Source organism: Erythranthe guttata, chromosome 3 (assembly GCF_056151865.1).
Source record: "Erythranthe guttata isolate IM_541 chromosome 3, IM_541, whole genome shotgun sequence".
Taxonomy (NCBI): domain Eukaryota; kingdom Viridiplantae; phylum Streptophyta; class Magnoliopsida; order Lamiales; family Phrymaceae; genus Erythranthe; species Erythranthe guttata.
Window position 1 is genome coordinate 1,405,620 of NC_142535.1, and position 69,092 is coordinate 1,474,711.

The 69,092-nt window shown below is 37.6% G+C and overlaps 5 protein-coding genes, 2 long non-coding RNA genes and 1 other non-coding gene across 12 annotated transcripts; 3 read left to right on the forward strand and 5 right to left on the reverse strand.

Annotated features, from left to right (window-relative positions):
• Positions 1-2,648: 2,648 nt before the first annotated feature.
• Positions 2,649-6,363, reverse strand: LOC105972609 (NAD(P)-binding Rossmann-fold superfamily protein). Its single transcript, XM_012997575.2, has 10 exons — positions 6,211-6,363; positions 6,046-6,107; positions 5,031-5,150; positions 4,853-4,952; positions 4,678-4,758; positions 4,194-4,243; positions 3,935-4,085; positions 3,808-3,864; positions 3,106-3,227; positions 2,649-3,017 (listed from the first exon to the last, which is right to left on the reverse strand). The coding sequence occupies exons 1-10, from the start codon at positions 6,223-6,225 to the stop codon at positions 2,813-2,815; spliced, it is 963 nt and encodes a 320-aa protein (XP_012853029.2). The 5' UTR covers positions 6,226-6,363; the 3' UTR covers positions 2,649-2,812.
• A 1,952-nt stretch (positions 6,364-8,315) lies between these two features.
• TRNAK-CUU (transfer RNA lysine (anticodon CUU)) lies at positions 8,316-8,388 on the reverse strand. Its single transcript has one exon. It is a non-coding gene; the product is annotated as a tRNA-Lys (tRNA).
• Positions 8,389-9,374: 986 nt separating this feature from the next.
• On the reverse strand, positions 9,375-18,169 carry LOC105972492 (type IV inositol polyphosphate 5-phosphatase 3). Of its 3 annotated transcripts, none has more exons than XM_088815372.1 (11): positions 18,098-18,169; positions 14,464-14,535; positions 14,210-14,309; positions 14,057-14,128; positions 13,235-13,313; positions 13,018-13,122; positions 12,050-12,857; positions 11,710-11,894; positions 10,739-10,847; positions 10,120-10,262; positions 9,375-9,960 (listed from the first exon to the last, which is right to left on the reverse strand). In XM_088815372.1, exons 2-11 carry the CDS (start codon positions 14,503-14,505, stop codon positions 9,747-9,749), a joined length of 1,857 nt encoding a protein of 618 aa, XP_088671498.1. In that variant the 5' UTR covers positions 14,506-14,535; positions 18,098-18,169; the 3' UTR covers positions 9,375-9,746. The 3 variants fall into 3 exon arrangements, with proteins under 3 accessions (XP_088671498.1, XP_088671496.1, XP_088671497.1); XM_088815370.1 differs by having other exon boundaries at positions 14,210-14,354; positions 18,098-18,163; XM_088815371.1 differs by having other exon boundaries at positions 14,464-14,528; positions 18,101-18,119.
• A 5,274-nt stretch (positions 18,170-23,443) lies between these two features.
• Positions 23,444-24,446, forward strand: LOC148771480 (uncharacterized). The gene is made up of 2 exons (XR_016030196.1): positions 23,444-23,975; positions 24,102-24,446. It is a non-coding gene; the product is annotated as an uncharacterized LOC148771480 (long non-coding RNA).
• Positions 24,447-24,957: 511 nt separating this feature from the next.
• LOC105974862 (uncharacterized) lies at positions 24,958-26,640 on the reverse strand. Of its 2 annotated transcripts, none has more exons than XR_016030194.1 (3): positions 26,331-26,640; positions 26,099-26,211; positions 24,958-25,576 (listed from the first exon to the last, which is right to left on the reverse strand). It is a non-coding gene; the product is annotated as an uncharacterized LOC105974862 (long non-coding RNA). The 2 variants fall into 2 exon arrangements; XR_016030195.1 differs by having other exon boundaries at positions 26,036-26,211.
• Positions 26,641-29,293: 2,653 nt separating this feature from the next.
• PDE338 (Nucleic acid-binding proteins superfamily) lies at positions 29,294-33,056 on the forward strand. Its single transcript, XM_088815373.1, has 8 exons — positions 29,294-30,309; positions 30,656-30,730; positions 30,854-30,925; positions 31,081-31,161; positions 31,245-31,342; positions 31,580-31,705; positions 32,310-32,358; positions 32,457-33,056. Exons 1-8 carry the CDS (start codon positions 29,467-29,469, stop codon positions 32,628-32,630), a joined length of 1,518 nt encoding a protein of 505 aa, XP_088671499.1. The 5' UTR covers positions 29,294-29,466; the 3' UTR covers positions 32,631-33,056.
• Positions 33,057-34,274: 1,218 nt separating this feature from the next.
• LOC105972601 (embryogenesis-like protein) lies at positions 34,275-36,275 on the reverse strand. 2 transcript variants are annotated; one of them, XM_012997564.2, is made up of 2 exons: positions 35,699-36,275; positions 34,275-34,505 (listed from the first exon to the last, which is right to left on the reverse strand). In XM_012997564.2, coding segments are annotated over exons 1-2 (480 nt in total). In that variant the 5' UTR covers positions 36,178-36,275; the 3' UTR covers positions 34,275-34,504. The 2 variants fall into 2 exon arrangements, with proteins under 2 accessions (XP_012853018.1, XP_088671500.1); XM_088815374.1 differs by lacking the exon at positions 34,275-34,505 and having other exon boundaries at positions 35,698-36,259.
• Positions 36,276-37,774: 1,499 nt separating this feature from the next.
• LOC105972584 (uncharacterized protein At1g76660) lies at positions 37,775-41,484 on the forward strand. The gene is made up of 4 exons (XM_012997549.2): positions 37,775-38,070; positions 38,713-38,881; positions 39,313-40,312; positions 41,010-41,484. The coding sequence occupies exons 2-4, from the start codon at positions 38,828-38,830 to the stop codon at positions 41,180-41,182; spliced, it is 1,227 nt and encodes a 408-aa protein (XP_012853003.2). The 5' UTR covers positions 37,775-38,070; positions 38,713-38,827; the 3' UTR covers positions 41,183-41,484.
• The last annotated feature ends 27,608 nt before the right edge of the window (positions 41,485-69,092 follow it).

The window sequence follows — 69,092 nt, forward strand, 5'->3', positions numbered from 1 at the left end:
GAAAAATTTCCAATTTTTTTCGGAAGTTAAAAATAGTTTCCAATTTCCGTTCCAAAAAAATTGGATTTCAAAATCCATTCCAATTTCGGAATACCTCAGAATCGGCGAGATTTCGAAATTTTCAGAAATTGCATTAATTCTTTTTTTGTTCCAAAATGGGAGATAATGCTATTTTTTTCATTTTTTTTCTAATACTTTCGTAATTTTTCAGCAAAATGCAAGAATTCAAAACAAATGTCAATAAGATGAAATATAAACACTTATAAAAACAACATAATTAGTTTAATAAAGAAAACATAATTCTTGCAAAATATGAATAGAAAAACAATTAAAAAAACCAACATAACAAAAAAAAACATAGTTCTTGCAATTCATCAAGATTCTGACTCTCAAGACTCTTAGGCCCCGTTTGTTTGCCAAGATAAGCCATGATTAACTAAATAGTTGGACTTAATTTGATGTTTGGTATCCTCAATAACTTGCCGGGTCGACCCGCCAAAATTAAATAATCATGGCTTATCTTGCCTTATCTTGACTTATCTTGCCTCTTAATGAGTTTTTTTTATTGGACCTTTCAAGCTCCAATAAAATAATTGGGTCTCATTAGATTATTTAATCTTATCTTGGCTAATCTTATCTTGTCAACCAAACGGGGCCTTAGGTTCTTACTTGGGCCTCATTGGGTATTTACATTTTTTATATAATATATATCATATATTATATTATAAAAATACAAAAAATATATATAATATTTTATATTTCGAAAATAAAATCGGATCGAAAATTGGAATTTCCAATAATTTTATATAATTTCAATTTTGTTCTAAAAATAATCGGAAATCGGAATATCGGAAATCCGAATGAAAAAAAAAGTAGTTCTAAATTCGAATATTTTCGGATTGGAGTTGGCGGATTTCGAAAATTCCGTTCCAATTTCTACGCCTATACTAAATTCATTCATCCATCCATTCATCTTCTTCAGCGCAATTTGCAAATGATTTTTTCAATTGTATCATTTCGTTTTATTATTCACTTATTTTACATTTTGTTAAATTAATTTCTTCAACAAACTTGAAACAAAAATAAATATTAATTTAATATTATTTTGGGCAAAATCAATTGTATTTTATTTTATGTTCGATCTCAGCCGTCGATTGAAATTTAATCGACGCTAACAAAGAGGGATCCAAGTGGATTTTTTTTGGCCAATCCAATTATTGTGCCGACGCCATAAGTATTCTCGTTATGGACCGTGGATTAAAATTTAATCGACGGTACCTAAGAAGGGATCCAAGTGCACTTATTTCGGCAGTTGGAACCGAGCGTGTTCCGGCAAGTTCACACTTTAATTTTATTTTTTTTCAAAAATATAAGCATTTAGGGAATATTGTATTTTTACATCTCCAATTAATTGTATATGATATTTTTATTGCAAAAGGGATTATTTTTATTTTATTTTATGATATTGCCTAATTAATTGATGAATTTTGACTTAAAACAAAATGTAGATCTTGATGATCAAAAGAATATAGGTGGAATTCTTGTCATTCTTTATTTTGAACTAGATGTTTTTGAACGGTACACTATGGTTTGCATTTGGCTTACTTGAATAATATCTTTTAGTTTAGGGTAATTTACGTCCACGCCCCTAAGGTATGCTTAAATAACTTTAAGGTCCTTGTGGTATCGGTAATTACACTCACCCCTGAAACGTAGTTAGAAACTCTAATGGGATAATGCATTGGATATGTTATTGCGATAGAGTTTTAACGAACTATTACTTTTAGCTAGTGGTGGAGACAACATAGAGTTATGGAATCTAATAATCAAACACACTATTCCTACAACAAAGAAAGAAAATGAGATGGTGGATGTTTCACGAGTAAGATTATACATGGATGAAATAATGGACTGGGTATAGTCGAGCGTGGCTAAAGACGACGAACCCTTGTTAACTTGTTTGTTCGAGAATCCAGAGGATGTCAATCTCAGAATGGAAGTGTTACGGTGACTGCGTCGTTGATACATGTTTCGAATGATTATTGAGTAATTTGAGTCAAAATAAGTGAGTAGGTAAGTTAGATAAAGGATATCAATGTTAATTTGTTTAGTTCAGGCAATTCACTCTATTTTCAAACTCCCTATTTTAACACACTATGTTAAGGTAAAAACTAGAAGAAAACCAACGGCCAACAGATCCCGGCCGTTGATTTAAACCGTCAACGATCTTGACCGATAAAAAACAAAAAAAAAAAAAAATTGGACTCATTTCAACCCACCGGTTCCGGTGTTCGCGGATTAAATCTTCCCTTTTTTAGTCAAAAGAAATAAAAATTGCTTCCAATGGTTTATTTACATTTGCATCTAATAATGAGATATTACAAAAAATAAAAGAATCTCAAATGTACAATTTATATGTATTTCTTGGTTTATACCATCTAAACACATTGGGTAAATATTTGCTATTCATATACACACAAATATGCACACATCCACATTGGTGTATGTAGATCGACGGTAAGAAACCATGCACTGGTGTAACCTTCCCCAAGTGTATCACAACAGTGATTCCAAATTCGGATATTTTTAGATCGAAATCGGCGGAATTCAAAAATGCTGTTCTAATTTCCACCCCTAGATGTAGGGTGTTTTTACACAATAAACAACTTTTTTTATTCAACCTTGTAAAAGTTCGAAATCCCCTAATTATATTTTTAACATGAAAAATCTAACCTAGGCACAAAAAATAGGAACTCTAAACAAACCAATAAAAAAAACAAGAAAATCAAGAAATAGTGGTTATAAGTTATAACTACAGACCGGACAAAGTGTGGAGTGTATTAGCAATGGAGTCTATAGAAGAATGAGAGCCCTTTGTAGCTGCAAATAGTAAGTGCTTAGTCGTTTCTTCTCGATCGAAATAAAACCCTCCCGAAACGAGTTTTTCCTTTGGTTGTAAAGCCAACCATATTATTGTATCAGCTCCTTCGGCACTCGTTCGAAATTTTTCTGAAAATCTGCAATATAATATTCGGTTCGTAAATATAAAAATATACAAAAAAAAAGAAAAAAAAAAAGAGAGAGAGGGAGAGAATATAGCATTACGATTTAGAAAAATCGGGCAAACTGGTGGCGACTCCGGGTGTTGCTGCCCAACCAGGGTGCATTGAGTAGAAGCCGATACCTTTATCTTTGTATTTATCGGCCCATTTTTCTGTTAAAGCCACCTGAGAAGCAAATATTGTAGCTACTAAAATATTTAATCGAACAAGTGTATTTAGGCCTTGTTCGTAAATAGTTAGGTGTTATTTAGTGTTTGGTTTAGTCGAATAACAAAAATACGGGTGGGAATCGGACGGATCGGAATTAGCAATTTTCGGAGAAAATCTGATTTTGTTTTGGAAGTTAAAAACTAATTCCGGAAAATAATCGGAAAAATCTGAAATCGGAATTTCTGAAATTGGACCAATTACAAAATCGGGAATTTTCGGATTCGTAATCGGCGGAATTTGGATCCAATTTTTTAGTCACCTAAAATACAAAATATGAAAATACATAATAACTTCGAAATTGTAAGTGATAATTTGGGGGGGCAAAATCGGAATTTCTGAATTCGGAATGAAAAATACTGTTCCAAAATCGTAATTTTGTATAATCACAAATCCCAAAACATAAGACAATCACCATATTAGATTATCATAGACAATGCCATCATAACAAACTCAATCAATCTTAACTCGATTAATCACATTGTGGCAACCAAACGGAGCCTTAACGAATATCCGACCTATCCAACATTATACGTACCTGCACTCGCTTGTTCCGTGCATACTGTGCAACCCCGTCAAATTTATTACCGCTGAACTGTGGAACATAAATTAAGATTATTAAAACCAATAAAAAAATTATTTTACGAAAACGAAAATTAAAGTACCTGCAAATCTTCCATTAACGGGGAAGTATACATTCCTCCCGACGAAACAGTGATGACACGAGCATAAGGTGCAGCCTTTTCGAGCAATGGCAAAATAGCCTCTGTTATAGTGTAAGTTCCTAATACATTCACCGCAAAATTCATCTCGTATCTGGTCCCACATTAAAAAAAAAAAAAAAAAAGAAATTCAGTTTATAATAATCAAGAAAAAAACGAAAACTCATCACAATATTAAAAAATAAAATTAAATGCCACACACCCTTCTGAGGTAATTACACGATCATTCTCGAGCACACCAGCGTTGTTAACCTTAAAATTTCATGAAAAAATCGACAAAATTAAGGGAGTTTATTATTTTTTTTTTTGGGCAAACTACGGCGACCCTCTGAAGTATGGACAAATTATGAAAAAAACCCCTCTTATTTGGGTAATTACAGCCACCCCCTCCTTTTAAATATTTTTACATAAAATTTATGTAATCCGATTATTTACCGAACGAAATCATATATTTAGTTCGGTTAAACTGTATGAAATGTGGCGTACCGAAATTTCAGTTCGGTTTTTTTACCAAATTAACATCCCTAAATTTACCTCTGGAGGGGGTTTTTCGTAAGATAATACATAGTTGAGGGAGGTGGCTGTAATTACCCAAACAAGAGGGGGGGGGTTCTTAATTTGACCACAACTCAGGGGTGGTCGTAATTTGCCCTTACTATTTATTAGAAATGAAAATATGAAATTACCAGTATATGAACAGGCACATCCTTTGAAGAAAACCGAGACGCAAAAGACTTGACGTCAGTGATGCAAGAAATATCACAGACCTGTCAGCAAAGCAAAACCCTCGAAAATCAAGAAAAGCAAAAACACAATGCATTCGTTTATCGGGTTCGGACAAGAAAGTCAAAACAAAAAGACCTCCAAGTAAACGTTTTTGTTTCCCGTTGTCGACTGAATCTCCGAAACTGCAGTCTCGCCCCTCTCTTTATTCCGACACACCATATACACATTCGCTCCACTGTAGCAAACGTAGAAAAATAAAAAACTTTAAAAATTCATTAAATCGATTTGTGAAAATTAAAAAAAAAATCCGCACCGAGAAGCAAGGCCCTCAGCAGCTGCGTAACCGATGCCAGAGTTTGCTCCGGTGACGATGCAGTTCTTTCCTTCGATTTGCGATTGCATATCTTCTGGTCTGAAATTCTTTGAATGCTCCCTAATACATTTGAAAATTCATCGAAATTACGTATACGGTCAAGGGGTAAAATCGGCAATTCCAACATAAACTACACTATATCCCATCTGTTCTTACTAGTTACTTCTGCCATTGCCCAAATCAAATGTATATATACAATTGCAACATAGATGAAGCCAATACACTATACTTGTAAACTACAACTAGATTGATCTCTCTCTCTCTCTCTCTCTCTCTCTCTCTCTCTCTCTCTCTCTCTCATCTCTCTCTCTCTCTCTCTCTCTCTCTCTCTCTCTCTCTCTCTCTCTCTCTCTCTCTCTCTCTCTCTCTCTCTCTCTCTCTCTCTCTCTCTCTCTCTCTCTCTCTCTCTCTCTCTCTCTCTCTCTCTCTCTCTCTCTCTCTCTCTCTCTCTCTCTCTCTCTCTCTCTCTCTCTCTCTCTCTCTCTCTCTCTCTCTCTCTCTCTCTCTCTCTCTCTCTCTCTCTCTCTCTCTCTCTCTCTCTCTCTCTCTCTCTCTCTCTCTCTCTCTCTCTCTCTCTCTCTCTCTCTCTCTCTCTCTCTCTCTCTCTCTCTCTCTCTCTCTCTCTCTCTCTCTCTCTCTCTCTCTCTCTCTCTGTATATATATATATATATATATATATATATATATATATATATATATTAATTTTTTTTTCTTTTTTTTTTGGTTAATTGGGGAATAAGAAAACTCAAATTTCAGCAAAATGAGTTCTGGTAAAATAAATCAATAAATGAATCATCTTTCTATAAAATAGTCAACTGCAATAATCACACACACACACACACACACACACAACCAAACGAAAAACAAGAAAAAACATAACAAAAATATTTAATTAAAACCCATTGCAGAAATAGATGAAAAGTTGGCAAAAAAAAAATTAAAATGGGGGACTCACTTAAAAGCGGATTGGGTGAAATTCTTGTAGCCATAAACCCCAAATGCAACCGATCTCCATGTCTGTAAAAACGACGTCGTAACAAAGGAAATTGAAACATTGTAGTATTAGATCAAGCAACATAAAATCAAAAACAAAATTAAATGGGGTTTTCGATTTTATTACCTTGACGAGAAACATGGTGGGTGATGATGATGTAGTTGATGTACGAATCCTAATTTGAAATTATGTTTGCAATTATATATATATATATATATATATATATATATATATATATATATATATGTATAGCTTCTGGTTCTTGGCTCGTATGCTCCCACGCCACACTGTGCTGCACCGTTAATATAAGTAAAACAATAGGGAAAAATACATTTTTTATTTTTAACCCCTCGAGTTTTTACTAATTTCATATTTGGTCTCTTATGTTTACAAAAAACACATTTGCTCCCTCATATTTCAAAGTTTCAACATTTTTAGTCTTTTTTTGTCAATTTTTGGTTATTGCTAACGGAATCAAGTGTGTGCTTGTCACTGCGATTTAATGGTAACATGACAGAAATGACCATAAGTGTTAAATTATTGAAACATGAGGGACCAAATGTGTTTTTTTGTGAACATGGAAACCAACTGTGGAATTTGTGCAAATTTGTGGGGTGAAAAGCGTAAGTTTCACTAAACCAATTTGTTGTTTTAATACCCACAAATTGGCCCAAGTTTGTATAAAAAAAATAAAAAAATAAAAAAAAGAAAGAAATCGGCAGATTGTAGTAATATTATTCGAACCCGTGTTCAAATACTTTGTCAATATTTTCAAAATCGAGTTGACTTCCTTTATTAAAAAACACGATCAAGGATTCACTTGCCAATAGGGGTGGGCATTCGAGTTATTCGGGTTATGACCCGATCCATCCGATCGGGTAAAACCCTACCGGAGTGAACCCAACCGGATCGGGTAATTTTCAAGTCTACCGGGTTTTGTAGGTTCGGGTACCCGGTGTTCTTTAACCGGGTCGGGTCCGGGTTTTAGAATTCCTAAACAGGACTCGATCAAGTACCCGGTTCAAAAAAAAAAAACTATATAGGCCACTTTCACCCAAGTCCAACTCAATTTCCAGCTCATCTAAAATGTTATATCATCTATATATTCTTTTTATTATTTATTATTGGGTTCCTTCTAATATATTTCATTTTGAGCTTCCAATTCTTGTTTTTATGTTGCAACAATTTGTTTAGTCTTCAAGTTCTTTGTTGGCACCTTATTTGTTATAATAAATAAATGACTTTATAATATGTAATAGTTCAAATATCAACATGATTATTGAATATTGGTGTAAAAAAAAAAAAACTCCGAACCAGACCCGACCCAAAATAACCGATACCCGGTTATTTTGGGTCGAGTTCGGGTAATGATTTTTATGTCAAAAACTCAAATAACCCGACCCAAATGCCCACCCCTACTTGCCAATACCCCAAAAAGAAAAAAATCAAACCATTTTGTATTCATTTTATGAATATTAATCCTCTGAAGAAAACAAAAATTGAAAATAGTAAATTAGTAATGAATGAAATTACTTATTTCAAGTTATCTATTGTTCAAAGTTTCAATATACACGTATTAAGAAAGTTAATAAATATGGTAAAGATGTTAAAAGAAATACAAAATATTAATGTTGCCTTCAAAAGTAAGATCTCGGTGAGTGGAATCCAACGGTGTTTGAATCGTCGAATTCCAATCAATAGATCTAAAGTTACGCCTCCGAGAAACAAAATCGCAGCAAGACGCAGAAGTCTACAATGCCAGCTGCAAAAATTTGGTAGTCAACTATAGTTAGGGGTGGAAATCGGACGGAATAGATCGGAAATGTATTTTTCGGAAAATTTCTAATTTTTTTCGGAAGTTAAAAATAGGTTCCAATTTCCGTTCCAAAAAAATCGGAATTTCAAAATTCATTCCAATTTCGGAATCGGCGGGATTTCGAAATTTTCGGAAATTGCATTAATTCTTAATTTTTTGTCCAAAATCGGAAATAGTGGTAATTTTTAGCATTTTTTTCTTCTAATATTTTCTTAATTTTCCGACAAAATGCAAGAATCCAAAACAAAGAATAATAATAGGAAATGTAAACACTTGGAAAAACAACATAAGCAATTTATCATAGCAAACATAGTTTCTGCAAATTTTCAAAAAAAGAAAAAGTAAATATAATTCTTGCAAAACATTAATATCAAAACAATTCAAAAATTATATATATATATATATATATAGCATTCGCCCACCGTGGGGCTCGAACCCACGACCACAAGGTTAAGAGCCTTGCGCTCTACCAACTGAGCTAGACGGGCAATTATGCTTATTTTTGTCTGTTAATTTATATCTTGACTCAGTAGAAGTCTTATTTATTATTGTCACTTTTTTTTTTAATATAGTTGTAGAAGGTTTTTAATATCCTAACAATTTTTGTTGTTTAAAAGTCTCATATTATCAATTGCTACAATTCAAGTGTTGATCCGTCCGTCATTTCTATCTCAATAGAGTCAACTATAATCAATTGACTCAATTACTTTCAATCATCCGACTCCGTGTAAATAACTGTGTTCTGAGCCTTTCTTCAAGTTTCCTGGTCGAATTTCATGTTTTAATCGAATAAGTTTAACCCGAAAACTCACAATACAAACAAGAAAGCCTCAATGATAACATTTACAATCCAAATTTAGTTTCGATTTTATTGATATTTTGTTTTTCTTCTCAATCTAGTTCTAAAACTGCAAAGCACAAGCCATGGCTTTAATTTTGAATTTAAACAATACATTGTGCAATTGTTACATAAGATAGATTGAAAGAGTATCTTTAGATTTTGTTGTATTTTCTTTTTTGTCGTGTTGGTGAATATTTACTATTCAGTCAACGAGAGTGTGGAAGAGGTGAAAACGGGTCGAACCGTATGCGAATCAATCATCGGTTAACAAGTCATCCCATATATACGAATTATTTACGGGTTCGGTAACCTCAAATTTTAATTTATTATTTAGAAATGGCCGCAAGAAGTTCGAAAAAAAGAGAGAATTTTCTCTCAGTTTTCTCTATTACTAACCAAAAATGCCTTCAATGAAGTAATTTTTCTACATATCCTAAACAAACTCATCACAAACTCAAATGCACAAACAACATATATACATTAGCAATTCCATTTACGTTGACCAAAATATATAACCTCGAAAAAAATACCTTAACAATAAGACAGAATCGAAAGAATGGACGTGTAATGTCACTTCAAATATTTGTGTATAAATTATCCCTAAAACGCTTCCAATACGAAGCATCCCGAAAATGGAAGTCCAATGACAGTATATTTATAACTTAAGAAAATATATGGCATAAAAACCGGAACAAATTAAACTACAACGTTTTCGAGCAGCTTTAGATACAATTATTCAGATGCTTCAAATTTTCTTATCTCGGATACAAACATACCTCAATCGTTTCTAACGAAGATATCAAATCTAGTGTAAACGAATTTGCAGCCTAAGCATTTTCCGCCGTGTCAAATGAAATATTTCTTTACAGGTTTGATCATATTTACGTTACCTTTTTGTCACTGATTATTTCAAAATTGATCACACACGGTATTTTGGTAAATTGTCGAGCAATTATGAACAATGAAAAACATCTGCCTGAGTTGTGAGCTACTCAACGTCACCGTTCATAACCGGGCGGGCCCCATTTCAGTGACGATATCATGTTCTTCGATTTCTGCATCGGTGAAAGTGAGTGCACGTTGCAACTTTCGAGGTGAAAATACTTCAACTTCCACCAAGTAAGAAGCGGTGACAGGTCGGTGGTCAGATAGCTTAAGCTCGGATCTCCTATAGCTTAGCAACTTCATTCCTGTTCCGAACGAGAGAATACGATCGCACCTGGATAGAATGAATCAATATAGAGAGAGAGAAACTTTGAAAAAATATTCTGAAAAAACGCAGTTCGGCAAATACAGAAATACAGGTGCATATTAGCTCTACAAAAATTAATATCTCAACTAGACTGAGAAATTATTATGAGAAGCAAAAAATGCGTACCAAGCAGGTGTTCGTCTCCCAGCCTTTGGATCCTGTCCACAGTAAGAATCGGAGTTTATATCATATTTGTAAGTTGGAGCAAAGCTCAAAGTACCTTCGGACCATCCATCAAATGCGCGGCCCTTTTTAAACTCTCTCGAAAGCTACAAAATCAAGAAGTTTTCAGTTAGCAAGACACAGAAAAATATGCATTAACTTCACCTTGCTGAGGAACAAAATTACAAGTAAACTGATAAAAGCATATTAACGAATAGTGTTTTAGCTACCGGCTTTCAGCTACTAAATCCAACACTCTTCAAAGAATTATAAAAGACATTATGTTTAATACTATAGTGTATAATTTGCAAAATTTCAGGTCCCACTTTTCTGAAACTCGATCTTCATAAATAGATTTTTAAAGCAATTCTATAGTTCTTCTCCCTATGCAGAACTGTTTTTCAACAATATGCTTGATATGCGGATGAAAATACGACAGGTGTTACTTGATAAATGGGCTAGAAAGAGACTTCCAAACCAAAACCCAAACCCAAACAGGTGCAAACCCAACAATACTTAATAGTACTTGGCTTTTATACTTCAACCAAATCAAGAAGAGCAAAAAGAAAGAAATAAAAATCACCTGATCCCGCTCCAATAGCATGGACCATTGCTTTTTGGAAACAAGTTCTTTTGTCCGCCCGTAAGGTAAATTAATTCGATAGTTCAGGTCGCCCAGCCAGATTATTCGCCTGCAACCAAATGGGATTTCTTATCATCATATTTACATTTTAAACCTTATGAACTGACTTCAAGAGACACTAGCAAAAACAAAAAAATGATGATTTCTAATCACGAAAATGTGATTTGAGGGTAACAAGTAACAACTAATAAGAACATGTAAAATAGTTTAGAACTTTGTATTTATGAATTTCCTTTACAAATCACAATTGGTTAATGTGAAGTCGTATCACTATGATCACAATGAAGAAAATCCAGCGACAAGAACCTTAAATCACTTGTTTCATGATTCCAATTTCCAGGGCAAATGTATAAGGCAGAGAAGCTCTTAGACATAAAAGGAAATTGAGGAACCGTAAAAGAAGTGCGTAAAAGAAGTAAGAAACTCATAACACATTAGGGAGGAAATATCCAATTATTGGGAAGATTAAGACATCATTTTTTCATTAATTACTATAATATTTGTATGGCATGTTTTTTTGACACCTATGTACAGGAATAACCAATAATCATGTAATAAAATAACATTTTATGGTAGCAACTTAATTGTTGAATTTAATATATGGTGAATAAAGGGAATCCCAAAAAAATAAAAATTTGAACTTATTTTGGATAATTCACAATGTTAGAAAGTAGCATGGTTCCTGAGCATCTTATATGATTACTGGTTCTAATTTTTTATGCTTTTATTTTTAGAACTTCCAGAAAAGGTAAATTACACTAAATGATTTCCGTCCCTTTAAAAGTTGCTTCTTTTAGTGATAAATAACAAGCTCTGCTCGTCCCACTCTTCGCTTAAAGTTAATACACACCATTAAACAAACAAACGAAAAATTAATATAATCCAAATTAAAGAAAGAGGGATATACTTACTCATGGTCATAGATGCTTCGAGGAAGCCGCATACCAGAGAGGGAATTGAACTGTGTCCGTCTATGTATTTCAGCCACATCAGCATTTCTTTTGGCTACATCCCCTTCTTTCTCGCCTGATGTTAGATGAGCACAAACGAAGCAGAAAAGTGTCTGATGTATTGACATGCTGACTGATATTGATCCCTAAGAGAGAAAGAGAGTTATGCTACAAAATATGACTGCTAAAAAGGCAAATGAAAAATTCAAAAAATAAGTAAATAAATAAATAAAGAGAAAGAAAGAAAGAAAGAAAGACAAAAGTTTACAAAAAACGCAAGCTGGAGATCAGAAGAACAAACCTTGTTGCCTATGTAGCCCATTACACCAACACCAACAGTAGACACATTCAAATTTTGTATATGCCTTCGCAAGCTCCTACGAACCCATATGGTAATAAATATGCCAACCATTTGCTTGCTCACAATCCTAACATATGGGGGTCTTCTCTTCCGGTTTATTAGAGATTCAAGGTCAACCTCTGCGAGCGAAGCTAAGTCAAACCGCATTCTATTCTCAGTAGTCGTGTTTGATTTGAAAGAACTACACGTCCCGAAAGATTTGGAAGCTCTGAAAGTTTTGAAGGAATTAGGCCTCTCAAAATCATGCTGAGGTAAGAGATGAAGTGGTGGCTCCGGCCAACTTAAGCCGATCCTTTCTGTCCCACTAAATGTTTTGGTTAATCTTTTGTTATTATTGCTATTTGGGGCTTCCTCATTTTCTTCGAAATTTTCATTTTCAGTCCCTAAGCAATTCGACCTGTCCAGCATTTTTCGAGAAGAAAATTGCCTCTGCAACTCCTGACCAGAAGAATCTACTTTGACTGTTTCATACTTGATTTCATCGAAAACATCCGATTCTTCATTCAACGGGTAGATTTCTTCCTCGACATCACTGTCAGATTCAAGTACGATTTCATCTTCTATGTCCAGAGCATCATCTGATGGTTTAAATTTTGATGGGGAAGGTGGATCACTGTAGCTTTTGAACTTAGAAACCGGTGGAACCTGGTTCAGAGTTTCGCGTATTATATTTTCCCATTTCGAAACTGGACGATTATCTTCGGCTCCAAATATATTAACAGCATTTAATGGTATGATCTCCTGAAGGCTGTCGATGTATTTACAAAAAACTTCTCAGATAGCGTATGATCACATATAACCACGAAACGAAATTGACTTTGTAACGAGGACAAAGTTTGATACTTAGATCACATAATACACTGTAAATTAGAAACGAGAGGGATTATAGGAAAACATGATGTACTTACCCAATCACATAAATATCAGCAGGATCATCAATATCTAACCAGCCATCAACATCTAGGTCATCGGGAGGAACACTTCCCCCGGTATTCCATGTGGCAGCACATATTCTAGTAAAGCCAAAGACAAGATAATGGAAATCAAAATCTCGCTATTTCCTAACTAGAGCTCAATGATTTTAATAAGCTGTTTCGGTCTTAAAAATGCAAGGCAAAAACGTACTTGATTTCCTTTGTGTTTATATACTGAGCTCTAAATGTTTCTGATTTTCGTCTTCTTAACCTGGGAAGAGCGTCTAAAACTGAAAATGGCAGAGATACACAGCATATAATTAACCTTTTGATTCAGAAAGTAAGAGATGCAAATACTTCACAGCTGCAGGCAGAGCAGCATAAACTCCATGATGTGGAGAAGAACACGACGAACGTGCACAAATATACCATCCAATTTGGTGCACGCATTGCTCCAAGTGCACAATCCACCCCCAATTCCACACACACACAAGTGCGTGCATGTGTGTTTTGTGACAATTGGAGGGTCGAAGCGTTAGGTGCAATAAAAGTTCACCCGAGTACTCGTCGTGTCAAAAACAGTAAGCTTCTAGTTTTAGATCTACCAGCAAGCAATCAACACTAACAACTATATAACCATAGATTCTTCAATGAAATAACAACAGACAGTTCATTAAACAACACAAGTATGCCTACCTTTGGTCTTTATTGCTATCAAACTTTAATCAATCCTTAAACCACTCTACATTCAAATGAACAAACAACAAAAATTGCTAATACTGTGTATCAAGAATTGTTCGCTAAAACCGAAAATGTAAAATTCAAATTACATTAACGAACAACCGTCTGCTCCGAAATGCAGGTATGCCTAATATGTTCATTCTTGATTGTACAACAATGGTCAAACTACAATAGAGGTAAAAAAGCAACCAAAGAAAGTGAAATCCTTAGAGTTGACCATTCAATGAGTAACAGTAAAACACAAACAGGATTGACTGATTTGTTTTCGAGAAAACTTAATAAGAGAAGTTACCATTAGCATCAACCTGGCTTCCATTTGGTATTTCATTTTTGAAGCGCGATACTCTAGGCAAAACACAGTATTCTGCAAAAAACAAAAAAACAAAAAAAAAAGTGAAAAATGAAATTGGGGGTTTAAGCAAAACGACGACGTAGTGAGACGAACCAGGTTCGGAATCGGAGTCGGATTCGGTATCGGCAGAGTAATCGGAGTTGGCGGTGGGGATGTTGAGCCACTTGCGTACCAACACGCGCCGCCACGAGAGCTGCAGGCACGTGCAAGCGAAACACAATATTTCAGCCCAATTTCTCTGCAATCCTTCTTACGTCATCCCAAAAAATACCAAATAAAAAAAATACAAAAAATAAATAAAAAACTGCTACAGTTCATTAGAGAGTGATTGCAATTTGCAACAGTACCTCCGGTTGCTGGTTGTGATTTATTCCCATCTGCTTCTTCATAGTGAGAGAAACTATTAAATTTCTGAACGGCTAAATTCAGTGTGTCAGAGATTCCGCCGGAGATAAAATATATATATATATATATATATATATATATATATTGGGAAAGGGGCTGGCTGGCTTATGTTGAAGACGAGTAACTACCGTTTCAGTCATCAATTTAAAAAATAAAATTTGGAATAATAATAATAATTATTATTATTATTATCTCTTTTCATCGAAATAATTATTTATTATTTTCATAGTTTGGAATTGTTTGAATGATTGAAATAATTTAAAAGTTAACTGTATTTTTTTTTAAATAAAAATACAGAGGTACGAGTCTATAGGAACATATGAAAGTCGTTTTAAAATAGTCGATTTTTTAACGGTAAATTACGAAAACCCCCATAAACTTAGGTTAAATAATGAAAAACACCCTCATCTATTCGTATTAACCAAAATTCTCGAGTTTTCTAATAGAAATCCATCCTTCTTTTAAATAAGTGAGAAATAAAAGAAAATATCTGAAATTGTGTAAAGTATTCCATGGAATCAAAAAAAATCCGTGAAAAAATCACACTGTAAGGGGTTGGTGTAAGACAGAAACATACCTCAGGGGTTTTTTGAGAATTACGATTAAATGTGGTGTCTTTTTGTTATTTAACCTAAGTGCATAGGGGTTTTCATAATTTACTATTTCTTTAAAGCGGATTCGAACCTAATTAATTAACACAGACTTACTTGCTTCGACTACTAGATCATCTCTTTTTTCCATAACTAATATGACTTGTTCTTATATTAAGATGACTTATTTTATCGAGAAATGAATACATGCCCTTGTAATGTTTAGTGTATATTATATGCTACACCGGTAAAATACGCCGAGTTACCTTTTTATTGTACACGTGTATAAACCTAAACATATTTTATACAAATCGGCATATTTATGTACAAGTCAAATTAAGATGAAAATGACTCAATGTACCAGGTTTAGTAAAACAAGACCTAATGTTTATTTATACCAAGTTGCAGAATCAAAAATTTCAATCAGAACTAGCTAGTAATATATAGATATTTGGGAACAACGCTCCTGATTTTTTTGTAAGGATTTTTAGTATAAATACATAAATATTTATTGTTTTTAAATAAAATAGCATAAATTAAACTCTTTAAAATTATATTCTATAATATGAACATGTAAACTAAATACAAACTCCTTACAATTGACCATATAAATTACACACACTATATTTGTCCTTTTCGAATTTTCATTTTGTTAAAATTTTGCATAATGTATTAAATAAGCTAAATAATATAGATTGAATGAGCTATAAAAATAAGGGTAAATAGCGGTTAACACCCCTGTAGATACAAGTTTTTGCAGATGACCCGTTTGTACTTGTAATATCAGCACATAACCCTTGCACATAACCCTTTGTAATTGATGGGGGTAGCTTCTGTTAATTTTTCCGTCAAACTTAACCGCATGTGTCAAATGTTAAAGTATTGTTTTTGCAGATGACCCCATAGTACTTTTATTTTTGCAGATGCCTCCCTTGAAGTTTGACACACGCGGATGAGTTTGACGGAAAAACTAACAAAAACTACCCCACAAACCACAAGGGGTCATCTGCAAAAACTTATAAACACAAGGGGGTCAAATGTTATTTACCCTAATAAAGAATATAAAACAACATACTATATAGTATAAAAGATGGGATCAAGTTATTCATATGCAATATGAGCTACACGAGCATCACACATTTTGCAGGTAGGACCTAAATGCAGTTACACATGATAAACTATCTACTTCTTAATTTCCTTCCTTACTTTTACTTGGGTCAATTATATATATATATATATATATATATATATATATATATATATATATATATATATATATATATATATATATATATATATATATATATATATATATATATATATATATATATATATATATATATATATATATATATATATATATATATATATATATATATATATATATATATATTTAGAACTTTTATTCATTTAAAAAATTATACTTATAGTTAATGGCGAGTCCAGAAAGTTAGTGCAGGGTGGACTTAAATTGTCGGGGGTTCAAAGACAGCGTTCCCGAACAAAAAAATGAAAACTTTTTTTGGATAAATTAGAAAGAGAATTTTTTTGGGGTATTTTCTTTTATATAATTAGAATTTTGGGTGGGTTAAATAATAAAAAAATTGGATGGGTTAAATAATAATATATGTAAAATATAATGGAAGAATTTGTAATGGAGGGTTTCAGTCCACCGTAATAATATCGATTTTTTTGAATTAGTTTATTATTTGTAAAATATAATTAATTTTTTTTTAGTAACTAGAGAGTTGAATTAGTTTATTATTTTTTAATATATTATTTTTAAATGTTAATTCAGATCTGATAATCTTTAACTCTATGAAACATGACATGTGGTTGGTAATGGTTGGTTTTATTTATGAGCAAAAGTATTTAATTTATTTTTAATTGTTTCCTTCATTTTGTTTTTTATTAAAAAAAGAAGGGAAAAAGATCGTTTGACCAATGAAGTTGTTGCACATAAGCCAAAAATAGAAAACACAAATGGGTCATGAATTTAATTTTTTTGTCCAAATTATGCTTATCATATTCTACCATTAAATAGATAATAAATCGGTAATGTCATTATTACTAATTTACTATTAATGAAAGTCTATTGCACAAAAAAAAAAATTGTGTGGTATTGATTTTATTAAGGGTATTAATGTCATTACCTATTAACTTTATATTTTTCATATTGGTAGTATTGAGATGAGACATAAACGGTATTTTTTTTAGCCGTTACCATAATTGAATTCTTAAACGAAAATATAAATATAGCAAACTCATTTAAACTAAAATAGAAATTCATTAAGCTAAAAGTCTCGCACGCGTAGATGTACATATGATTATGAATGAGCTGAGACGACTCGACAAAAGTTCGAACTCGACAAAAGTAAACAAACGGATTTTTCCAATGATTTATTAAAACTATCATAATTTTACGTAGTTTTATATGTTTTGCAAAATTGAAGTAATTTTACAACATTCTATATTTTGGTAAAAATACTTGATCTGCATAATAAAAAAATTATATTCAATTTATATTTTCTTATAGAATTTGCAATTATTTTTTGTTCTTCTTGAAAATGCATTGATTTTTTTAAGAAATGACACTTTTTCGTTGTTTTTAATATTTTTATTTTTAATGGTCAAATACAATAGGACCTCGTTAAAAACTTTGTCGGCTGACATTTTTGTACATTATATATATATATATATATATATATATATATATATATATATATATATATAGACAATTATTGTGGGTTTCTTTTTATAATGCATGATATTTTGATTTATTCATAGTTTGATAAGATACAATAAAACTCAGCCCACCAATACCAGAAACAACTCTTTATGTCAAGATCTAATCCTATCAAAAAGCTCAAGCTTTTGGAACTTATTCTATAAAATTTATGCCCAAGTTTATATAATAAATCAAATAATTAAATTACAGTTACAGAGAAAAATAAAATATAAATAAATAAAAGATAGGAAAACATACCTTTTTTTATGAAACTGAAAGTGCTTTTCCTTAGTTCTCTGCAACTGGGGAAAGAAAACTGGTAATGGAAAAGGGGAAATGTGGGATAACCCCTTAATTTTGAAAATATATAGGGATAGGTCCTATGGATTTTTCTTTTCTAGTCAAAAACCCAAATTCTAATCTTAATTTGATAGACCCCCCTAGACAAATCAAAATACCCATTTTGACCTTTTAATTACAATTTAAAACCCTAAACCCTACCTTTTTTTTCTTTCCCCAACAACTTCTATCAGCCAGCCGTCCATCCCCACTCCCCCCACTCTCTCTTCTCTTTCTCTCTCTAACTCTCTCTCTCTTCTCTTTCTCTCTCTAACTCTCTCTCTCTCTCTTCTCTTTCTTTCTTTCTCTCTCTTCATCTCTTTCTCTCTAACTCTCTCTCTACCCACAGCTCTCCGTCGCCGTTGCTCCCCTCACCTCCTTGTGCCGTCGCCGCTGCTCCCCCACCTCCTTGCGCCGCCGCAGCCGTCGCTCCCCTCACCTCCTTGCGCTGCCGCCTTGCGTCGCTGCTCCGCCGCCGCCTTGCGTCGCTGCTCCGCCACGGCCTTGTGCCGGCCGTCGTTGTTCCTCCCACCGCCTTGAACTCGGTACTAAACCATTCACTTCACTTTTTTAAGTTATTTTTTTAATTTATGAATGTCCATCCATTTTTAATCTATTTTTTAAGATCTGAATTCTCTTAACTATTTCACCTTATTTTATTGTTTTTTTTATGAAAATCAACTAAATTCAAAAAATTTAAATTGTGATCCGACGATGTGTAGTCAGATCTAAAATTCAGATCTGGAATTGGTGGTGTTCGATTTGTATATATTTACTGCATTTATATATAAAAAAAATACTGATCTACTATGTTTTTGAAGATATGTGAACAATTAATATTAAAATATTTTTCTTTTGATTAATTTTATTTTTTTATTATAAATCATATTATAATTTATTCGAAGATGATTCGAAATGCCTAAAGTGTGAGAGTTTTGTTTGTCTGTAATGGAAATTTAACCAGTAGTGGTTACTTACATGAGTGTTTTGAGTCAGGTGAATATACAATTATATTTAGTCATATACAGTCATGTATAGTCAGTCACATGTAGTCATGTATAGTCATGACTACATGTAACTATACATGACTATATATAGGAGTTGTAGTATAATATAGTTATTTGTAGTCGATTTATGTTCAGTAAATTTATCAACAAAAAAAATCATATGTTTTTTGTATTTTTCATGTAATTTGATTTTTTATTATAAATCATATATATGTAATGTTTTTTTGTATTTATTTGAAGATGATTTGAAATACCTAATGTGTGAGAGCTTTGTTTGTCTGTAATAGAAATTTAACCAGTAATAGTTACTTACATGGGTGATTTGAGTCAGGTGAATATACAGTTATATTTAGTCATATACAGTCACATATAGTCAGTCACATGTAGTCATGTATAGTCATGACTACTTGTAACTATACATGACTATATATAGGACTTGTAGTATACTATAGTCATTTGTAGTCGATTTTAGTTCAGTAAATTTATCAACAAAAAAAATCATGTTTTTTTTTGTATTTTTCATGTAACCTAACTCGCATGTTCCATTTTGCTATTTAACTCGTATTTTTTTTTCGCAGGTTTTGCTTTTATTATAATTTTATGACATGCAGAGAATAAAATTCGATGAAGTGCCTTTGTGAAGTTGGATTCATGTTACAGTACTCCGGACTTATGCCACTTATATAACTATAGATAATTGTATATAACTATAGTCACGTGTAGTAACATATATTTATATGTACGTTATGTGTTTTTTAATGTACAGTAATGCGTGTTCATGTTTTAAAGATTGTATGCATGTGATTGTGTCTTTTTCAATTTTTTTGGGTTAGTTGATTTATAATATAAAGATTAAATTGTGAATTTTGTTGTTGGTGTAGATTAATTTTGGGGTAAAAAGACAGTACATGATTACATATAACTATACATGACTGTGGCATACTGTAGTCATATATTCAGTACAGTAAATTTATCCAAAAAAAATTAAAAAAATTAAAATATTAAAAATTAAAAAATTAAAAATTAAAAAAAATTAAAAAATTAAAAAAATTAAAAAAATTAAAAAAATAAGAAAAAATACAAAATACGATATATATATATATATATATATATATATATATATATATATATATATATATATATATATATATATAAATAATAATAAAATAAGAATTTATATATTTTTTAAAATAATCTATAAAAATGATAAATGCAGGCCTAAAATGTTAAATGCAGTTCAGTATTATGCTGAATGTAGGGGCGAAATGCTGAATGCAGTTGGGTGGAAATTGAACATAAGGGCCCAATAGTACTTTTACCTCTCCAGGGGGTTATATCAAAGAAATAATTTTAGGGGTGGACCTAGCCCTATATAAGTTCCATATGAGGGGTGTATATCAAATGGGCCCAATGGAAAAATCAGGGAAATCATGATAATTTATAGGGGTAAATTACGGCCACACCCCTGAGCCAATATTAAATTACGAAAACCCCCTCATATTTAGATAATTACAACCACCCCTCAACTATGAATCTGCTTACACGTGATCTATTCTTGAAGTGTCTAATTTAGTGGAATCTTCTAGGTTTTGTAGAATATTCTCCAGCTTGTCCCGTTTTACCCCATTCGAGCTCTACATTTTGACGAGATGATCATAATATGTGTTTCTAGGCTTTTAAATATCAGCTTGTAGTGCATCAAGAACTGTCTTTTTTTTCTTCACAAAACGAGCACAAATTAGAGAATATTCCACGGAATCTGGAAGAATATATTGAATTTGACACTATAAGGGTGGACGTGTAAGAAGAATCATAGTTGAGGGGTGTGGTTGGAATTACCCAAACAAAATGGTATTTTTTCGTAGTTTGACATTACCTCCGGGCATAACCGTAATTTATCCTAATTTATGGACTACCTTATCCAACCAAATGACAACACATAGAATTTAATCCAATATTTTATTTGAACAAGAGACGGTGGTAAATAATAATAATAGTCAATTAGTGGCAGTCCCATGTGAAATCTTTGAGATATTATTATTAATTAGTACTAAATTTCTAGTCTGTTGGCTGGGATTAGAATAATACAAGTTTGCTTCTGTCATCTTTTTTAAGGATGTTTTTTCACCTCAATTTCTCAACAAGTGGAAGAAAATAATTCATGCAAAGTATTTTATTTCAAATATTTAACTTTGGAATCTCAAAATTAACTTTTTAATTTGATTGCTAGGACTTATATTTGTTATTCAAATGCATTTTGTTTTAAAATATTGTTTCAATTTTATTAGTATCATTCGGATCAAATGTATGTTTGACCACTTTTCAAATTGAATTTGACAAACTCGCACAATGTTATTATTTCGTTGAGTTGACTTTCTAATTCAATTTGAATCGTCTAGATTGGATGTCGTACTCAACTGTTATACATAAAGAATGAATATTATTTTAACCCGCAATAAATCTACTTTAAATGTGATTTTGGTAATCTTTTAGTTCGAGTTTGGAAACCTCAAAAAATCGTAGTTATTTGTCATTTGAATTATGTACTAGCAAACTGAAAGAACATTTAACATTTCCGTTATTTCAAAGATAAGTGTGAAAATAATATTTTTTAAAATGCTCTTCAAAGTGTTCTTTAACAATCTTCAAATATTTTGTTCACTAATCTTCAAAGTTGTTGCAGTTGGCCTTCAATAACCTTCATCAATAAATTCTGCAAGGATGTCATATTCATCGGCACTATATCATCATATTTTTTTGGTTTTGTTGTTGGGTTCGTATTTATGCTTCAAATTAATCTTGCATACATACCACACCTCCACATTCCTCAATGCTAGAGAATTTCTCCCAACGCTTAAAATCTTACGCCACCCGCACTAAAAGCAGATTCTTAAGCTACCGTTGATTTAAAGTTTTGCCACCACCTTAAAATATCTACGGATTCAAGTTCTTCCGAAGAGTTATGGAAAGTTAAAAGTTATAAATAACTAATTAGTTCATTAGTTACACTACTACACATATTATCTTCTTCTAACAAGTTTCCAAGAAAAAATGTTAAAGTTTTTGGCCCTAGGTTGGCTAGAAGATGAAGTAATGTTTCAACTTCCTCGTGTTTTTTCATTGCGATACCGACTACTTCCGGCGGGATAGATGGGACACAAGTTAGTTTAATATTGTTTTTTTAGTGAAGTTTGTACTCTGTCTCTCTAAAAAACAAATAATCTTCCAAGTTGATACAACTGCATAAATTTGGGAATGCGTCGAGTAATCATAAAATATACGAGTTGGCATATTTCGAAGCGAAGAGAAGGGTAAAAAGGGGAGATCAAATGTGGATGCTTGGATTTGGGACATGTTTCAAAAGTTGGAAGCTTGGTGTGGGAATGGCTTCAAGGTTCCAACTTTGAAACCTGTCCCAAACCCTAGCATCCACATTTTATCTCTCCTTTTTATCTCCCCTTTTTACCCTAGCATCCACATTTTATCTCCTCTAGCATCCACATTTTGACAGGGGGTATTTGACAATTAGAGATTTCACAGGGGTGGTATTTGCAATTAACTCCCTCTTTTTACCCTTCTCTTTGCTTCGAAATATGCCAAGTCGTATATTTTATGACTACTCGACGCATTCCCAAATTTATGCAGAATTGTCCGAGCCGGCTCGGTGACCTCGTCGCTGAGTCTCAGGACTCGAGCCACGTTTTCAATCACCGCTCGCCCGCCCGTGTGAATGCACATGCGTGGGAAGGGTTTCGTGAAATCGGGCACTAGGACGGGTTTTTTCAACAAGGTGGACCCCACCGCCGAGCAGGCGTAGCGAGCGAGTTGACTCAGTGGCACTGGCAGCTGCGAGCGAGTTGACTCAGTGGCAGCATCTTTGGTGCGAGAATCTTGATGTGTTGCCTCAAGTTCACCGCAGCGGCGTTGACTAAATCTTTGGTCAGCGAAACGCCGGTAATGCCGTTGTCGTCCTCCTCTAAGACGTCGTGGGCCCCGTAGTGGGTCCGGAGCGATTAAGTTTGTAGGGGTGACTAAGACAGAGAATTACAAATTTACCCTTAAAACAATAAATAAAGTAATTTATAGACAATTCACATATAATACCATAATCTAACAAATATAATACAACATCCAATCCGAAGAACCAAACATACTATTAATTAATTTATTAGTTAACCAGTAGGGAATTAATCCAATCCAATCAAATTTGGTTTAATCCAATATAATAACAAATTTAATACTACATGTAGACTAAGGGCTATTTTGCTTCGTTGGTTGGGATTGGATGGGATCCCACATCCATCCCCAATAAACACTGTTGGGATATATGAAATTGTGTCTTTATCTCATATTAGGTTTCACAGATTCGTAGCTACGGATAGCATCCGAGTGAATCATTCTGCCGTTAGGTACGTTGGATTGACTGGTAAATGGCGGTGAATGACATTTTTAGCCCTCAAAAATTCTATTTATTGAATTCATCCTCCTCATATACACGGTCTTCTCTGCTCCAAAAATTAGAAAAAATAGGGATTCTCTTCTTCCTCCATCTTGTACTGCTCTGTTCTAAAAAAAAATTTTGAAATTCAATAAAAAAGTTTGAAGGCCACATGAGCAGCATCAGCAGTTCGTCGACATGTCGGCAACGGACAGGGCGCCATTTTTTCTGTGATGAGTTGAACGGCCATACTCACCCATTCGTATGCAGTTGTGGGTTGGAAGTTGTTGTCCAAACTTCGTGGACTACGACTAATCCCGGTCGCCGTTTTGTGAGTTGTCCGAAAAGGGGGGTAAGATCCCGATTTGTGCCGGAAAAACGATCCAACCCATGATTTTTACCGTCGACTGAATTGCTTTTGGATTTTTTTTTGTTAGACAAATTCTCTCCATTGCTTAACAGGTTCCGTTTTTTGCAGGCTGGAAAATGCAAAATTTTTTTTTGGTGTGATACCGAAATTGGGGGAAGAGCTAAATTAATCATCCCCGGCTTGCTGAGAAAGATTGAGGTCCTACAAACCGTAGTGGCAGAACAAGAAGCAAGGATTCGAACATGGAGAATAATTGCCCTTTTGACATCAGTGATTGTTGTAACAATTTTTATAATGATGGTGATTCTGTGATTTCAATTTCAGTTGCGTAAGTACATGTGTTTGTCAGTTAAGAAAATGTGATTTTGCATTTGTGTGAGACCATTTCCTTCCCAGATTTGGCACTGGCTATGTAATGCTATGTTGAAAATTTATGAAGTTTTTTTGAGATTACTAATGTGTATGTGAATTTCTTAATTCTTGATCCTCCACATTTCTAATTAATCTTGGTTAATGAACTATTTCCTGCAAAATGTTATCCCAGAATGCCAAACTAATTCAAAACAACTATATACAAGAACTGTTTTGGAATAGGGAATAATGCAATATTGGTTTTCCTTTTATTTGCAAAATAAGCCCAACTATGCAATATTGATTTTTGTATTTTTGCAAATTAGACTTTTTATCCATACTGCTTTTTTCTTTCATACGAAATAGCCCAAACTAAGCTGCAATATTGATTTATCATTTTTTGTAGAATAGCCCCAACTATGTAATATTGTTTTTCAGATTTTGGCAAGATAGCCCCAACTAATAAACAGTAGAAGTGCAGACTTTAAAAATATTCTCTACCTCATACATCCATCGAACACATCACCTTTTCTTGATGTTTCCAAAATTTTCCATACTTTGTCTTCCAATAATGTAGAGAATATTGTCTTCTTTCAAAATTTGCAATAAGTAGGTGACTGTTATTACTGAGCGGGAAGGATTATTTCAGTTTCAGAGATTTAGTTTAATGGTGGTATCAAGATTATATTTAGGTTGCATTTACCTCAAAATAATTCCAACGAACATCCTCGCAATTTCCGTCCACGGGTACGGGCTGTACGAGCATGACATTGTGCAATTTCAGGACCGCTTTCAAAACCCTCGAGAAGTACTTACTAACCGTAAACCCCGACCTTTGGTAATTTGTTTGTATGATCACGTTTTTTTTCATGATGGGAAAGCACGTGCAAAAATAAAGCAACTTGCTCGGTCACTGATACATTTCTAGTGGCTTCTAACCCGCCTAGATTTTGAAGAAGGTAGCACAACCTACCAAATGTGTTCATGTTCATCCTCAAGTTTTTACGGCATAGTGTGTCGTTCGTACCGACAACGTAAGTCAAATTTTTAACCTGATTTGGTATCCTACTTCTTAAGCTATAGGATGTACCCATACTAATCTAGTTCGTACGACGACGACGAATAAACAGACGGACCAACTGTGCAAACATAGCAAGTAGTATTTTCATCTGCTCAACTGCCTCGTACGCCGCTAAGACGACTAATTGTTGTTCATTGTTGTTCGCCATTAACTTAATGTAATAAAAATTTCACAAAATCAAGATAACAACAAAGAATAATTAAGTGAACAACAGAAACATAGCATAAATATTACCACAAAATATTACCACCGCACAGAGTGGGAATATTGTATATTCTATTTACACTCAACACACACTATATGTTTATACACATATAAATTGGAATACCACACAAACCTGGAAAATACACAATTTGATTCACTAGCACCCACAGCATACAAAGTACCCATTTCCATGTTGAATAAAAAATAATATTAAAAAAATTAGCTACTGTTTCAAAATTTCAAATTTAATGTGAGAGGTTACCAAAGATTTTTGCAGTTTCAATGACACCGAATACCCACAATTAGAACCTCTTATTAATTGATTGTGAAAAAATTAGCCACACAAAAGACAGTAAACGTGTATAGGTCGCCGTGGAGATTAAGAAACATGGAAATACAATCGTACAATGGGTAAATTATAATTACTCTCTTCACAAGTACAAGTCACCGTGGAGATTAAAAAACTAACCTCAGGAGGTGATAGGCCGCGGGAGTACGTCCGTCGCCGTAGAGTCAGGGTCGCCGCCTGCTAGAAGCTGCTCAAGCCCGCGAGATCCACCGGTTCAGATCGCCAAAAAGAAACTGCGATTCATAACTTTAGCAAATATAAATTTGTTACAAAGAACATAAACAGATGAGAACCAAATATTGTACTAAATAACCAGAAAAAAAAAATCAAAGAATTGAAAGAGGGAAGAAACCAAATGCGCTGCTAAGTAATTGCCTAGGGCTCCCGTAAGAAGAGATTTGGGGGAAATTTTGAAATATATAGTCGGCTAATTTGTAATAAGAAAGGAATTTTGAGGGCATAAAGGTAAAAGAACATTTCACTTTATTGGGCTAGCGGACCGGATTGTACAATCGGACGTGTTTGGGTCGGATCTGTAATCCGTTAATTGGGGGATCGGTAACCGGGCCGCGGATCCATCCCGGATCAGCTTGTGACTAACCAAAGCTGAGATCCGCCCAGATTGGAAGATCCATCCGGCCCAATCCAGTGAAGCAAAATAGCCCTAAAGAAGCAAACATATTATTTTAATCCAATCTAATCTAATTCGATATAGGTAAGCAAACTGTATTTAACTAGTATTTCACCCGTGCGATGCACGGTGATAATTTAAAAAATAAAGTTTTAGATAAAATAATTTACTATAAACTTCAATATTTGATATATATAATATGTTATAATAAAAATATATATTTCTCTTATAGAAAAAAATTTCATTCCAAATAAAATAAAATAATTGATAAAAATATTAAATGCGATATTAAAATTATGATACATCATCGGATACAAATATTACAAATATTACAACTATCATGACCGACACACTCTAATCCTTAATGTAAAACTTGTTATCAAAGTGGAGTTTCAAAACACATGCATTGATGTACATAGCAAGTAATTTGTATATTGTTAATTGTTCATATGCGACCACGACACATATTACTAAGATGTAAATCACTTAAAAGTGTAAGAAATAAATATAAGTTATGTTAAATTACTAAAAAAACTTCATTGAAGTCCACGGTAAGATTAGCATAAAGTTTAGATGCACATAAATTGCAAAATAATTATAACATATAAATTATACAAAAATCAAATGTCCATCTCGAAATTAAGACAATAATTGTACATGTCACCTCTAATACTCTAAGACTAATACTAATACTAATAATGATACTAATATTAATATTAATACTAATAATGATACTAATGAAAATGCAAAATATTAATACTGATACCCATACATATATTGATACTAATATTGATATTCATACTTATATTGATACTAATTTATATATACTAATATTGATATAATAATAATATTAATATATTGATACTCATACTGATATCCATACTGATACTCATATCTATACTAATATTGATATTAATAATGATACATATTTATACTAATATTGATACTAATACTCATATTAATATTGATACTAACACTAATACTAATACTGATACAAATGTTCTTACTAATACTGATACTACTAATGTTACTTATATTGGTGCTAATATTAATAGTCATTCTGATACTATTAATGATACTCATTTGATATCATAATGATATTCATACTGATGATGATACTGATATTGATAATTATTATGAAATTGATATTGATATTAATACTGATATTGATACTGACAATTATAGTGATACTAATTATAGTGATACTCATACTGATACTAATGTTGATATGAATACTGATAATGCTACTAACACTCATACTGATAATGTTACTGACACTCATACTGTTAATGTTATTGATACTAATATTAATATTAATATTGATATTAACTTATACTAATACTGATAATTAATATTGATATTAATATTGCTATTTATATTGATACTAATATTGTTACTCATACTAACACTCATACTGGTATTGATACTCACACCGATACTCATACTACGACTCATAATGAAATTCATACTGATATTGATATTAATATTCATATTGATGACGATACTGATATTGATATTAATACTCATATTGTTGATGATACAATACATATACTAATACTTATACTAATAATGGTACTAATGTTAATATTAATATTAGTACTCGTATTAGATACTAATATTGATATTAATAGTAATACTCATACTAATATTTACTAATACGCATATTGATACTGATACTCAGACTGATACTCATACTCATACTCATATTGATTCTCATATTAATATTGATACTAATATTGATACTGATACTAATATTGAGACTGATACTAACACTAATAATTATACTAATAATTGTACTAATACGGATACTAACATTGATACTAATACTGATACTGATATTGATACGGATACTAATACTGATAATGATACTGATACTGATACTGAAACTAATATTGATACTGGCACTAATAGGATGCTAATATTAATACTCATGATCTGTAATCCGTTAATTGGGGGATCGGTAACCGGGCCGCGGATCCATCCCGGATCAGCTTGTGACTAACCAAAGCTGAGATCCGCCCAGATTGGAAGATCCATCCGGCCCAATCCAGTGAAGCAAAATAGCCCTAAAGAAGCAAACATATTATTTTAATCCAATCTAATCTAATTCGATATAGGTAAGCAAACTGTATTTAATTGTATTTGTGTACTCATTTGTAGGAAAAAGGAGAAGTGGAAAACTACTCAACAAGTGACCAAACAAGATAAGGAAAATTATAGTTTTGGTCCTCCATGTTGGCCTATTTAGGAATTTAGTCCTCCAACTTATCATGTTTCAGATGTATATGCAATAATTTTGCAAATATAATATTTTTAGTCCTATTTTGCATGATTTTTAGTTTTATGACGCGAAAAATAAACTCGACGCATTTTACTTATATGTACGCTTGGAAATTTATAAATTCGACATCTAACTTACCATTTGTAGAACTTTAATTATGTGAGACAACTCATCTATAAATCAAATTAGAGGAGCATTTATAATTTTTAAGTGTCCATATAAATAAATTTCTACGAGTTTGTTAGGTACATCATTAAACGACGGCTAAAATTCAAAGTTCGAGTGAAATAGGACTAAAAATATTAATTTTGCATAATTATTGCATGTAAAATTAAAATATGACAACTTATAGGACTAAATCCCTAAATAGACCAACATAAAGGACCAAAATTATAATTTTCCCAAACAAGATACTATGTTTGAATAAGGTCCATATAGACCGAGAAGCTATCTGGTGCGACGCACTCCACGGCGAACAAAATTAAGCACACAAACGAACGGATAAAAATAAGCGGCAAAGAAACCAAACCATTTCCTCCGCCGCCGACACCGCCGCCGCCGCCGCCGCCGTCAGAAATGGCAACCCTGATTCACTGTCCCTGTAACAGCAAATCCTATTTCTTCAATTCATCTCCACCCTTCACCAATCCCGCCATATCCACAACCTTCCCACCTGCTAAAACCCCCAAAAAACCCCACTCGTCAAATTCTTGCAGAACTTCATTCCCCGCCCTCAAATTGTCCAAATTCAGACGCACCCACATCCCTTTCTGCACCAAAAACGGAGTCTTCGAGGAATTTAAGGATACCCTTTTGTCCAGAAAGCCCGAAAACGAAGAGCCCGAATTACTCAACAAGCCTTCTCCGAAGCAAGCGAACCCCCTTCCGGTCGAGGAAACAGAACAACTCGAACCGGATAAACCGGATAAAGATGTAATCTTGGAGCCCTTCTATAAGTTTTTCCGGCCATTAGAGGAAGAAATTAACCGGAATAATATCGAAGAGGAAGAAGAGGGCGATGATAATATCGAGAAGGTCGGTATCGAATACTACGAACCGAAACCGGGCGATTTGGTAGTCGGCGTGGTCGTTTCGGGGAACGAGAATAAGCTCGATGTGAATGTGGGTGCGGATACGTTGGGCACAATGCTGACGAAAGAAGTGCTGCCCTTGTACGATAAGGAGATGGATTATCTCTTGTGCGATGTCGAGAGCGATTCCGACGAGTTTTTCGTACGAGGGAAGGTCGGGTTGGTGAGGAATGACGTGGCGATGAGTGGTGAAAGGGGCCACGGTAGGCCGGTTGTGGACCCCGGTACGATTCTTTTCGCGGAGGTTCTTGGACGGACGCTTGGCGGCCGGCCGTTGATTTCGACTAGGAGGTTGTTTAGACGGATTGCTTGGCATCGAGTGAGGCAGGTCTTTTTTCTTTCTTTTCGTTTTTTCGTTTCGGTTTATTGTTATTGGAAATTGTTTGTTAGGGAAGTATTAATCGGTTAAAGATTGGATGAAGAATCTGCAAAATCGTGTTTAAAGAATGAAACTTCACATAAATTCATCTGTAAATAAAAACATATTTTAGATTTGTTTTGCCATTACGGTTTTGAAACTTTTAAGAGGTCGAGAAATCCCGAGAATAATTAATCGTTACCTTTTGTTTGCATTACTTAATTTCATTAGTGGGTTATTGTTTTTGTCGACCGACGGAGCAAATTATCGAGTGTGTTAAAGCTTATACCGTTATTCGATTCGTTTATTTGGGCAGATTAAGCAACTCAACGAGCCAATAGAGGTTAAAATAACCGAGTGGAATACCGGAGGTCTCCTTACAAGAATCGAGGTTAAAGAATTCTGTCTCTTTATCTTTTTTTTTTCTCCGATACACGTACTTAGATACAAAATCTTTTTTTTTTTATATATAAATGATAAATCCATAGTTTGTACGTGATTGGTTTTTTTGCAGGGGCTGAGGGCCTTTCTTCCGAAAGCCGAATTGCTGAATAGAGTCAACAATTTCACGGAACTGAAAGAGAATGTACGACCAATTACGTTCAATTTGTGGAATAACTACGATTATCAATTATAAAGCTATTATTATTTACTCGGAAATTGTCGAATCTTGTGTTAGAAAAATGTTCTTATCATCAGAAACGAATTTGTCTTAATTTTATTATGTTTTCGTATTTGCAGGTGGGGCGAAGGCTGCATGTGCAAATTACGAGAATAAACGAAGATACAAATGACTTAATACTTAGCGAAAAGGAGGCTTGGGTTTGTATTTTTCACTTACGATTATTTGTTACATTTCGACGTTGGTTTCGGTTTTAATTATTTATTTATTTATTTAATCGTAGGAGATGATGCATCTTCAACCTGGAACTCTTCTAGAAGGAACGGTCAGGAAATTGTACCCTTACGGCGCACAGATAAGGATAGGCGACACTAATAGGAGGTAAACAATAAAAAAAATATTATTTTGATTTTTTTTTTTTTTTTGCAAATTGCAGTTTGATAAATTATTAAATGATTGTTCGTTGAGGTTTTCTTTTGGTTGAATACGAGCTACGTTTACGTTGTTCCATAGATTATTTCAAAGTGAACATATTTCCGTCTATTGTGCATGCATATTATTTGAGTAACAATCGTCTGTATTATGTTTTTTAATTTTTTCTTAATAAATATTTTGCAGTGGATTGCTACATATATCAAACATATCTCTAGGCAAAATTACTTCCGTTAGTGACGTACTCACCGTCGGTGAAGAGGTTAAAGTTGTGGTCGTAAAATCGATGTTTCACGATAAAATTTCTCTGAGGTATGCCATTAATTACTTTAATGTTCAATTCTTATCCAAATATATATATTATTTTTTAATTTTTTTTTTGTGACGATCCGTCTTTGGGATTTACCAAATTGGCTTACAAAAAAATGTTGAAATGGAAATGTAGTTTGATAAGTTGTAAATGCATACAATTGTAACTAATGTATCCCAATTAGGTGTTGAAATTGAAACGTAATTTCCGAATTTCGCCTTTTCTGACCTGAAAATTTCCCATTTAGAATAAAATTTTCATTTCAATTTTTGGAATTCAATTTTTTCGATTTCTTCCGAAAATTTTCTGATCAGGATCGGAGCTATATATTAGATAAGCGGAATTCCAATTTCCAATCCGATTTAATTTCCGAAAATATATTTATAATATCAATGTTAGTTAGCTATATTTTTTAGATTTTATATAGTTAGAGTAGTTAAATCATATTGTTACACAAAAAAAAAAATTTGAATTTCCAAAAATTTCGGGAAATATAGAAGTAACACAATTTCCGAAAATTCCGGAATCGGAGTTAATTTTGTTGAGTGGTACTTCTTTTAAAATTATTGTCTTGTTTTCGTTAAACTGAATCTTATTGTTGTGCAGCATTGCCGAACTCGAAAGTGAGCCTGGTCTATTTTTGTCAAACAAGGAGGTAAAAACCAACGCACTATAATGGCTTGTTAATATATTATCCCATTACCATAATAATAATTATTTTTTTTTTTTTTTTAATTTTCCAATTTTATTCAGAAAGTATTTTCTGAAGCTAAAGAGATGGCAAAGAAGTACCGGCAGAGAATTTCGGCTGTATCCGCAAAAAGAAAGTTAGAACCCCTTCCCACGAACGGTTTGCCTTTTGAAGACGAAGAAAAGTTATATTCCAACTGGAAATGGTTCAAATTCGAGAGAGAAATCGAGATTTAAATCCTTAAAAATCGAAAATTTAGTAACAACGAGAATTATCCTAAAAGAGGATTTAGGATTTATTTTAATCCTGAAAAATGAATTCTTCTCCAACGTGACACTTGTCATTCGGCAATTGTAGGAAGAACGGAAGCCGAAGGTAATAGTTTCTGAGGTGTCTGTGAATATGGTACTCTCTTTTAAATTACGTTTTCCAATTTAAGCTTCGATTTATGTTTTTTGATCCCAACTTTATTTAAAAAAGGTGGCTTTTTTTGGGTACTGCGCTTATCTTTACCCGTAAAACGATACGAGGATTTGTAATGGTAGCGTGTAAAAGATAACGCGGCGGTAGAATCCGCTGCCTAGAGCAGCTATATGTATATTTGCAATTCTATTTATGTTCTTTTTTCTTGATTTTTCTGCACATGAAAATATTTTTCGATATTCAGCTTGTTGAACGGGTTTGTAATAAACTAATAATGTGTAGCACAGTAACAGTAGCCTAGACCGAATGAGCCCTAAAACGAAAAAAACTTCAGAGAGAGAGAGAGAGAGAGAGAGAGAGAGAGAGAGAGAGAGAGAGAGAGAGAGAGAGAGAGAGAGAGAGAGAGAGAGAGTTCTAATTATGCTGTTTCGATTACTGAGTTATTATTTGTTTTTATCACACTTCGTTTCTTCCTCGTTTCGGGTTCTTTTCTTTTTCATGCTCCTATTTTTCGAAAAGTCTTTCAAAGAAATATTTGCAAAGAGTTTTTCTTGAACAAGAAAGAGAGGAGAAAAATTGGAAAATATAGATACATAATAATTTTAGGCTCCAGTTATTTACTCCTTCTCATGTTAAATGTGTTCTATATTAAGGGCAACGGATAAACTTCTATAAATTAATACAGTTGGGACCATAAGTTCAATGTACTATAAAGCTCGTTTTTTCGAACGGAAGCTCTTAAAGTAAAAATGATATTAAATTGAACAATTTTCTGTTGAATTATGAGAAAACTATTTGTTAACCATGCAATTTAAGAAAAGTGAGGGACGAAGATTGATGGTGATGTGAACTTAAACAAAAAAACAAGAGACGATTAAATCATAAAACCTTCATAAATCTATAAAATATGTATCGTACTGCATTTTCTACTCATGGCGTTTGCAATTATTTTATTATGTGATATTTCCTAGCTGAATTTCGATCGAAAATAAATTTAGGACTTGGTGATGGAAACGAAAAATGTGGGATCTCTTATGTTTTTGAATGGTTCGTTGTGGTTTGTCTACGGCTTACTTGGATTGGACCATTTTGTTATGGCATGTATAAATACGGCAACATTATGGTTTTCGATTTTGTTTTTAATGTGCTAGCTCTATATAGCTACTTCCATCTTCCGAATGTATCCATCCGCCTGTGTATTCGGAGCTATACAAGTGATATTGTACCTCGTGTATCGAAATAACAACTCGAAGACCAAGACTACATGATCAATTCCTCTATGTTACCTCATTTTAACCCAATTTAAAAAAAGGGTTGTGGGCCCGGGGTTGAATCCGAAAATGTAATAAGGATCATGTCCTTATTTGAAATGATTTTAATGACGAGGGGCTTTAAAGAAATTACTAAGATGCATACCTTCTTAGGAAACGAAATCCTCAAGATTAAATATATAAATGTAGAACCAAATAAATGTTTCCTTATGCAAAAGGGGAGACACAAAAGAAGCATGCCATGTTTGGGTACAAGTCAAGATATCTCACTCAAAACCTGGATTTCTGATGCACTTACAACAATACATCCAAACAGTCCCTTAGTCTTTTGGTGTCACAAATTTCATGTTTCTGTTGTTATTTGTCATCTTATTGCATCCCCGTTCATTGCACTGCAGTCTCTTCTCGGAAACTCATCTGTTTAGACAAACGAAAAACGGGTAAGTTTATGCAATAAGTTGATATTCTTCTTAAGTTAAGTCAAGACACCAATTTTACAACAAAAAAAATTAAAAATTTCCCTTGGTTTCGTAGATTTCTATATATAAGTGATTATCGAAACCTTGTTCTGCATCCGCAAGTACAAATTTCATCAGTGAGCTGGAACAGTTGCGGTATTTCACCCAACATATAAATAACTGTGCCAACATACAAATTGTTCTAAGATACGTTATATTTCCAACTAAATGTTTACACATATTCCTGAATTTCATACGTATAAAATCTCAAAACTTTGCGCGATTTTGGGATAAAATTATAAAACCCTACTACTTAACTATCTTTCAATTATTTATTAAAAATCAAATCTTTACGGAGTTAGTCAAGCAAGGAAACAAGGCTACAAGCTCCTATCGTGTTCTTCACCTCTTTTTTTAAGTTCAACTTCCATCAACCACCATTAGTTCAAAGTTCAAACACCCCCCACCCCACCCCACCCCACCCCACCCCACCCCACCCCACCTCCCGAAACCCAATTAATTTGTTCGGTTTTACTTACGTGGTGTTTGCAAATGATTATTTAAAAGCAGAAGTTAGTGATTGTGAGTTAAGTCAGTTTTAAGTGCTTATTTCTAAAAGTTGGGGGTGTTTGCAAATATTCCGGAAAATGAACTTAAATAGAAAATGCAGAGTTATGGGTGCTTTTAAAAGAATAGCTTAAAGCTGATTATTTTAAGAGAAGCAAAAACAAAGTTGATTTTGCAAACACCTGAGCAAAAAAAAGCTCATAATCACTTTCAAAAAGCTTTTGCAAACACCACCTTAGCAATATACATGCTTAATCTTTTTTTTTTTTATGAAATCAACCGTAATATACATATTTAATCTAACAATTACGTTATGAACTTACTTGCACCTAACTACTGAAAGCATTTCGGATTTGTGACGGCATTACAAAGAAGTTCATCGAATTACCACCATCACATTCGCAATAAACTAAATCAAAAATCAACGATACAGCATTACCAACTCCATTATTTAATACGATACGATATCGCCTAATTAAGTTCGAATAATCCACGTCATACAAGCAAGACCGAGCACCGAAACCAACACAAGATATCAACCGCAGAAAAAAAATAACGAAAAAAATTAGGTTATCGGAAACTCACTACTCATTCAATTGTTCAAGCTCAGCCTTCAGCTGCTCAATCTTGAGTCCCATCGCCCGCTGTATCGCCGCCTTCTCCTTCTCCGGCAGCTTCTCCAGAAGCACTTTATACAATTCCAGAACTTCTCCGACAGCTTCACGCGCGCACTCCGCCTCCTCGTTGAAATACACGGTTTCTTTGGAATCCATGGCCGACTCTATCTCCTCCCTCGCTTCGGCGAATTTGAGGTTGATTGTATCCACTTCTTTGTCGGTTTCCGCGCTGAAATTCCTGAAACCCTGGAAAAACGGAGAATTGAATCTCGATACAGCTGCCGGAGTGTAGAAACAATGGGGTTTGTTCAGGCTGTGGTATGGGGAGATTTGATTCGAGAAATTTGCGGCGGAGGTTGTCGGAAATTGGGATTTGGTCCGTGGAGATTTGCCGAAAGCGTGTCGGGAGAGTAATTTGTGGAGATGAAGAGATGAACGGTGAAGCATTTTTGCAGAGTTACTGTAAGCAAAGGAATTTGGGGGAGAAGAAAGAAGAAGAGGAGAAAAACCCCTTTGGTTCAATTGGGGGTTATTGAATTTAGGGTAAATTACAATCACCCCCTTCATGTATGCTTAAATTACAAACCCCCCCCCCCCTCTTGTTTATCGAATGGGCTATTGGACTTTGATTTAGTTTAATGGGCTTTTAATGTTTTAATTGGGTTTCTCACTCGAACTCGAGTTTTTCTTTAGTTCTCTCTTGTTTGGGTAATTACAACAACCCCTCTTAACTATAAATTTTCTTACATATCCACCCTTGCGGTTTCAAATTTAGTGAAATCTTTTTGATTATATGGAATATTATTACTTTTGTACCCGTTTTATTCCATTCGAGCTCCACATTATGAAGCAAGATGATCGTAAGATCTATTTTTTGGCTTGTATATATCAAATTGTGGTACATCATAAACTGTATTTAGAGCACATTTCATGGAATCTAGAAGATTATGTTGCATTTGACACCATAAGAGTGGAGGTACAAGAAGATTCATAGTTGAGGCCTAGATGTAATTATCCAAACAAGAGGGTTTTTGTTCGTAATTTGACCTTACCCCAGGGTCATTGTAATTTACCCAAAAATAAATTAAAAAGCTAATAAAATAAAATAAAATGCACCAACCCTCGTTAGGAGAGTTGGTACTAGCACGGCAGGTAAAAGGTTTAGGGTTCGAGTCCCCCCTCCTCTACTTTCCCTTAAAATGACTTGAAGTGTAAATTACACCCACACACCCTGAGGGATGCTTAAATAACTTTAAGGTCCCTGTGGTATCGATAATTACACCCACCCCTTGAAACGTAGTTATAAACTCTAATGGCATAATGCAAAATAATAGTCCATTAGAACCCTATCGGAATAATGTATCCAATGCATTATTTAGAGCTTCTAACTACGTTTTCACGGGGTGAATGTAATTATCAATAACACAGGGACCTTAAAGTTATTTAAACATACCTGGGGTGTAATTTACCCTGACTTGAATTAGAAAAAAAAAAGGGTAAATTACACACACCCCCCTGAGGTATGCTTAAATAACTGTAAGGTCCCTGTGGTATCGATAATTACACTCAGCCCCCTGAAACGTAGTCAGAAACTCTAATGAGATAATGAATTGGATACGTTATTCCGATAGGGTTCTAACGGACTATTGGTTTCAGAAAGTGGTGGAGACAACAAAGAGCTATGGGTGATTTAAGAAATGTTCGGGAATGTTCGGGGAGCCATGTCACCCCATAGCTCTTTGTTGTCTTCACCACTTTCTGAAACCAATAGTCCGTTAGAACCCTATCGGAATAACGTATCCAATTCATTATCCCATTAGAGTTTCTGACTACGTTTCAGGGGGCTAAGTGTAATTATCGATACCACAGGGACCTTACAGTTATTTAAGCATACCTCAGGGGGGTGTGTGTAATTTACCCAAAAAAAAAAATGAAACGTGAGTACTCAAAAAAAAAAAAGACATATATAAGAACTGACCAATCTTCATACGCCACCTCATCAAGCACCTGATTATTAAAAAAGTAAATAAGGACAACGTGCAGTAACGCCGTTATGTTTAACACACACACTCTCTCTCTTCTCTCTCTCTCTCTCTAACTTTACTTTACTCTCTTTATCGGAAAGCAGTTTTAGCAAACAACACTACAATCAATCAGACCAAAAAAATAAAAATAAATATAAAAAAGACGAGATTACAGATTAGATCTGGCCTTTGCTTTCTCCCTTTCAGACGCGCAAAACACACACACACACACACAGTCCTTCTTCACTAGCTGGATTATATTATCACTCAACTTATCCAGATCTCGCCATGGAAATGTAGATTATTTTCAGTTCAGGTACGTACTGCCATTTCTCTTTAGCTTTTTTGTACTTTTTTCTTTGATGGGTCTTCTTATTTTTCAGTTTTCTTTAATGGGTTCCTTTTCAATTTTATTTTTTAGTTGTAAGCAAGAAATTTCAGTGTGTGTGTGTGTGTGTGTTTCTGTTGTTCCCTTTGTTGATGTAATTTGGATAATGATGTGGGCAAGATTTTTGTTGTTGAGGGGTTTGGTGCGGCAGCAAATTATATATATATATTTTTAATTTATTTTAAAATTTATTTATTTTAGTGGGGTCATTTTCATGTATATTAGTTAGAAATTGAGTCCAAAAATGGAATAGATTTATTCCAAAATCAACGCCATGAAATTCCAAATTCTTGATGGGCTACAATTGGAAGTATCTGAAATTCTTGATTCAGACCTATTTGTTGTGAATAAATAATTATTCGTATTTTTTAAATCATGTCAAATGATTGTAGGAAAATAAAACCTTTGTTTGTCCATGATTCATGCTTCTCTCTCTCTCTCCCCGATTTTCATGGAATGGGTTTACGGAAAGTCAAAAGTCCTTTTTCTGCAAAATGTGTATGCTCGTTTGGCTTCGATTGACTAAATGTGTAATCGGTACTTAACAGTTGAAATATTCAATTATGACAGGCAGGAAATCGAAGAGTTATAAAAGTTGCCCTTGTTTGATCAATTATAATATTGGTGATAAAAAACGTAGAGCATCTTTTTTTCGGTGTGTCTTGTTCGACAAATCGACTAGTCTATGGGGTCGGAGCAGAATCGGTTTCTGCAGCCACAACAAGCATCAGCACCTCGGGTATATTTCGTCGTTTTACGTTTCTGCACCTAATGATTTATTGAATCTGCGGTAATTCGTTTAAAGTTGTTGACCTAGAAATAATACTTATAACTGCAAATTACTAAAACTGAATATTTAATCAAAGTCGTAGAAGCTGCACGCGTAACGTGAATTACGAGGTACCGAGCTAATGAAGAATGAATTTGAAATATATTTCCATGGTATATTGATTATCTTATATCTATCTATATGTTTTGTTTGCTATGTAAATAATTATTCGTATTTAAGCATATAATGGCTAATAATGCTCAAATCAGCACCAAAACCGCATCAAATCGACTCCAAAAAAAAAAAAAAGCAACATTAACCCCTAATTCGCATGATTTATTTATTTATTCATTTCTTTTTTCATTATATATCATGATTTTATTTTATTTCATCTCCTACAGAGTAAGAGGTGGGGGGGCTGTTTGGGCGGGCTCTCGTGTTTCCGAAAACAAAAAGGCGGCGGAAAACGCATAGTCCCATCATCAAGAATCCCTGAAGGCAGCACCTTATCAAACCAGCCAAACGGGGCCCAATCGATCATTGGGCTACCCATCCCCACCACCGGAATCGCCCCATCCCTCTTCGCACCGCCATCTTCCCCCGCCTCCTTCTCCAACTCCGCCCTCCAATCCACCGCCCAATCTCCGACATGCTTCCTCTCAGCCAACTCCCCATGCGGCGGGCCCTCCTCCACCATGTTTGTCACCGGACCCTACGCCCACGAAACCCAACTCGTATCTCCGCCCGTTTTCTCCACCTTCACAACCGAACCCTCCACCGCCCCTCTCACACCGCCGCCGGAGCTAGCCCACCTAACCACCCCATCCTCGCCCGACGTACCCTACGCCCGCTTCCTCTCCTCCTCCGCCAGCATAAAAAGAAACACCGAGAAGGGAAATTACGATCTTATCCAATCCACCTATTCGCTCTACCCCGGAAGCCCCGCCCTCCGATCGCCAGCTGGCGGCGCGTCGACTCCTTCGCCAGCTGGCGACTCTAAGTCGCGTCAAGATTCGAACTTTTTCTGCCCCGAGACTTTTGCGCAGTTTTATCTTGACCAGTCTTCGTTCGCGCACTCGGGCGGTAGGTTGAGTATTTCGAGGGAGACGGATGCTTATGCGAACGGGCATCAGAATAATAATAATAATAATAATAATAATAATAATAATAGGCAGAGCAAGATTTCGAACAAACCACACGATGCTGAGGAGCTTGAGGCTTATAGGGCATCTTTCGGTTTTAGTGCCGATGAAATAATTACGACAGCTCACTATGTGGAGATATCGGATGTTGGAGAGGAGTATATTCTAACTGCTTCGCCGAAAAAGGGTGTTGAAAATTGGAAAAGGCCGGAAGATTTTCCTAGTCCACAGCTCGGTAAAGGACTGCCTCATATTGAAGGTAAAGAACCATATATATATATATATATATATATATATATATATATATATATATATATATATATATATATATATATATATATATATATATATATATATATATATATATATATATATCTCCCTTTGTTCTATAGTATGAGTTACTTTAGAGTTCCATGAATGCATTTTTTTGGCTGTTTTACACCTCTCTTATTACCTCATTAAATGGTAAAGGTTATTTTAGTCTTTTTATGTGTCTTCCCTAAAGGCTAAAATTCAACCATATTTAAATAACTTTCTTCATATGTGTGTAAAAATTAGTCGCTTTAATAGGTGTAATTGCTATAGCTCGTCAATAATTTTTTTATTTAAAACGAGTAATTCAAATAGAATCGACAGAAATTCTTTTATTCCATATTATATGTCACTTTAGAGTTCCAAGATTTCATTTTTTCCTGTTTTGCCCTTCTTTATTAACTTTCTCTAGTCACTTCATTAAGTGGTAAAGGTTATTTTAGTCTTTTTCATGCCGTCTTTCCTAAAATTCAACCATATTTAATAACTTTCATACTAATGTGTGTAATAACCTCAATCGACGTGTGATAAATTCTTCGACATTATTGTTATTTGCTCTTGAAGAGAATTGTTGACTGTGGTTTCGTTTTCTCGTTTAAAATCAATAACATTAGTTATTATTTTCCTTGTTTGTTTTTTTACAGCGCGAAACTTGGCAAATACGCATGTTTTAAGTGATGACGAGGACATATTCGCCAAGATGGGGAATCCTAGAAATGGTCGTAAATATCATTTCGGTTCGTCGAATTCCGATGCTGAGGTGGAGTACAGGAGAGGGCGAAGCCTTAGAGAAGAGCGTAGCTGGAGAGAGAGCTGAGTCGACTCGGCCCGAAAAAAAAAATGAAAGATCTATTTATCAAGGACACAAAAACAGATTGCTTGTATGTATTTGCAGCCTGTTCTTTTGGGGTTTTTTTTTGCAATGTTCCTTTTGTGTGGGGCCCAAGTATAATATAATATAATATAATATATTTTGTGATATTACTTTAATATTTACTTGAAGAATTGTTGCTTCATCAGTATTTGTAGAACTTGATGTGGATCTCTTGAAGCAAAAAACTCTAGAGCTGCTCTTTTGTATGTAAATTATATTTCTAATATATTAATTATTAAATGTTATGCATTGGCTTTCTTGGTATGTACTGCAATTGAAAATTGAGGGGTGAATTAGACATACTTCCTCAAGGTTAGGGGTGTAATTACAATTAGGTTCTTTTGGGTTTTGAAAACTACATATTTTTTTGCTGAAGTTCGATTTTGTTGAGGGTGAAAATTGGACGAAATGGGAAAATTTTCAATTTTTTTGTTTAGTAAAAATGGGGTTCAATTTCGGTTCCAAAGAAAATAGGAATGCAAAAATTCATTCTTATTTCGAAATGCCTCGAAATCGGCGGAATTTCAAAAAATTCGGAAATTACATTAGTTTATAATCTCTTATTCCAAATTCAGATATAACGAAAATTTTCAGAATATATTTTTATGAATTTTTGAAGGAAATTGCAAGAAAATCTAAATGAGAGTTCCACTAAACAAAATAAATAAAAATACACGTAGGAACAACAAATTGAAATATAAATATTTTTATAAGAAAAAAATGCAGCAACATAAAGTTCACGATACCGATTAATCTTTTCTAAGGTTTTAATATACTGGACCCTTCGGTATTTATATATTTTCATTCAAAATATAACATAAGTTGTATTATGGAATAAAAAAAATATATCATAAAATTATATTACATATTCCGAAAATCGATAGAAATATTCAGAATTAAAATCAGATTGAAAAATGAAAATTTCGATAATTTTATATACCATTCCGATTCTATTCCAAATAAATTTGAAAAAATGGGAAATCGTGATTTTGAAAATTGGAATGAAAAATATGGTTCCAAATTTGGATGTTTTCAGATTGAAATTGGCGGAATTTGAATATTCCACTCCGATCGATTTCCAACCCCAATTCTAGTTAACATCAACTTTTGTTGACTACATCGTCGTCGTCGTCCGTGTAGGTATGTATATTTACATACAATCCTTTTATTTAGAAAATATTACAACCCCCCTTGAGATCTAATTCTAATTTTAGCAATAAAAATTGAGAAAATAAAATACAATGACAAGGTCAGAAAGTCGCAACTAAGAGTGTGAACGATGCGAGCTTGAGCTCAAATCCATTTTGACGAGCTCGAGCACATGGAATATTTATGGGCAAATTACGGCCATCCCCTGAGTTATGGTCAAATTACGAAAACCCCCGTCTGTTTGGTTAATTAAAGTCACCTCTCAACTATGTATTTTCTTACAAAAAGCCCCCCTCATGAGGTAAATTTAGGGATGTTAATTCGGTAAAATCAAACCAAAATTTCGGTACGCCAGCATTTCATACCGTTTACCTCAACTAAATATACGATTTGGTTCGGTCAATAACCAAATTACATAAGTTTTATGTAAAAATATTTAAAAGGAGGGGGTGGCTGCAATTACCTAAATAAGAGGGGTTTTTCATAATTTGACCATATCTCAGAGGGGTGACTGTAATTTGCCCAATATTTATTTTCTAGGCTCGAGCTCGAGCACAAAGCTTTTATATGTATTTTTTTATATTTATATTATTTATATTTAAAATATAATACAAAATACTAAAAAAAAAAAAAAAAAGCTCGCGAGCCGGCTACATTTTCGTATAATAGTTTGCAAATTATACGGGAGATGTAAACAATATTAGACTAATCTAGAGGTGGTAAACGAGCCAAGCCGGCTCGCGAACTTGACGAGCCAGCTCGACAAAGGCTCGAACTTGAGCTGAGCTCGAGCTCGAGCCCAAATTTAATTGTTCGACAGCTCGCGAGCTGCCTTTTTTTGTTTTTCTTATTCTTATTCTTATTATTATTAACTAAATAGTAAATAGTCTGTAATAATAAATATTTCTAGTATTTAAATAGAAACAAATCTATATTACTTTGATAATTCATAATAATATAAAATATTATAATAATAATAGAAAAAAAATATAACTAGAGTTTATTATTTATTTTATAATTTTTTTTTTATTTTCCTATAAATAAAAATAAAATGATTTTAATAAAAAAATAAATAATAAAAAAAAAATTAAATGAGCCCGAGCTCGAGCTCGTCAACATGGACTCAAGCTCGAGCTGGCCAAAACAACCGAGGTTGGCTCGAGCTCGGCTCGTTGTCACCCCTAGGTTAATCATGTGTGCCAAGCTCTGCCTAACAACTGTTGGTAAGAAGATTCGAATTTGAATCAATTAACACATGATCACTTATTCTAACTGCTAAATCATTCTTGGTGAACCCGAATCTTGTAATGTTATAGCTGGTATTTGGTGGTATGTATATTTTGCGGTAAAGTCAATACTAGAATATGTAAAGTGCAATTTGTATCATTAAACATGCCATACAAATATTATCGTAATTAATGAACCTTTATTAGTTTAAAAAAAATATTTGGGTGCACTTGTGTTTTCGTGAGTGCAAATGCTATAAATATTTTTTGAGGCACATATAGTGTGGCCGCTTGGATCCGGTTCCATAGATCCAATCAGATTCAGTTCGCTTCACATGGATCCGATTTGGATTAAGGCCGCGGCTACTTGTTCTACTAAGTGGAAAACAACAAAAGAAAAATTATATTTTAATTATATATATACCCGTTAGTTAAATTGCCTTTTGTTGTTGCAAGACAAATATTTGCGAAAAAAACAGAAAAATTGAAAAATCCGCCCACGCACCTTCGCCGCCGCAAACTCGCCGCCCAAGCACCGTACAACTGTCTTTTAAAATTTACCGAAAATGAAAAATTGAAAAAGGTTAGATAAAATCAATGTTTTTTTTTTTTTTTTTTTTGTTAAAATAATATTTGTTTGATAATGATGTACCTAAATGGGCCGGCCCAATGGGCCCTCAAATTTATCTAATAATTAGGCCCTAATTAGGCCCAACACACGAAAGCCCAAACCCACACAAGTGGGCCCGTTACACGAAAGCCCAAGCTCCTTTAAAGTAAGGCTTGGGCCCAACAAAGCAAGCCCAACCCATTCAACGATATATAAATAGATGTTTTAATCATTTATGAAGGTACGTTCTCATTTTATCGACAATCAACCTCGAATATTATTCTCTCAGCTATCTCTACGATCCGTACATCTGACTTGAGCGTCGGAGGGGTTTCCGCCGGATCAACCCCGGCTTAGTTCACGTGTGCTCTTTTCGCAGGGACCTCAGGATCATCAAGTTATCAAGCTACTGATCCGCTTTGCTCTCCCAACTCGTTTTCTATACTACCCTAGGTGAGCTATATTTTAGCATCATCATTTTGGCGCCGTCTGTGGGAAAGATGCAAACCAGATCACGTAGCCAACAAGATCCTCCTGAGGCGTCAGCTCGGAGAGAAAATGACACGGCTAATAACCTTCCCGTCCGTGGAGGATCTGGCATACCACCTCCTCCACGCGTCGCGGAGCCACTTCCTCCACGTGCTGCAGATCCACCTCGCGAGGTTCAGGTGATCCCCCCTCGGGACCCACCACTCGCCGATCCACCACTCCCCGCTCATCGAACGGTTCAAATAACCGAGGACGCGCTCCAACGCATGATAGCGGAAGCCTCAACTCGCGCTGCCATGGAGGCTGTAACTCAATATATCGCCACAATGGGAGCAAACGCTCCCAATGCGATACCAGCACCAGCTCCACCTGTAGCGCCACCCGTGGCCCCACAGCCAATACCGAATCAAATAAGTGTCTCCTCCTCTACCTCGGATCCACGATCCCGAGTGCAGTTATCTACCAACCACCGAGGGGCACAACCCAGACAGCAGCGTCAGCGCTCACCCCCAAGGGGGAATGCGTCACCACAGAGAGTCCCTCTCTTTAATGAGGGAGAAGGCGAGGTAAACAGCAGAATGTCTCGCCAAAATCTTTTCCCCCAACCAAATAATCAAATGGGTGAAAGAATGCCTCTCCCAACAAGACGCAGTCCTTTCACCATAGACATTCTCAACGAGGTATTACCTCAAGGAGTGAAGATCTCGGGGTTACCTCAATTTGAAGGGACCACCGACCCACAGGAACATATAGAGAAATTCAGTGCCATGGCGGATTTATATGGCCCGACGGATGCTGCTATGTGCAAAATGTTCCGCACCACTCTCTCCAAGAGGGCAATGAATTGGTTCAACTCCCTACCCATAGGATCGATTGACACCTTCGCTCGGTTGTCGACCCGGTTCACCAACCAATTCGCCATCAACAAACAATATGCCAAGACCCCAGCTCATCTTTTCTCTGTAGTACAGAGAGATAACGAAACGCTCCGCAACTACATTAAGCGTTTCGTAGAGGCTGTCCACGAAGTCCCCAGTGTGGGGCAAGACATGCTCTCCGGGATTATGCAGCAGAACTTGAAACCTGGTAGATTCAAAGAATCTATCGCCGGAAGACCCCCAGGCAACTTAGAGGAGTTACTAAATCGAGCCGAAAAATACGTCCGGATAGAGGAAGCCTCTACCCATGCTCCTCCTAAAAGAAAAAGAGAAGATGACCGTCAGGACAATAGGAGGCGCGACGATCGACGTCCACCACTTCCACCTCAAAGCCAACCCTCTTCCTCCTACAATAGGTTCACTCCGCTAAACGCTCGCCTCACGGAAATCCTTCACGTGATAGAACAGAAAGGTTAAGCAGAACCTCCACGTCCTATGCAACCAAACCCAAAGCGAGAAAAGTCGGATCGTTATTGTCGATTCCACAAGGACAGATGGCATACTACGGAGGAATGTGCACAACTCAAAATGGCGATCGAGAGGCTGATCAAACAAGGCCATTTAGGCGAATACATTGATAAGCCTCGAAATAAGCGCCGTGATGATCCTCCACGTCGAGATAATAACCGAGATCAGCAGCAAAGGCGAGAGGATGGAGGTCACCGACGTGACCTAGATAACAATGATAACCATCCCACCCGGGGAATCATCTCCTTTATCTCCGGAGGACCGGCGGGGGGCGATTCACAAAATGCAAGACGCACACTCGGTCGATCAGCGCGCATGAATCAAGAACGCGCTTCTCCATCCGAATGCATATATCAAATACGAAGATCTGATCCTAGCATAGTCTTCAACTTCTCCGACCTCGAAAGTCCAGATGAAGACCATGTCGATGCATTGGTAGTGACAACAACGGTGGCCAACTTCTTGGTCAAGAAAATTTTAGTGGACGGTGGAAGCTCAACTGACATCATGTACCTCCACGCTTTTAAGCAGTTAGGCATAGATAATGCCCGATTTAATCCCGTCTCCACACCCCTGAAAGGATTCACAGGAGAAGGCATTTTATCCATGGGAGAAGTAGAGCTGCCCGTCTCTTTAGGGGAAGACCCCTGTCGAATCACGAAACTAATCAAGTTCCTCATCGTCGACAGGCCATCACCCTACAACATCATTCTGGGGAGGCCAGCCATCCACACATTCAAGTCAGTGCCTTCCTCCTATCATCAGAAGTGGAAGTTCCCTACTCCCTATGGAATGGGGGAAGTACTTGGAGATAGACGTCTCGCTCGAGAGTGCTATGCAAGGGCCCTACGAGAACCCTCAAAGAAGCCTAAACCACCCGGAAAGGGAGATGATACCCAAAAATCCGACAAACGGAAGTGGGTCAATGCGATCATTGAGGACAATAAAGAAATCCTCATCAGTGTACCAGATGATAGCATCAAGCTAGCGGCTGTCGAAGAGCTTAAGCTCACAGAGCTCACACCTGGAGATAATTCAAAACTCCTACGCATCGGATCCGATTTAGATCCTGAGACAGAGCAGCAGCTAATCAACTTCCTGCGACACAATGGAGATGTGTTCGCATGGAAGGCCCAAGATTTGTCGGGCATTCCCCCTCAGGTAGCCCTACATCGGCTTAACGTCGACAAGAGGATGAAGCCAGTCAAACAGAGGAAACAAACATTTGGTCCTGAGCGCAACAAGCATATCAAAGCGGAAGTGGCAAAACTCCTTGAAGCGGGCCACATACGACCAGTCCAGTATCCTGAATGGCTATCGAACGTAGTACTCGTTCCAAAGCCGGGTGGCAAGTGGAGACTATGCGTAGACTTCACTGACCTCAACAAAGCTTGTCCTAAGGACCCATTCCCTCTACCCAGAATCGATCAGCTCATCGATTCGACCTCAGGGTGCGAACTCCTCAGCTTTCTCGATGCATACCAAGGGTATAACCAGATCTTACTTGCACCAGAAGATCAAGAGAGGGCTAGTTTCATAACTGAGCAAGGCATCTACTGCTATCAAGTCATGCCCTTCGGGTTAAAAAACGCAGGAGCCACCTACCAGCGTCTAGTGAACAAAATGTTCGCAGATCAGATCGGTAAAAATATGGAGGTGTACATCGACGACATGCTCGTCAAAAGTGTCAAGGTCTCGGACCACCTAGCTGATCTAGATCACTTTTTCGCCACCCTACGAAAATATAAGATGAAGCTCAACCCCCTCAAATGTTCATTCGGAGTTCGGGGAGGCAATTTTTTGGGTTATATGATTTCACAGCGGGGAATTGAAGCTAATCCCGCGAAAATCGAAGCAATCACCTCAATGGCTCCACCAACATCGATCAAGAAAGTTCAACAGCTCAATGGCTGTTTGGCATCCCTGAACAGATTCATTTCAAGATCAGCGGACAAGGCTCTCCCCTTTTTCAAAATTTTAAGGGGAGGAAAAAAGTTCGAGTGGGATGAGGCATGTCAAAAGGCATTCGTTGAGCTGAAGTCGTACTTAGCATCCCCACCCTTGCTCACAAAACCTCAGCCCGGAGACACCCTCCTACTGTACTTAGCTACCTCAGATAATGCCGTCAGCGCAGTTCTCATCCGAGATGGAGAAAAGGGCCACCAACCCATATACTACATAAGTCGCGCCCTCCAAGGAGCCGAACAACGCTACACCAACATGGAGAAACTCGCTCTCGCCCTCATCAACGTAGCTCGGAAGCTTCGACCTTACTTCCAGTCACATCAGGTGGTGGTTCTCACCAATTACCCTCTGAAGCAAATACTAAGAAGTCCCGAAACATCCGGACGATTAGCAAAATGGGCAATAGAGCTAAGTGAATATGGAGTGGAATTTAAACCCCGCCCAGCTATCAAAGCTCAAGTATTGGCATATTTTCTAGTCGAAATGACTTCCATACAAGAAAGCACTTCTATACCTACTTGGTATGTCAACGTCGACGGATCTTCCACTACCACAGGAGGGGGAGCGGGTATCGTACTAACGAATCCTGATGGAGATCAGTTTGAATACGCTCGACGATTCGAATTCACAGCCTCAAACAACGTTGCTGAATACGAAGCATTGATAGCGGGAATCCGCCTCGCCCTAGCAGCCGGAGCGCGCAAGCTCCTAATCCAAAGCGACTCTCAGCTCGTCGTTAACCAAGTACTCGGAGTGTATGAGGCCAAAGAAGACACCATGGCCAAATACTTAGCTCTCGCGCACACTCTCTTATCTAAATTCGAGAGCTACGAGATAAGACAAGTACCTCGCTCCAATAACGTCCATGCTGACAAATTAGCTAGGCTTGGAAGCTCCATGGCTAGCATCGGAAGTCGGAAAGTGACGCTCCTCACCTCACCTCAGCCAGAGATAACTTCACCCACTGAAGTACAGTACACCGAGGAGGATGAACTATGCTGGTTCACTCCAATCCTGAAGTATCTCAAGAAGGGAGAACTTCCAGCGGATTCCATCGAAGCACGAAAGTTAAAAACGAGAGCCGCTCGCTTCGTCATAGTGGGAGAAGAGTTATACAAACGAGGCTTCTCATTCCCTTACCTCAAGTGCCTCGACCCGACCACAGCGGATTACGTACTTAGAGAAGTACACGAAGGCATCTGCGGAAATTATTTAAGCGGAAGAACTTTAGCTCTCAAACTACTGAGGCAAGGCTACTATTGGCCAACGATGCATGAAGACGCGAAGAAGTTAGTCCGGAAGTGTAAGCCCTGCCAAGAGCATGCAAATGTCACTCACCTGCCAGCGGCGTTAATGCAACCAATTGACAGCCCCATCCCTTTCGCCCAATGGGGGATGGATTTAGTTGGACCATTCCCGCCCGCCACAGGAGGACGCAAATACCTCATTGTAGCAGTGGACTACTTCACCAAATGGGTGGAAGCTGAACCCTTAGCGCGCATCCGAGAAGAAGAAGTCATCCAATTTCTATGGAAGAACATCGTGTGCCGCTTCGGAATCCCGCGTTCCATCATCTCGGATAATGGAACCCAATTTTGCGGTGACAAAGTAAAAAATTGGTGCCTCGGCTTGGACATCAAGCAGTTCTTCACATCGGTAGCAAATCCACAAGCTAACGGCCAGACGGAGGTTTCAAATCGCACCATCCTCCAGCACCTTAAGACAAGGCTGGGAAGTGCCAAAGGAAAATGGGTGGAAGAATTGCCTAACGCCCTATGGGCTTATCGCACAACCCCACGCGCAGCAACCGGAGAGTCGCCTTTCAATCTAGCTTTCGGAACAGAAGCTATAACACCCGTTGAAATAGGTGAACCGTCTTGGAGAATCACCAACTATGATCCAGCAGCTAATGAAGAAGCTATGCGAGGAAGCCTAGACCTTGTAGATGAGTTACGTGAGATTGCATACATCCGACAACAGATGTATAAATCACGCATGGCCAAGGCATATAATTCAAAGGTCCGCCCTCGCTCCTTTCAAGTCGGAGATTTAGTCCTCCGAAAAGCTGAAGCCTCTCACCCCATCGGTAAGCTCGACCCAAAGTGGGAAGGACCGTATAAAATCACAAAGGTGGTCAACACTGGAGCATATCGACTCGAGAACATTGATGGACACCCTATACCCAGAACATGGAATATATGGAACCTCAAACGGTTCTACGCTTAAGGTATACATCTACCTTACTTCAGATCGGTTAAGGTCACCATCCATACCCCTTCTATATGAATGTTACTTACAAATTGTAGCATCTGCAGGCTCCACGACCTTCCACGTAACTCGTCTTGTAAGCTGCTCCTAGATGGTTAGAAATTTTTCTACTACATAACCAGGTGCGTTAACGTCCTACCTAAACTGGGGGGCTAGTAAATTTATTTTCACCAGTAATTCACCATCACATCCCACCATCTTATTACAGATTAAGATCCATTACGAGAGGATGCATATTACTCAAGCAACGGCCCAAAAAGCGAGAACACTCCATACCACATCGCCAAGGGTAACTATACTTCCACTAGCATTCAACACACGGATGATCTTATTTACTCCTACTAACGTGAAAAAATAATTCCACTAGCAGGCATGATCGCATAGTAACTCGCAGCAACTCACGAGTTGATTTCATATCTCGAAGTGCGAGGACGAAAAAACATCCCCGTAGTATGGTACGTAAATCGGCGATGCACATCCCCTCAGCTTCAATTAATAAGTCTTCAATACAAATGCTTAGACAAAATTCTTTTTTCTCAATTATATTTGACAGGCATAGAGACGCCAAAGGAATTCATTCTACCATCAGCACACCAAAACGAACGAGTACAAGCAAGACGTGGAAGAAGAAGAACAAGTGTAGTATAATCACTTAGAACAATTTTTACCAAGTTAAATTTTTTTTTGTTTCTCTCGCTCCACCAGTAGTTATTTACCTTCGCCTCACGAAGGCCTATCGCATTAATCATTTACTTACATTCGCCTCACGTAGGCATGTAACAATTCTCCTTTGCTATCGTTGAATAAATAATACTTTTCGTTTACTATCTACGCCTTTACGTCTATACAAATTACCTCTTACCATGAGTTCAAGTCAATACCACCCTACAAACACTTAGAGAGATTTAGATAATCCGTATAGCCTGGCCAGCTGGATTAGCTAAGTCCCTTTATTTGTTTCATGAGGTGTTAATTTTAAAACGTGGCCACGGACAAATATATTTAAGACCCAAGCGGTCCGAACAAAGGGCACGACCCTTAAGCAAAAACCTTGGGAGACTGATCCCCTCCTCAAGTACATCGCGTATATGCTAATGTAAATACATATAAGCAACGCATTAATTCTTGACAATGTCAAAATAAATAAATCGTAAAATTAAACTTCAACGTCAAACAAGGAAGGGACTCAAACGAAATAGTAGTGGAAATACCCATCTACATCAAAGATAAAAACAAACGACGAAATCCATAAAAAGAAAAATATAATAGCAATAGAAATAAAGGGGGTAAGTTAACTATCCTAACAGATGTCTAAACTCCCCTACCACGAGCGGAAGAGGCACCCACAGTGGAATCATCCACAGCCATATCATCCACGAGCTCTGTGCCCGTCCCATTGGCATTTATCTCATCTTCCTCTTCATCGGATATGCCAGCTTCCATCCCACGAATCACTTTCTCGCTAATACCACCCGCATCGCGCAGATATTTGCGACAAGCGCACACTAATGGCTTATAAACCACAGCCAATGCGTGCTCCTCAATCATAGCAGTACACTCGTCACTACCTCGGAAGCTAGCCTTGGTTTCCTCCACGATGGACTCCCTATAGGCCACACCACCTGATGTCGTCAGGAACCTCTTCCCCGTCGCCTTTTCAACTTCATATTTCTCTTTGAGCTGGTCGTAGCACACGTTCAACTTATGAACATCATCCTTGTACGCCTTCCCTTCACTTCGAATAACCTCGAGCTCCTCTGTCTTCTCAGCAAGCTCCTCTGTCCGCCGAGCAAGCTCTTCCGAGCGCAGAGCAAGATCGAACCGTGCCACCTCCAACTAGCTTAGAAGTTCATCCTCACGCGCTTGACTTCGAGCCCTTTAATCCTCCTCCCTAGCCTCCACACTCCTACCGTGCTCCATGAGATATCTCCAAGTCGCTACCAACTAAAAAATAAATAAATAGAACAATAAATTTACACAAAGAAGAGGAGAAGTAACATTTAATCTAGTCTTAAATAAACAAGGACTCACCCGACATATGTCCCCACCAGCTAACTCCAACATGTGACAAGGGCCCTTACCAGACATCCGGGCACGATCATACTCCCGAACGAATCCCTCGGTACTCAACATAGGTAAATCACGATCCGATACATCCCAATACGACTCCTTACCATCGCGATTCACGCCATAGGTAAACAATTGTTTCCCTCCTCCACCATGGAAAGCATAGGTCTCCTCTGGGTCAACCCGTGGACGCTTAGGCACAGCCACATACTCGATATCCACCCTCTTCCCCTTGCCACGATCCTTCTTCGGTGGACGCCCCTCCACTTCACCAGCACTGCTACGGTCATCTGCGACTATTCGAGGAGTTTCTACATGGACCTCCTCACGAGGCAAACCACTTGAAGAACCTCCCAAAGTAGAGGGTACCTTCTTCGATGACTTCTTCGACGTCCCATTCGCCTTAGCTTGAAGTGCCGCAAAAGTGATTCCCCCATCTACAAAAGATAACAAACACATAAGAGACATGAGGTATACACTACAAAAAAAAAAAAAAAAAAAAAAAAAAAAAAAAAAAAAAAGAAAAAAAAAAAAACACACACAAGTCAAGGCAACAAAAAGATATACGGTGCTGACCCTTCGCCTTTGGTATCAAAACCCTCGGGTCAAATTCCACATCACACAATCCCGACTCTTCAATCCTTTTCGCCATATTCGCAGTTATCGTAAAACTCTCGCACGTAGGATTCCAAACTATGGGAACGTCAAAAGTGGGAGCCCTCACATAAAAAAAATGGGTCTTCCATTTCCCCAAAGATAATTTCACACTCTTCACGAATTGATAAGGAACGCGAGGATGAAAACAAAAGAAAGGTGTCTCATTGGGCCGATGTAACGTAAATAACGCCTTGAACAAACTCACGGTCATAGGCAAACCCACTAGAGACACCCTACGGTGAAACGCCTCGAACATAAGAACTGCAGTCGGAGTTAACTGACTGTACCCTATCTTGAATTCCTCACAAACCTTCAACAAGGTCGGATGCGGTGTAATCTGAGATGTACACGTCAAGTACGCCAAAAACACCGTATGAAATCCATCGGGTGGCGAGTACAAACGGTCACCCTTCTGAGGCAACAACAACACGACATTACTTGGCGCTCCAGATAAACGACGAATAGAGTGCAAATGCTCTTCCGTCAACACACTATCAAAATCAACTAAGTCCAAATTAATTGGCTTCTTTTTCTTTTGCCTCCTCTTATCAACCTCGATATCACCCGGAGGAATATCATCTTCCTCCTCCTCTTCATCCGTCAGCTCAACTTCACCACTAGGCACCGCATGATCACTCGCCGAAGGTGCTTGAATTGACTCATCTCTATCACTCCCAAAATCCACGACTTGGCGCCCACTACGACGTCTACTGGAATCCGCTTCATCAACAGTAGGGCAAATATTAATATTGTTACGCACTTCTACATCGTCACTCCACGATTCAATGATTTCTCGCCGACCAAAACTTTCCCCGTTTAAAACACAACGCGAATCAGCACCCTCGGAAATTTGCTCATCAATTTCGCCCGAACCGGGCTCAAAACCAACCTGTAACGCGCCCTCACGCGCGCGCGTGACCCCAAAAGGGGCTGATTCACGCGCGCGCGCATCCCCCGGTGCAGCAAGGCCACGTGGCTCTTCCCCAGCCACACACGCGCGCTCACGCGTCTTAACACCACCCAGCAACGCGCGCGTACGCGCGCCCACATTGGGCAGCGCGCGCGCGTCGTCGTTCCTTGCTCCAACTGCCACCACGCGCGCGTCGGGACACGATCCAATCCCGCGCGCGCGTCCCACCACATCCGACGCGCCCCTACCAACAGCTGGCCCACGTGGGCGGCTGATTATCTCTCCCCTACCCGAGGCGCGCACGTGGCCTTCTACCGTTGGACCACGTGCCCCAACACTCCTCTCCTCAGCCACCGACCCGGCTTCCCATTCCACGGCTCGGCTCGGCTTAACTCTACCCTTGAAGCGCGCGCCCTCACACATTTTTGAGCGGCTAGAAGCGCGACTCGAGCCGCCCTCCCCCTCCAAGCCATCAGCCTCCCCCATCTGCACGGAATTTCGTGCACCTCCGGATGTAGATCCGTTTTTTGCACCCGATACCACAAGATTCCCGCGTTCCATGCCCACGGTACCAAAAGTTTTCTTGCCCCCTTCAACCGGATCTCGAAGTTTAATTCGCAAAGAATTCGAATTACTCGACTTCGACATGAGAAAAATAATTCTCACCGACAAAACAATCAAGAAACAAAAAAAAAAAAAACAAACAAAAAATTTCTACTCTACCGCAAAAGATTTCAAAAGAAGAATAGCACAGAAGAAGACTTAGAATAAAAAGTACATACCCATATTTATTACGCAGGAGAGGAAGTTTATCCCTATCTACCTCACAAGGACTCTATTTATTTGGCCCTGGTATTTTATTTAAAACCCTTAAATATATACCGCGTTGCCAAATAAATACAATTGTTCCTTATTTAATTAAGGAATTAATTCACCAGCAACGGAAACAACGCAATTAACTCTCGACACGACCCGGATCCCTCTACATAAATCCCCGTCTCGAATCGAGAGTTGGGGGGCTTAATGATGTACCTAAATGGGCCGGCCCAATGGGCCCTCAAATTTATCTAATAATTAGGCCCTAATTAGGCCCAACACATGAAAGCCCAAACCCACACAAGTGGGCCTGTTACACGAAAGCCCAAGCTCCTTTAAAGTAAGGATTGGGCCCAACAAAGCAAGCCCAACCCATTCAACGATATATAAATAGATGTTTTAATCATTTATGAAGGTACGTTCTCATTTTATCGACAATCAACCTCGAATATTATTCTCTCAGCTATCTCTACGATCCGTACATCTGACTTGAGCGTCGGAGGGGTTTCCGCCAGATCAACCCCCGGCTTAGTCACGTGTGCTCTTTTCGCAGGGACCTCAGGATCATCAAGTTATCAAGCTACTGATCCGCTTTGCTCTCCCAACTCGTTTTCTATACTACCCTAGGTGAGCTATATTTTAGCATCATCAGATAATGTTTTAAAATTGTTATTTTAGGGGTTTAATGTCGATTTTGTTTCAAAACTCTTTGGATATCGACCTGCAAATGTCGATTTCGTGGGAGGTAACTCAACATTTGTAGGTCATTTTTAAGTACACTAAATCGACGCACGTAGAGTCCAAATAACTTATATCGACATTAAGGTGTCGATTATTAGGCAAAAAACTCGACATCGTGCTTATGTCGAGTTTGTTGCACATATATCGACATCTTAACGTCGATTTTCGGGGACAAAATTCGATCTGCAAATGTCGAATCGCGTTCGCGCGAACATTTTCTGAAAAACGATAACCTAGCTAAAATTATACATCAATACATACCTTCTTAAGTTCTTGCACCATAGAATCTTCAATTTTGACATCTTTTGACTCCATATTTGCCCTATTTGTAGGATTTGTTGAGTTTTGAGGGTTTTGAATGTTGAAGTTTTGTGAAATTATGTAAGAGAAGGATAGATTTTTTTTTGGTTTTGAAAGATGGAAAATATGAGAATTTGGTATCGTGGTTAAATTTTTATGATATTGCATCAAAATCAAATCGGTCTTTTTGTTTACAATTGATTTCAATTTCATCCCTTAGTTATTTTTAAACAACAAATTCTGTTTAAAAATTGATTGGACTAAAATACCCCTAAATCATACATTTAAATTTTATTAAAAATAAAACCATCCTCCAAGTTTTGAAGTCCCAAACTTTTTAGTTGCACAGAAAAATAATTTTATTATCACTATTAATTTAATCGAGTAGAATTTACTAATTAAACCAAAATTATTGAGTTTTCTTAAAATTCTAATTAAATTAGTTGTGCCCGATATTGTTGGTTATATAACTAAATTTATTTTTCCACAGTCAGATTGAACAGTCGTTTAAATTAAGTTGTTATTGATAAATAATTAATTTGATAATTCTCATCTTCCAATTAAATCTATATTATGTTTTCAAATTAAAAAAAAAACATTTAACCAAGTTACTTTTGCATAATTTTTAATATTTTTTCATATCATCCAATTATTTGTATTTAATTGATTTTTTTTTTTCCAGAAGTTAAGTTAGTCAAAAATAAACATGGGATGAATGTGAAAATGTAAAATACTAAGCAAACCTTTTTTTTAGAACGATAAATACTAAACAAACCTAATTAGATATACAAGATATATCCAAATAGTATAATTAATGAAGTATTAATATTTTGCGTATTATAAGAATATAATGAAAGTTCTGGGACTACTCTGTGTTTAAAAAAAAAATAGAAAATGAAATAGTTAGTGACACATGACGAATTTTAGTAAATGTAAGACATTTTATTTTAAAAAATCTATACATCCCATCTTATTTTGTTAAATTCATTTTTTTAGAAGTTTCCAACAATATTATTTTGGAGAATATAATACGAAGAGTTATAGTAAATGTAGACACCTTATTTAAAAATTCAAAATCTAATATAACTCATTTTATTATTTTCAAACTTTTTTTATAAGTCTTCATCGACATTATTTTGTGAGAACATCACACCATTAATCATTATTATTTTGGGAGAATATCACACATTAATCATTATTTTGGGTGATGTCTAGGTCTGATAGACTAATGGTGTACAACTAACTACACGAGTAAAGATCTAAGTTTGAGGGTGTGATAAGTGTTCGTTTTGCACGATTTTTGCTTATCGAATCTTCGAGTTTTGGTCTTCGTTCGTCCGAGTTTCGGCTTTATTTGTATATATTATTGCGTTTCTTGTTTTATTTCTTTTTTTAGGTTTTGTTAGCTTTTGTTGCCAAGTCGAAGCCATTTGGAAGCGAAACCGATTTTTCAAGCCGAGAAAGTGGTCAATAAGACCCAGATCGCGATCCAGGAAAGTCGGATCGCGATCTGGGGGCAAATTCCAGTAGCAAGCAAAGTTCAGACCCAGATCGCGATCCAGGAAAGTCGGATCGCGATCTGGTGACAAATTCCAGTGGCAATCAATATTCAGACCCAGATCGCGATCCGCACTTCCTGGATCGCGATCTGGGAGGCGGTTCACGTTTTTTTTTGAGAAGCCAGATCGCGATCTGACTTTATTGGATCGCGATCTGGCACGATTTTCAAGGGCAGATATTTTAAATTGCAAAGCTTCTTGAGGAAGCTTTGCAATTTACTATAAATAGAAGCAAGCCCTCACTCTTCATTCTTCTTCGACTTTTTACGGTTTTCAACGGTTCTTCGCGGGAATCATCAACGGGAGTTCCGACTTGGGTTTTTCTTACGCAATTTCTTTACGTTTTGTTCTTCATTTCCTTTGTACATTCTTTTGATACTATGTTTGTTATGAACTAAGAACATTTTCTTCTGGGGTAATGAAGCCTTGTATATATTGATTTCGATCGTCATTTCTGCTATCTATTTGTCGTGTTTTGATTTCGTTTATGTTTTCCTGTATTAAATGCTTCTGATTGTGTTGATCAGCTCTCAGACTGATATTATATAGGAATGAACTCGAGAGAGGATTTCTTGTTTGAAGTTAGGAGAACATAGCTCGGGGTGTGGAAACGGAGACGTGATGCACTTCGGGTAGCCCTTAAGGACTTGACCTAAATGCTCTCTTAATAGCAGGTTCTGAACGGAGACGTCGGACCTGTGGGTAGACTCTAGCTACACTGGAGACGGGGGTTAGAGTATATTAGCGTCTGGGTTAACGAATAGGAACGTGATTTTAGATAGCGGATTTGTCGATCGTTGTTGATTATACCTAGGTGGATTTGGCCCTAGAAGTCCCCTTTAAATCGAAGTCCCCCGCGTTGATTTGTCGTTACTTTATTTTACGTACATTCTATATTTGCATGTTTACGTTCTTGCATGCTTTTAAATTAGGGTTTCTCACCAATCCACTTATTTACGATCGGCTAGATAATATAACGATAATATAATTACACTACTCAGCAATTGAATCTACAAGGTCCCTGTGGATCGATATCCGGAACCACTGTTCTGCAAAATGCGATACCGTATACTTGCGGTAATTTATACGTGAGGAAAACGCGTATCAATTACCGCAAGTATACGGTATCGCATTGATACGCGTTTTCCTCACGTATAAATTACCGCAAGTATACGGTATCGCATTTTGCAGAACAGTGGTTCCGGATATCGATCCACAGGGACCTTGTAGATTCAATTGCTGAGTAGTGTAATTATATTATCGTTATATTATCTAGCCGATCGTAAATAAGTGGATTGGTGAGAAACCCTAATTTAAAAGCATGCAAGAACGTAAACATGCAAATATAGAATGTACGTAAAATAAAGTAACGACAAATCAACGCGGGGGACTTCGATTTAAAGGGGACTTCTAGGGCCAAATCCACCTAGGTATAATCAACAACGATCGACAAATCCGCTATCTAAAATCACGTTCCTATTCGTTAACCCAGACGCTAATATACTCTAACCCCCGTCTCCAGTGTAGCTAGAGTCTACCCACAGGTCCGACGTCTCCGTTCAGAACCTGCTATTAAGAGAGCATTTAGGTCAAGTCCTTAAGGGCTACCCGAAGTGCATCACGTCTCCGTTTCCACACCCCGAGCTATGTTCTCCTAACTTCAAACAAGAAATCCTCTCTCGAGTTCATTCCTATATAATATCAGTCTGAGAGCTGATCAACACAATCAGAAGCATTTAATACAGGAAAACATAAACGAAATCAAAACACGACAAATAGATAGCAGAAATGACGATCGAAATCAATATATACAAGGCTTCATTACCCCAGAAGAAAATGTTCTTAGTTCATAACAAACATAGTATCAAAAGAATGTACAAAGGAAATGAAGAACAAAACGTAAAGAAATTGCGTAAGAAAAACCCAAGTCGGAACTCCCGTTGATGATTCCCGCGAAGAACCGTTGAAAACCGTAAAAAGTCGAAGAAGAATGAAGAGTGAGGGCTTGCTTCTATTTATAGTAAATTGCAAAGCTTCCTCAAGAAGCTTTGCAATTTAAAATATCTGCCCTTGAAAATCGTGCCAGATCGCGATCCAATAAAGTCAGATCGCGATCTGGCTTCTCAAAAAAAAACGTGAACCGCCTCCCAGATCGCGATCCAGGAAGTGCGGATCGCGATCTGGGTCTGAATATTGATTGCCACTGGAATTTGTCACCAGATCGCGATCCGACTTTCCTGGATCGCGATCTGGGTCTGAACTTTGCTTGCTACTGGAATTTGCCCCCAGATCGCGATCCGACTTTCCTGGATCGCGATCTGGGTCTTATTGACCACTTTCTCGGCTTGAAAAATCGGTTTCGCTTCCAAATGGCTTCGACTTGGCAACAAAAGCTAACAAAACCTAAAAAAAGAAATAAAACAAGAAACGCAATAATATATACAAATAAAGCCGAAACTCGGACGAACGAAGACCAAAACTCGAAGATTCGATAAGCAAAAATCGTGCAAAACGAACACTTATCACACCCTCAAACTTAGATCTTTACTCGTCCCGAGTAAATCAAAATGAAACTACAACGAAAATGAAATAAAAACAACAAACTAAACTAGGCCACTAACGTAGGGAAACACGATTGCATTTAGCGTATGCAACAAGCCTTTGAACCCCTGGGTACCCCCAAAGGACGAGTTGTGTCTCGTGAGGGTTTTGAGACAACACACCCACAAAGTTGCCGGATTGGTCAAAGCATTGCAATTAATTCCAAAGATGAAACGAGCTAGATAACCTAAAATCTTAGAATGGCATACGGCTTAAGGTATTCGACTTTCTTACCGACGCAATTAGTTGTTTCTACACCAATATGAAAGATAGACTCAAGAATCCGTAATTAAACAATAAACACAATTATCGAGGGTTTTGAGTAGAAATGTGGGTGAAAAGTAAGTTTTCATTCAGAGATTCAAAAACTCGAGTTGGGCATAAGTAGGTCTATTTATTCAAATAAAAGAAATGACAACTACAATATTTTTGGTGATTTTCATCACAACTTTTTCCTTTTTTTTTATTTTTTTTTTTTTTTGAAACGGGCATAATCGTGACTCGTGCAAGGCCCGACACCACTGTGTTATCTCCCTGACCCATTTATCGAACTTTAGTCCAAGAAACCCCCAAGCTCGACAGCTCGAGAGACTTAGGCGACGAGGTGCACCCAACGGGTTAAGCTCGAGTCAGAAAGGCGGGGAAATCAGAGCGTGAATCACAACAATACCACAAATTATTATTATTATTTTTTTTTTTTTTTTTTTTTTTTTTTTTTAAATCAAAACATAAAATAAAAACGTAAAGACCATTGATAGAACTTTTAGCCAACAACTGGAAATCGTGAACACCTAATTCAATTCTAACTCGCCCCCCAAACCTCAGGCTATTATACCCCTCAGAAAAGTGCGCTCAAGCTTAATCGGGAAGGATTCGAAAGGCTATCCACACAAGTTGCAAAAACGCAGTCGGAAGATACATCTATAATTAGCCGGTTATCCATAATTTCAATTTTAAAATCAACTAGCCCATCTACTAATTCATTAATTGCTTTGCTTCAAAAGAACCCGGAAATGCAACTTACACTCGATCCTAAATGAAATGCATGTGACAAACATAACACAAAAACGGAATCAAAATACATAAACGAAACTAAATTATATGATATGCATGCAAAAGACCAAATCAAAATAAGATAAATAAAATAAAATAAAAACAAAGTCAAGCAAAGATACATCGTAAACGAAATATCAATCCAACGACTTTTCCCAAAACAAACGAAAAAAAAACAAACAAACAAGTTCAACACACACCACCCTCAAACTTAAATTCTAGCATAGTCCCTATGCTCAAAAGCAGAATAAGAAATAAAAGGGATAGAAAACACAACGTCCCCTAGTTGTCGTGATCGTCCTCGTGGGCTCCTCCCTCCTCTTCCGGTCGTCCCCGCTCGTACTCCTCCCAGGCCTGTGCCACCAGTGTAGTGGCTGCCGCTTGTGCTTGCTCGTCGGCGGCGGAGGTTGATGCTCTATCATATCGAGGCCGTGGTGGGAACGGCCGTGGCTCGACAATGTCATCGGTCCTGCACTGAAGCGCTGCAGCCATGGCCTTCATCATTTTCTTGAACCATCCCACATTTTCCTCCATAACATCCATCCAGTGGCCGACATACTCCGGGAGCTGTGGTTCTGCTTCTTGTCTGCCTCTTCTGGCCCTTTGTTCTGGTCGAGCCGCATGAACACCTGAGGGACCCGCATCTGGTAAGTCCGAGTCGCCCTCGCCTAGGGGTCCACTCGCTGGCTGGAGCTTGTGGTAAGGGAAGATCGGCTGTGGTGATCTGATGAGCCGGTCATCAGCGTATGTGGGGACCCCTGCACGATCACACAGTGTAGTGATGAGGGAAGGGAACATCAGACCTAGAGAGGTATCACCTAAGCATCGTCGGATCTCAGAGTGTATGATCGCGCCCACGTTCACAGGTGTCCTCTTCATTATGGCATACATCAGTGTAAGACGTGGGGCATAGGTCTTGGCCGTCGACTTTGTGGGCATGAGCCTGCTACTGACGAAGTACATCCACACCTTCGCTTCTCTTGAAAGTTTCCCCCGACGGAACCAGTGCTCTCCTTTTTCCCACTTCGAACCCCTAGGGCAAAGAGTCTGAATCAGCTCCTCATAGGTCGTTGCCATCTTCAGTTGTTGAAACGGCTCGGTCGGGACTTCGGGTAGGTGGAAAAACTTGTTGATTGTAGCAGCGTCATAGCGCACCTCTTTGTCTCGAAGAACGACCACGGACCCCGGGTGAAAACCGGCATTGGCATAGAAGAGCCTCACTAGATTCTCGTTGTAGTCCTCCGGTCGTTTGGCCAAGTACTTCCATTGTCGACGATCAAAGTTTTCGAAGATCGAATCTTTTTCCATGCCATCGAGATCTAATTCCCTTTCTGGAACAAACGGTCGGCTGTGGCGACGTATGAATTCCCTTTTTGCCTCGACGTTCACGTACAAAAGCTCATCTCCCGGTTCGAGGACTACACGGTCAAGGATGGTGTGTTGATTAGCACGGGATCCCATCTCAAGTTGCACGTTTCCCATGCGTGGGGTTTGTTGCTCTTCCGACACCTGAGATGGTGGTGGTGCGCTCGAAGTGCCCTCCGGCTTCCCGTGCCTCGAGAAGCCGTCTTCTTTTTCGGTGCGGCTTTTCCCTTTGCCGGAGCCTTCTCCTTGGGTTGGGCTTTTTTGGTGGTTTCGCCCGTTTTTAAGAGTTTCTTGGCCGGCGACGTCATTTCGATCGAATTTGTGCGAGATGGAGGGTCAAAAGCCTTTGGAAGTTGGTTCGGGAATTTTGTCGAACACTTGGCGTGCCCAACTTGGTAATCCTTTTGATTTCCACCGGTTGTTTGGTACCTATCCCTCCTACATCAATCACAACACCCTAGTGAGAATCCACCACCACAATCAACAATAGGTAGCTAAACAATCAACCCAAGCCATTCAAATCTTTATTTTATTCCTTTAGTTCGAAATTAAGAACAATAGGGCAATTCCTATATCTAAACATTGGTTCACCCGCAAATTCATGTTTTGAATCCCAACACCAAGTACAAATTCACGTACAAGCATACACAATTAACAAACAAGGGGAAAAATCATGAAATTTTGGGGAAATTCGAAAGAATTGAAGAAGATAAAAGAAATGAGGATTAGATTGAAAATTTACCTTTTCTTGAAGATTCACCCACAAATTCTTGGAATAAATGTGCAAATCGTGAATTTGTGATGATCAAGTGTGTGATTGATGTGCTTTTTATGAAAGAAATTGAAGAATTTGAAATTGGGGAGGGGTTAGGGTTTGGAATTAGAAAAAAGAAGAATAAGAAAATGAAAGGGGATTTGTGAATTTGAACTTTTTTTCGTCCCCAGATCGCGATCCACAATACCCGGATCGCGATCTGGGTCTCACCTTGCAGCTTCTGGAAAAAGGCCCCAGATCGCGATCCGGCGTTCCTGGATCGCGATCTGGTCCTTAAAATTTCAGCTTCTGGAAAAACGTCCCAGATCGCGATCCGACATACCTGGATCGCGATCCGGGCCCGAAATCCGCTGCTACTGGAAAAACACCCCAGATCGCGATCCGACTTACCTGGATCGCGATCCGGGACACCTAAAACCTGGCAAAACGAAAATTTAAATGGGTGAGATAGAGGTGTTGAACCCTAAATTATAAAGATGCACGAAAAAGGCTAAAAAATTAAAAACGAAAACAAGAAAAAAGGAAAATGACAGAATATGAGCAACAATGGGTTGCCTCCCATTTAGCGCCTGTTTTACAGTCGACGGCTCGACTTCTTTTGGATTTATTGGGAGAAAATTAGTGCGACACGCTCCACTTCCTCGGGAGCACCATTCGGGTAGTAATGCTTAACTCGTTGCCCATTCACTTTGAACGACGGACCGTCTCGTCCTCGTATTTCGATAACTCCTTGTGGGGTTGCGCTTAGGACTACGAATGGTCCCGACCAACGGGACTTGAGCTTTCCCGGAAATAGTCGTAGCCGAGAATTGAATAGCAGGACTTGGTCACCTGCCCGGAACTCTCGCTTCGTAATTCTTTTGTCATGCCACTTTTTCGTCTTTTCTTTGTAAATCTTGGCATTTTCGTAAGCATCATTTCTGAACTCCTCCATTTCGTTGAGTTGAAGCAATCGACGATCGCCGGTAGCTGTTTGATCGAAATTGAGCTTTTTGACTGCCCAATATGCTCGGTGCTCCAATTCCACTGGCAGGTGGCACGCTTTCCCATACACGAGTTTGTACGGAGACATACCAATCGGTGTTTTGAATGCGGTTCGATAGGCCCAAAGTGCATCATCGAGCTTCAATGCCCAATCTTTTCGGTTCGTGCTCACGGTCTTCTCCAGAATCTGTTTGATTTCTCGATTTGACAACTCAGGAAGGCCATTTGTCTGTGGATGATAGGCAAGCGCAATTTTGTGTCGGATTCCCAACTTGTTCGTGAGATTAGTGAGCAGTTTGTTGCAGAAGTGAGATCCTTCATCGCTAATGATCGCCCTGGGTGTCCCAAACCTTGAGAATATGTTCTTGTGGAAGAATTTGAGGACCGTACGAGCATCGTTGGCCGTGGTGGCAATCGCTTCGACCCATTTGGACACGTAGTCCACGGCAAGCAGAATGTATAACTTTCCGTTCGAAGAAGGGAATGGTCCCATGAAGTCTATGCCCCAAACATCGAAAAGCTCCACCTCTTGCATGTTGTTCAAAGGCATTTGGCTTTTGTTGGATAGGTTCCCTGTTCGTTGGCACCGATCACACCGTTTCACGAACTCGTAACTATCACGGAAAAGGGTTGGCCAAAAGAAGCCTGACTGCAGAACCTTGGCGGCAGTGCGAGATTCCCCGTGATGCCCGCCACAGGGTGAAGAGTGGCAATGTGTGAGAATCTCACGTACTTCTGTTTCCGGAACACATCTTCGGATGACTCGATCGGGGCCGGTTCTGAAAAGCAATGGCTCGTCCCAAAGATAGAAACGAATGTCGTGAAGGAATTGTTTCTTTTGGTGATACGATAGATCGTCAGGAATGATTCCACTGGCCAAGAAGTTGGCCACATCAGCATACCACGGAGTGTGAGTACTAATGGCGAGCAGTTGCTCGTCTGGGAAGGATTCCTGAATATTTCCTTCGGCTGGAACTTCTTCTAGTATGAGTCTGGAAAGATGATCTGCTACCACATTCTCGCTCCCTTTTTTGTCTCTGATTTCCAAGTCGAACTCCTGGAGTAGTAGTACCCATCTGATGAGTCTGGGCTTGGCGTCCTTCTTCGCGAACAAGTATCGAATAGCTGCGTGGTCGGTGTAAATGATCACCTGAGACCCCAAAATATACGGTCTGAACTTGTCAACAGCATAAACGACTGCAAGCATTTCCTTTTCGGTCGTTGAATAGTTCTTCTGTGCCTGGTCAAGTGTACGACTCGAATAGTAGATGGCTTTGAAGATTTTGTCCCTCCTTTGTCCCAATACAGCACCTACAGCATAGTCGCTCGCATCGCACATGATCTCGAATGGTTCCTCCCAATTGGGAGTAATCATAATCGGTGATTGGGTTAGCTTCTCCTTGAGAAACGTGAAAGCCTGCAAACAAGCAGAATCAAAATCAAAGACAGCTTCCTTCTCAAGCAAATGACATAATGGTTTTACTATTTTCGAAAAATCTTTAATGAATCTACGGTAAAACCCAGCATGCCCTAAAAAACTTCTAACTCCCTTCACATCCTTCGGTGGAGGCAATTTTTCAATCGTTTCGATTTTTGCCCTATCCACCTCAAGACCCTTTTTCGAGACCTTGTGGCCTAGAACAATACCTTCACGAACCATAAAATGACATTTTTCCCAATTTAAAACAAGGTTCGTTTCTGTACATCTTTTCAAAACAAGTTCTAGATTGTGCACACAATGATCGAAAGACGATCCAAACACAGAAAAATCATCCATAAACACCTCAAGAAACTCTTCTACCATATCGTGAAATATAGACATCATACAACGTTGAAAGGTAGCAGGCGCATTACACAAACCGAAAGGCATCCTACGAAATGCAAAAGTACCGTAGGGGCAAGTAAAAGTAGTTTTCTCTTGGTCTTCCGGGGCGATTGAAATTTGATTGTACCCCGAATAACCATCAAGAAAACAGTAATACTCGAAACCTCCTAGCCTGTCTAGCATTTGATCGATAAAGGGAAGGGGGAAATGGTCTTTTCTAGTGGTTGCATTCAATAATCTGTAATCGAAACACACACGCCACCCAGTGACTGTTCTAGACGGAATAAGTTCATTTTTATCATTCACAATAACCGTCATCCCACCCCTTTTTGGCACAACCTGCACCGGACTGACCCACGGACTGTCAGAAATTGCATAAATCATACCAGCGCCTAACAATTTCAAGACTTCTTTTTTGACTACCTCTTTCATTGACGGGTTTAACCGCCTCTGAGGTTGGACTCTCGGTTTATAGACGTCTTCCATTAGAATTTTGTGTTGAACAATAGATGGGCTAATTCCCTTAATATCCTCAATAGACCAACCTATAGCTGACCTATATTCTCTAAGGACCTCCAGCAGTGTGTTTGTTTCGGCCTCGCTCAAACTAGAAGAAATAATCACCGGATAAGTCTGGTCTGCTCCAAGAAAAGCATAACAAAGATAATCCGGTAATTGCTTCAATTCCAGTACGGGGGCCGTTTTCACACTAACTGGTATCTCGGGGACGATCCCTACCTCGTCTATACCTAAAATCTCGGCACACTCAAGAAACAACACACAATCAAGCACATCATTTTCAATAGGGGTTTCAGGGGAGGCAGAATGCAAATCAATAGAATTAACAATGCAGTGCTCAACAGAATCACATAATTCACACAAATCAAAAAAGGAGGAAACACAGTCCTCGATCACGTCTATTCTACTGCAATGCTCAACATGCTCAGAGTGTTTAAATGCATCTGTCAAATTAAAAACAACTTCTTCCCCATTTACCCTAAGCATTAAAGATCCTAATTCCATATCAATCATCGCCTTACCAGTGGCTAAGAATGGACGACCTAAAATGATTGGTGCTTCATCATCTTCAGGCATTTCAAGTACCACAAAATCAACAGGCAAAATGAATTTATCTACTTTAACTAGCACATCTTCTACAATCCCATCGGGATATTTCAATGAGCGATCAGCTAGCTGTAAAGTCATGCGAGTGCGGTTCAAATTTCCTAAGCCCAGTTTTAGAAACACAGACATAGGCATCAAATTAATACTTGCCCCCAAATCACATAAAGCTTTATCGAAAGTAGAATTGCCAATAATACAAGGAATAGTGTAACTCCCTGGATCTTTCATTTTTGGTGGCAGATTCGACTGAAGAATGGCACTGCAAGTTGCCGTGAGTGTCACTGGTGTGTCTTCTTCGATTCGTATTTTCTTGGATAGGACTTCCCTCATGAACTTGGTGTAGTTTGGCATTACCTCCAAGGCTTCTGCAAAAGGGATGTTGATTCGAATCTGCTTGATCTTTTCAATGAACTTCTTCAATTGATCCTTGAACTTCTTCTTCTTCTGTCTTTCTGGAAAAGGAATAGGAGTTACCATAAGAGGGGGATTATCAGGAAAAGAAATGTTATTGGGCTTACTAGCCTCTTTTGTATTACTCCCTGAAACGGTGATTTCCGGCTCGACCGGGGTCGGTTGTACAGCTGGCCTTGGTGATTCGTCTGTCGGATAAGGAGGATCGGTCATTTGCAGACCACTTCGGGTGGTTATGGCTTGACAGCTTTCTTTTGGATTGACTTCGGTATTGCTCGGGAATCCACCCTTTGCCATTGTGGACATGGATTGGGCGATTTGCCCTATTTGCTTTTCCATGTTCTTCATTGTTGATTTCAGCCCCTCCATTTCCTGTTCTTGTCGGTGAAGACGCTCGTCATACGTTGGCCCTCGTTGCTCTCTTTGATGGTTGACATCGGGAGGTGGTTGTAGAGCATTCTTCGGATTGGCATAGGAGAAGTTCTCGTGATTCCGAATTCCCGGGTGGTAATGAGTAGGGTTTTGGTTCTGATTGTTGGTTCCTCGGAAATTGTTGAATCGGTGGTTCATAAAGTGTGCCTGCTCCCAATCGTCGTTTGTGGCTTGTGAGGTACTTGCTGCTGCTACTCGTTCGGTCTGTGGCCCTCGAACTGAAATTTGGGCGACCTGATTTGATAGGATCGCTAATTGTGCTGAAACTGCGGCTAAAGGTTCGAGTTGATGGACTCCGGCCACCTTTTGTACACCACTCCGTTCGGACGGCCAATGGTACGCATTCTCACACATTCGCTCGACAATGTCTCGAGCGTCTGTGGGAGTCTTGTTTTGTAATGATCCACCTGAAGCAGCATCGACTAGAGATCGGGCTGGTTGATCGAGCCCATTGTAGAATAACTCCATTTGATCCCACGGGTTGAATCCGTGTTGAGGGCATTGTCGTAATAAGTCCTTGAATCTCTCCCAAGACTCGTGCATCGGCTCTTGGCTCATCTGTCTGAAGTTGCCTACATCTCTTCGTAGTTGTGCGGTCTTCGAGGGTGGAAAGAATCGTGCCAGAAAGGCTTGTGATAATTCTTCCCAACAGGTGAGTGATCCTGGATTAAGACTCAGAAGCCAACTCTTCGCTTTGTCTCTGACAGAAAATGAGAATAGCTTCAACCGAATGGCATCATCAGAAACGCCGTTAACTTTGATCGTGTCACAAATTTCCAAAAAATTGGCAAGATGGAGATTCGGATCCGCAGTGGCTGCTCCGGAGAATTGGTTCGCCATGACCATGTTGATTAGCCCCGTTTTCAGCTCGAAGTTGTTTGCGGCTATCGTCGGTTTCCTGATTCCCGAATAGTTCTCATTCATAGCTGGAGTTCGGTATTCTCGCATTGTTCGCTCGGGTGGCAGGTTCGGTCTTGGCTGCTCGTGATCTCGTCCTGGCTCTTGATCGTACTCAAAGGCCAGGTGCTCTGGATTTCCTTGATCTTCGGCCATTGGTTCACTTTGTTGGTTGCGCGTGGCCCTTAGTCTACGTAATGTCCTTTCAATCTCGGGATCGTA

Bases quoted from the DNA above. Each gene is read 5' to 3' on its own strand.
- LOC105972609 (XM_012997575.2), bottom strand. The intron at 4,244-4,677 runs GTAATTTCATAT...TGAAATTTTAAG, and splicing joins ATGTGCCTGTTCATATACTG to GTTAACAACGCTGGTGTGCT. The intron at 4,086-4,193 runs GTGTGTGGCATT...ATGTGGGACCAG, and splicing joins CGTGTAATTACCTCAGAAGG to ATACGAGATGAATTTTGCGG.
- LOC105972492 (XM_088815370.1), bottom strand. From the start codon at position 14,505: ATGAAGAAGCAGATGGGAATAAATCACAACCAGCAACCGGAG. The intron at 14,129-14,209 runs GTTCGTCTCACT...TGTTTTTTGCAG, and splicing joins CGACTCCGATTCCGAACCTG to AATACTGTGTTTTGCCTAGA. The intron at 12,858-13,017 runs GTAAGTACATCA...ATACATCGACAG, and splicing joins GCTGATATTTATGTGATTGG to CCTTCAGGAGATCATACCAT.
- PDE338 (XM_088815373.1), top strand. From the start codon at position 29,467: ATGGCAACCCTGATTCACTGTCCCTGTAACAGCAAATCCTATTTCTTC. The intron at 31,162-31,244 runs GTTTGTATTTTT...ATTTAATCGTAG, and splicing joins TTAGCGAAAAGGAGGCTTGG to GAGATGATGCATCTTCAACC. The intron at 31,343-31,579 runs GTAAACAATAAA...AATATTTTGCAG, and splicing joins ATAGGCGACACTAATAGGAG to TGGATTGCTACATATATCAA.
- LOC105972584 (XM_012997549.2), top strand. From the start codon at position 38,828: ATGGGGTCGGAGCAGAATCGGTTTCTGCAGCCACAACAAGCATCAGCA. The intron at 38,882-39,312 runs GTATATTTCGTC...CATCTCCTACAG, and splicing joins AACAAGCATCAGCACCTCGG to AGTAAGAGGTGGGGGGGCTG. The intron at 40,313-41,009 runs GTAAAGAACCAT...GTTTTTTTACAG, and splicing joins AGGACTGCCTCATATTGAAG to CGCGAAACTTGGCAAATACG.
- LOC105972601 (XM_012997564.2), bottom strand. From the start codon at position 36,177: ATGCTTCACCGTTCATCTCTTCATCTCCACAAATTACTCTCCCGACAC.